Source organism: Hetaerina americana, unplaced genomic scaffold, assembly GCF_022747635.1.
Source record: "Hetaerina americana unplaced genomic scaffold, ioHetAmer1.1.p SCAF_12, whole genome shotgun sequence".
In the NCBI taxonomy this organism is placed as follows: domain Eukaryota; kingdom Metazoa; phylum Arthropoda; class Insecta; order Odonata; family Calopterygidae; genus Hetaerina; species Hetaerina americana.
In genome coordinates, this window is record NW_027286292.1 from 366,705 (window position 1) to 438,793 (window position 72,089).

At 37.8% G+C, this 72,089-nt stretch overlaps 2 protein-coding genes across 3 annotated transcripts in view; one reads left to right on the forward strand and one right to left on the reverse strand.

Annotated features, from left to right (window-relative positions):
* Positions 1-1,819: 1,819 nt before the first annotated feature.
* Synj (synaptojanin) lies at positions 1,820-38,305 on the forward strand. The gene is made up of 21 exons (XM_071582578.1): positions 1,820-2,030; positions 3,068-3,154; positions 5,531-5,798; positions 7,832-7,996; positions 9,193-9,337; positions 10,769-10,942; positions 11,040-11,212; positions 11,670-11,751; positions 17,453-17,605; positions 23,312-23,468; positions 23,797-23,979; positions 24,718-24,826; positions 27,220-27,407; positions 28,120-28,265; positions 28,344-28,481; positions 28,584-28,758; positions 30,104-30,294; positions 30,538-30,726; positions 32,330-32,489; positions 33,504-33,709; positions 35,631-38,305. The coding sequence occupies exons 1-21, from the start codon at positions 1,904-1,906 to the stop codon at positions 36,021-36,023; spliced, it is 3,609 nt and encodes a 1,202-aa protein (XP_071438679.1). The 5' UTR covers positions 1,820-1,903; the 3' UTR covers positions 36,024-38,305.
* A 9,633-nt stretch (positions 38,306-47,938) lies between these two features.
* LOC139685846 (uncharacterized) overlaps positions 47,939-72,089 on the reverse strand; it is a 24,506-nt gene continuing 355 nt past the window's right edge. The window contains exons 2-8 of one of the 2 annotated variants that reach the window (XM_071582957.1): positions 66,326-66,486; positions 65,164-65,286; positions 60,459-60,692; positions 58,469-58,871; positions 51,696-51,946; positions 48,622-48,851; positions 47,939-48,412 (exon numbers count right to left, since the gene is read on the reverse strand). In XM_071582957.1, coding sequence (XP_071439058.1) covers positions 48,633-48,851; positions 51,696-51,946; positions 58,469-58,871; positions 60,459-60,692; positions 65,164-65,286; positions 66,326-66,486 — 1,391 coding nt within the window. In that variant the 3' untranslated portion in view covers positions 47,939-48,412; positions 48,622-48,632. The remainder of the gene's footprint in view (positions 48,413-48,621; positions 48,852-51,695; positions 51,947-58,468; positions 58,872-60,458; positions 60,693-65,163; positions 65,287-66,325; positions 66,487-72,089) is intronic. The other variant, XM_071582958.1, reaches the window with a different exon arrangement.

Below are 72,089 nucleotides of genomic sequence, written 5' to 3' on the forward strand. Positions count from 1 at the left end.
AAAACTAAGCATCCACCATAGCATACCGTCCGCCCGAAAGATGGCAACTCTGTTGTTACATATTGATACTGTCACTGCTGTGTTAGGAGAGCTGCATAGCGACAACTCACAGGTGCATACAGTTGTTGGGTTATGACCTGTTAGTGTGCAGACTAGCCTAGTGTGTTCATCCGTTACGTTTTCGTTTTACTTTCCCTCATATATTGTTGTAATATTATGCATTAAAATAAACAGACGTGAAATGGTAAAAGGTAACAAATGGACTGCTTGCATATTTTAAGATTAGTGTTGATAAGGACTTATGGGACACCATTGTAAAGCCTTCCTTTTGGCCAAAAAACTTATTAGAGAATAATTATTTTCTTTTCTGAAGGTTCACACTGAAATTTAATCCAATGATAACAAACTGCTTTAACATTCAGTGCCTCAGAAAGAGAGCAAATGAGCTTGAAGTATATCTTCAAGGTAATATACATGATTTTCTATGCCTATCAGAGCATTGGATGAGCAATGAAGATTGAATTCTATTAATATATGTGAGTTTTACTGTATTTCATTTTCCATGAAGTAAGTGTGAAAATGGTGGTGCCTCTATTTTTGTTTATGGAAAAGTGGCTTAGGAAAACTGTGAAATAAAGGTACCTATACTGTTGAGTAAGACTTTGAATGTGCAGCTTATGACTGAAAATGTGATAATTTTGGAATCATTTTACTTAGGGTATATTGCTTCAATTGATGTGATATCAAGTGTTTACAGAAAATTTGGATTAGGTTTTGAAATTATTGTATATTCCTGACATAATTGTTATTCTAACTGGTGACTTTATTTGTGATTTTCTTTAAGACTCTGTTCGCAAACAGATCTGGGTGATGTTCTTGCCTCTTATGGCCGGAAAATACTAATTCTAGTGCCTACAATAGTGACCATAAACACAGTAATCACCCCGAAGGTTGGTTTGGTAGGTGATGATAGAGTTCACCCAGTACTAAGCCCTATATGGCATGTGAAACCCACAAATCAGGGTAGGGGAGCCAGTTATGGTTTCCTAGGAAGATCTGGTACCTGGAAAAGTGCACAGCTTGCCCTGGAATTAAATCCTGGGGCTCCGGTCAGTAGTCCAACGCTCTACCCCTGGACTACTGCGACCCACTATAGTGGCAGGTATATAAAAAATACCAATAGACAATGTAATTACGAATTATGATCAAATGTGTTTCTTCTGTGTCAGATTCAGGACTGTCTGACCATTATATTCTTGCAACTACATTGCCCCAAAATAGTCTGGGTCAACCAAACAGGCTAACCTAGGCTAACTTTTTAAAATCTAGCTTCAATTACTTTCACTCATTGTCATTGAACACCTAATTTATTTAATAAATGAATATTTGAGATGTGAACGTTATCCGGACCAATTTAAAATTAGTATAATTATACCACTATACACAAAAAAAGTTGTAAAAGCTGTTATAAACTTAATTAGCCTTTTATGTCAATAGCAAATTTGTATTAATCATTTATACGAGAAGTAGAGTATTGTGTCTAGAATGAAGTGGAAGATTTATTTAAATCATAAATAAATCGTAAATGTGGTTCAAATCTAGAATTTTCCTATTGAACCTTAAAATTGAGAAATTAAAATCAATCACTTTAGAATTGAGAAAGAAAAAATCGCATGAAAGACTGTGGTGGCGCTAGTGTTTTATGCGTAAGTTTGAGTTTCCTATCTAAGTAATGATGTTTCCAAGTTGACGTCTGCTGCTTAGTTCATGAGCGCATTTAGTACGTCAATTGTTCAGGATTGCTGCCGCAGGTGATAAGGAATAGGGTGATGGACATGGGGTTATTGTTAGGCCGAAAGGCATAATTTTTACTCCTGGAGAATATTTTCCATAAAAATTAATTATGGCGATGGGAAAATGTTTTCGTGTGTTGGAGAAAGTAAACCCACCGAATCCATATAGCGTTTTGCTGGAACAACGCAACAAGGATGAGACTTTATTATTTGAATCACAGGCAGTAGCTGTTTTGTGTGGGTATTTGATTTCATCATAGCAAAATTGAAAAATAATTATAATTAGTTGTCATGGCATGACTCCTTAGTCGTCATGAGGTTGTGTATCTTCTTTTAAACAGGGAAATGTATATATATTTAGTTATGAGTCTGAAAGACGTATGAATATACAATCCTTTGTTTGAAATTTTATTTCGTTGCTGAGACCTTATTGGCAATTTATCTCTCTCTGTCTGTCAGAGCTGTGTATTCTTATGCTCTTGATGTTGGATGACATTAAGTTTAGGTTGATTTTTACGTAATGCACACTATCCTTGTTAATTTAGGCAAGTATTTGAGAAAATTACATTAGTTTTTGTAGCATTTGTTTGGAGTAATTGAATTTTGAAAGGTAATGTGTCAATCTAGAGTTAAAAAATTTGCAACTTTCACTCATAATTAATTTGTTGGTCAAAATTCTAAACTGTTCGCTGGTGTCATTATCGCTATTTATACTTCAGAGCAATCTTAAAACGTTCCGGGAGAAAAAGCGCTAGTTGGCTACCTAACACTCATAGGAATCTGTTGCCCTGACTCAGTTGCATCTGGAAATTGCGCTACCTTGCATAGGGTTCGTTTCTTAAGCATTGAATTGCTTTCCATTTCCTTTAAATGACATTGCTTAAGTCTGTTTGCTGTGAATCTGATCTGTATTCAACTATTTAATGATATTTAAAAGTAACTATCCCTCTTGTACGACTATTTTGACAGGACTTACAAATATTTATGACTTCGTGGGAAGCAGAACCTTTATGCTGCGTCATTGATAATGATTATTTATTAGTTCCTTTTACATAAATTTCCGGTGAACCTAAATGGAAATAATGTTGGCCATAATGAAATGTTATTCACGATGATGATTGACATGGTAACTCTCAGATTCGCTGAGACTTTTTGCTTTAGGACCATGGAAATAGTTTTATTTTATATGCTTTTTGAGGGGCAATATAATATAATGAAACCATACGATCAACAAAATATGAACTAATAAGACCAAATTTTTGTCTCAAATTTAGCACCACAAGAAACCGAGGCTGTTAAGAGGAATTACAAAAAGCTTTGTGATGCTTACGGATGCCTTGGAGTCCTGCAACTTAATGCAGGTAACTAAAATAATTAAGAGGAAACAAAATTATGCAGGCGCAGATCCTAGCTGCGTAAATTTAAAAATATTTCATATAAATGTCTTGTTGTGAAAAACATTATTTTATTTGTATTTATTATTATTTATACTATTTAAAATATTATTTATATTTGTTGTCAAGTATAATCAATCGATGGGGTATCAGTGGGTTGAAAGTAGAATGATACATCTCAGTTGGATTTTAGGGATACGATATTTAAATACCATTTCATCTACTCCAAATTCAGTTGAACTTTAATATATACCTGAATCTTGATTGTTTTTAGTATGAGCATGTGGTCATGATAATTGAATAAGTACTGGGGTTTAAACTTGCGGAAGTTCTCCTGTAAACGGATGGTGATCAACACTTATAATATAGTGCTTATAAGTAATGTTCCACTTAATGAAAAAGTGAAGGCAATATGCTCATTAATCCTTAAATAGGCTTTCTTTGGATAGATTTCTAATTTAGGGTAGGTAATTCTGGAAGATTACTGGGGGATTTCGCATGATTGGTTCATGGTTGATGTAAGCAATTGATTCAATTGTGTTTTATTACATATTTTGTTTTGAGTACACCTATCTACATTCTTGCTTAATCTCAGCTCTAAAGTTAATATCGAAACTCCAAAGTAGTAGGAAATTAAAAACATTGGGTTATAAATCAACAGAAGTATTTTAGTATATTAGGATATTTTACAAATATGAAAAAATTGAGGATAAACAATGAAACTCTTTCAATTACATTTACTGCAGTCCAACCATTATATGACATTTACTATATTGGTCTCATAATGATGAGGTTAATCATATATTATCTATTAGAAACTCACTTATTTATTTTAGTTAAATTTATTCTTAGATTGCTTTGTGTGGCTTTCAGAAGGTGTTGGTTTTTGGAGAAGAAATTCATAATGGGAAAATTAAAAATTGTGCATGCAATTAATTTTACCTTAACGTGCACTGCACAATTTGTTTTTTCTATGTTTAACTCTTATTTAATTTATTATGAACCTCTCATCTAACCTTACAAAATGCCCTAACAAGGAATCTTATGAAGATGCTCGGACAGTTATATTACCTCTGAAATTGCCCATACATAATGTAAAAGAATGCACAACAGGAGTGTCTTTCATGTGCACCCCCTTGAAGTATATAACCTTCTACAATGGAAAAATTGTTGGTGGTGATTGCTTCAGGCTTTTACTTTCTCCTGATTTTTCATCAATTTTGTTATAATTAGCACTGCCAAATCAATAATAATATTCTCATATCAAAATTAGAGGTGCCTCAGTCGTATGAAATAAAACTTCATGACTGCATCTGTTTCTTCTATTGACAAGAAAGTGCTGATTATTTTGTGTTGTGTCCATTATGTGATATCTTTGTTAGTTGATATTTTACTAATGAAGTGTTATATATATTTCAGCATGCATCAGTTAATATGATTCTCTCATTTCCTTTATTTACTACTCTGCAAACTTGGTCGGACAGCTTGGTTTGGATTTGAAGTGTAGAGTATAGTTTGGGGCAGGAATGAAGCCAACTTTCAAAATTGCAGTTTTCCTGCAAAAATCATTCTTAAATTTATAAAATTCTTTCAGGCATCAGTTTCTCGGACCAGAAATAATTTTAATTTAGTGGAAAAAGACTGGCATCAATTGTCAGTTGCCAATTTTGCCAGTTTGCCTTTTATAAAAAGTTACATTAAACATCGCTAATTGTATGTAATTCAGTCTTGCACCTCAATAAATACAGTCTCGCCCTTTTCTCTCATCTTCTTTGCCATCTTTGTCTTCACACTACAGTTGGCAGTCTAAAGAGTTGTTTGTTCAAATATAAGTGTAGGCCAAAATTTCTGTGCTACTTTTGCAAATTCAATGGTTTTTATGATGTTATTTTTATTTAGTTAAGCTGCCTCACATTAAATATTGTTGGAGGATGATGCAGCATTAAAAATTCTACAGTAATATGCACTGTATCTCCCAAATTGTTGTGAGGCAAGACAGTAGAATTCTTTAATGTTTAGAGTTATTGTTCTTATTATCATTTAATTTATGTTTGAACCTTTTATCTTTCCTTATATTTGCTTGATAAGGGACAGCAACAGGCCTTGAGATTGAAGGCATGGTGGTGATTCCTATTAATTTACCCTAGTTCTTTTGAATTGCTTGATAAAAATACAATGCATAAGACTTTATCGTCAGAAATTCTCTGTATAGTACCTTTGTTAGACCACATTATAAACGTGCTATCTAGTTATGATCACCGTGTTGTTCAACAAAAATTTCGAAAGATCAAATTCGCAATTATTTTTCATAGTGGAAATGTCATGCTTTTGTTTCTTTTTCAGGTGAAACATCAGTTTTGTTCCTTGTTGTTGTGTCTGGGTGTGTGTCGGTGGGGAAGGTTGCAGATGCTGAGGTGTTTCGCATAACTCAAACAACATTCATTTCATTACGAAATCTCCCACAAGATGACGATCGTATTTCGGAGGTCCGGAAAGTGCTCAACTCTGGAACTTTCTACTTTTCGTGGTCATCATCTGGAGAGCCTTTAGATCTTACCCTATGCGCCCAGAGAAGACTGAAAACAAAAGAAACAGACAACAGATTTTTCTGGTATTAGTCATTCTTTGAATGTATATTGCCTAAGTTAAAAAGCATGTTTTCTGTCAGAAATGATTATTTGGTTATACTTTTTCTTTCTTTTGTTGCTTTGTCTGTTGCAATTTACCATTTGAAAAGAGCACTTCTTGCAAGTTAAAATGCATTTTCAGATGGTATTTTAAAATATTAATGAAGTTCCATTTTGTAGCTCATTAATCTGGATAAGGAACCTCTGTTAACTTAATAATCAATTGCTTTTTCATGTGTTTGGAGATCCTCAAATATGCTTGAATGTAAAAAGTGACTTTGTGCATTTCAGTACTTAATATTTAATTCCATGTGCATGCATGTGTAGTTTCCTGGAAAGTATCTCTAAGTTTGGCTTGGTGGGCATTGTCAATGTTTTTGGTTTGTTGCCAGTGGAAGGGCTAATGGTGCTGGTGGTGATGATAACGTTCATTGGTGCAGAGATTATGATGGGCACTTGATACATGCAAAGTCAAGAACACATAAAAGTTGGAAGAAGTTATTAAATGACAATATTTGGGTTAAAATAAAATCAAGGAAACACACAATATATGGTGCGCAAAAGCCTTAGATTATGTTTTCCCTCTCCAAGAATCCCTGATTATAGTAGAATAGGGAGGTCAAAAATAATTTGGTGAGTTTGATTTTAAAAAGTGAAATCATATCAATGTCTTTAACCTAGCATTATTTGTTATTAAGCACTAACCCTATGCGGCTGTTATGCATGTGGTTTATCAAAATCATTTTGGTGTATAGTCTCATATAATTGCACACTTGAGTTTTTACATTGGACAACTAATTGTTATTAACATAAAACAGATAAGAAAAAATGTATAAGTAAAGCAGAGGTGGCAAATTTAATATTTGAGCTGGGGTGCACTTATTATTGGCAATGGACAAGCAATATGGCTCTCCTTCAATTTGAGAAATATATTCGGACACAGTAACTTTAACTGCAGGACAGATTGCTATGTACAATTGGAGATTAAAATTCCCCTTATTACATTAAAAGCAAGACACCCATGGATGAAGAAGTTTGAACAGTCCTTATGACAATTAATGACTTGAAACAAATGGAGTAGTTCCGGGCATGATGAGGTGGAATTTGAAAAGAGAAAAAGAAATGATAGTAACAATTTTTCACTGGATAAGTTAAATAGTACAACCGGGTTTCCATTTATTACATTGGACCTGAAGATGATCATAAGATGATGAACCCAGTCATACTATTAAACTTATTAAGTGGAAAATTGTTACTACCCTTTTTTTATAATGGTGATAAGTCCAATTGTAATTTTGCCAAACCAAAAAGTAAAATTAGTTGCCCTTTACTGAAATAGTACATACAGACACCTGTATACAGGTATGTATTACTGTCTCCTAATTTCATTGATTACTCAAGGAAACAAATTTTAATTTATTTATTTTTATTTATTTATTCAGTATAAGTCCGAAAACAGCACATTCTGGCCTTTACATCGAACTATTAACAACGATAACAATGATCACATTTACAAACACCCAAGCCCTAGGTGGAGGAAAACTCACCCAGGCGGGAATCGAACCCGCGACCCTTGGAATGGCAGACGAGGACGTTACCCCGCTGCCACTGGGGTCGTTAATTTTTTTCAATAGCATTGAAAATTGGAGGGTTCTTATAAAATATTATTCTTTAATTTAAAACATGATAAGTTATGATATGACATTTTTTCTTGTTTTGTTTAATTCAGTGAAATCATTTTTTGGTTAATTTCCTTTACTTCTATAATTGCATTGAGCCATGGGTAACATCTCTTCTTTGGACATTTGTTATAACATATGACTTCTCTTTCATTCGAGTGCCTTTAAAAAATCTATGAATTGTAGATTACTTTTGAAAACAGCAGAGTAATGGTGAACAATTAATTCTTTGTCCTTGGCTATGCTCAATGTAAAGTATATGTACATATGATTTACCACAGGTGCATTTCTCTCGTTGACTTCCTGAAGTGTATATTCTATTATGCATAATGCTATAGGAACAGAATGCTGCACATCCATTTCCTGAGGTTCAGTGTCAACTGTTCAAAATGGTTGCTGAAGGCTATGTGTGGCAGTGTTGAGATTAGAACTGTGTACGTTGGACATCGACAAGCTCGAACAGCAATCATATCGCGCCTGAGTTGCGAGAGGGCAGGGACTAGGTGAGTGCTGTGCTCAAAGGGAGCCTTTCTCTGACCTCTGTAGAGTGAAGGACAGAGTTCATATGTATGCTTGTGTGCACGTATGCCATTGGTGAAAGAAAGTGGGGATCATACAGCTGTGACAGGTTTTGATCGAGAAGGTCATTTCTTCTAAATTCAGATGGACTATGTATTTGATTGGTAGTATTAATTAATTGTAGTAGGGACTGGAGAGCATTAAAAAGAAAGTCAAATGTACGAAGAAAAAAAGTCGCCTAAAAGTCTCCTGTTTTAGCCATAACAGTCTCCAAAAGTCTAGAAAAATGTTTTGTTTAGTTTTCTGTAAAGCAAAAACATTACAGAAGAGTTCACCTCTTCCTCGGCCATCATTTTCAAAAAATACCTTCTCAAACTGCTGGGTTAACATTTTAGAATTGTAAATCCGATGAGTACATTGAATGCAGACATGCTGGCTGAATATAACTAGTGGGAGGAATATTCACAGTTAAAATTCAATTTAAAAATGTTTCAGAAAAGGTTTTATAAAATGAGAAAACTAAATGCACTGATGGCTGCTCTTGATCACTTAGAAGCCACACTGATATCCTTTCACTCTTTGTCACCTTGGTATGACATCCGTTTATAAAGTAGTCTATTTCAAATTACATCCGAATGATTTCCACTATGGTGCTTGCTCAGAAAAAAATGTAATTTTGGCACCGAATTATTGTAGCATAATTTTTTTTTCAAACTCTGTCTTATTTTATCTGAATTCTATCATTAATTTGGAGAGTATTAGTTTTATGTAGATTAGAGGAAATCATAATGCTGATGATTTTACATTTGGATAAAGATCAAAGAAAGCAGACGGAGGCATTATTTAAGAGTGACCAATTGACTGGGGAATTTGATGCTCTTTTATTCATGAGTGCAAGAGCCCCAAATCATTTAGTAATGTCTGCTTGGGATTTCCGTTTTTCCTATTTCATAGCACTTTCCTTGGGAATGGCTAAAGATTGGTTATTGTAATTGAAATATTTGGGTTTCTTTATAGTTCCAAAAATTTTCTTTTTTTAAAACAATTTTGTTAACCCAAAGCAGTAAATTAATAGTGGAATTTATGTATCCCTCAAGCAGTGACTACTTGTCAAGGCAAGTAATACTTTATTATGGAGTTTTGAACCTAATCGGCTAATGTTGACTCATTGATTTTCCAGGTTTAATGTTCGTGGAACTAATGATGATGGGCATGTAGCTAACTTTGTTGAAACTGAGCAAGTAATATTCCTAGATAATGAAGTTACGTCATACTTACAAACAAGAGGCTCAGTACCATTGTTTTGGGAACAACCAGGTGTTCAGGTGATACAGTTTTCCATGCATGTTTTTTTTGTTACCATTGTTTGCATGAATGTGTGCTCCTTAACTCAGGTTTTGTATATCTCATGTCAGGGTGGCCACTCAGTTGGGCAATTAAAATAAGAGTCTGGAATTACGTACGTTCTTCAAAATCTCATGGGAAAATGAGAAAATGAAATGAATTATTTTGAAAAAGTACAGAAGTTGATATTTGAATCAGGAATAAAATGAGGGAATAAGAAATTTATATAATTTTGGATCAATTTGTGTTTGCCATAGACTGCAGGCCCTGACAAGAACTAAAACTGTAGTTGAACTGGTTTCATGATACCGTTAACAAGTGAAGTATTGAGGGATGATCTTCAAGAAAATGCATAATTGGATTGCTAAAACTGGGAAGAAAAGTCAGGAAAAATGATAGTATATTTGCCAGGTGCTATATATGGCGTTATTGCAGGAAAAAGGAGAAGACAACTCTTACAAACCGTCATTTGTTCATCCCATTGTTGAAAAACTTATCACATTGGTTACTGGTGTCTTCTATTTCCTTGTGGTGCTGCAGCAGGCATGAGAATGGTATTTTTTTAGCGATCCAGCTTGCAGCAGACATAAAGTCAGATGAATGAAAAATAGACTCATTGTTGCTTGCGTTTTCTGATGCATTGGGTCTGCAGGAAGGGGTACATTTCTGCATTGCAGGCTTGAAATCAGTATTAGCCATGTCCCTTGAGTCATTTGGCAGCAGTGAGATGTAGTGAGATTTTAGTTTATGGTGTGAACATTGTGAAACTTGGGGATTAATTAGCATGAGATTTATAGATAGGGGGATTGAAATATTTTCACAAAGTTTCACACAATATCTTACGAGAGAACTTACTAAGCTTAATATTGGTAATCCATATGCTATCAGTGGTATATCAATTCATTCAGCTTCCGAGGAAACTTTTGGGTTCTGCTATTGATGAAAGAATTTGCAGTTTTATTCTTTATTCCCTTAGAAACTGGTGATTTTTTGGAAAAAACTCATTCCATGAATATGGATAATGGATAATAAACATTAATGATTCATATCACCAATTTTTATTTGCTCTAAAGCCAATTAATACTCCCATTGTTCATTTTGCTATTCCTTAATATTTTTCACATCAGAATCAGTCTGTTTTAACAATTCTTGTTGTTATTGAGGAAATGTATCTTTCATTTTTGTTGAAGTCAGTTTATAAACCAGAAACTTTTGATTAGTCTACTTTATTCACTGACTGAGTTGTGCTTTCTGTATGTCATCAGAATGTCTATTGTGTTTATCCTTAGTCTGTCAGAAGCTCTTACATTTCTCCTCTGCCTTTTTCATGTTTTTGGTGTATTAATTTTAGCTTGTGGTGTAGCTCGTTGTAAGTGCTTGTGTAATTAAGGCAATGTATTTCTTTTTTAAAGGTGGGGTCACATAAAGTAAAAATGTCCAGAGGCTATGAGGCTTCTGCAGCAGCTTTTGACCTTCACTTAGGCCTTATTAAAGAGAGATATGGTCACCAAGCGATAGTGAATCTTCTAGGCAGCAGCTTAATCGGAAGCAAAGAGGGTGAAGCCATGCTCAGCCAGTTATTTCAAGTACTTATACTATTGTTGTTTTGTGAAATATTTGTCAATTTTTATAAATTGGTGTTGGAAAATGAACATTATTCTTTTATGAATAAACTTCCTACAGGCTCATCATCAGGCATCCTCTCATGGTAAAGATGTTCCTCACATTTTGTTTGATTACCACCAAGAATGCCGTGGAGGGAATTTGAAGAGTCTCTTGAAACTGAAGAAGAAAGTTGCTCCATATATGAATGCCTTTTCATTATTTAATAGCCAAGGAGGTGGTGAAGTAATTAGGTATAGTTTCTTTTGTCTCTTCTATTTTGATTTTTTGCTGAAGCCTTATGCCATGAGCTTGCTATGTTTCCTCTCACTCTTACTAGCATGCTCATTGTTTGCTTGATGTTAATTCATGGATAATGATTGTACATTTTTTTATGGAGTACGGCTAGTTTTTCTTCATTACAATCATTTTCATCAACTTCTGGACTGATGTCTAAGCAAAGTATTATGTGCATGCATTTATAATGTAAGCATATGCATTGCACAGTTCATGTGTCCATCTGTCTCACATTCATATTGCTCTTTAAGTGATAATTATCTGTTTCTGTTACCATATCACTTAATTTCTGGTAATCATGAGATACAGTTGTAAGAACAATTCTTTGAATTCCCAAACTCATGCAAGTCAGTCATGTGACATATTTGCTCCAAATAGAAGTCTGCTTTTAATTCCTTGATTTATTTGTTCCAGGGAGCAGAAAGGGACCATACGCACCAACTGCTTAGACTGCTTGGATCGTACCAACTGTGTGCAAACATATTTTGGATTGGAGGTAAATATACAAAATATTTTGATTGGAGTTATAAAGTTTTCAGCCTGTCACAGGACAGGTTTTTAAAGTCTTCAGAAATTAATGAAATGTGTCACAAAGAAAAATGTGTGTATATTGATAAAATTAGCTGTTGTTTGAAGAGGAACTCACTAAAGCTGTCTCTCTAGTGCTCAATTATTTTCTGAAGTGGTGAAATTTATTGTTCAGTTTTGTAGGAATACAAATTTATAAAATTTGAATATCATAATGATGATTATTGGCTGTGGAAAGTCATTTATGATGTGTATGGAGCACTTCACTTAGATTTCAAATATTCCAAACAAACGCAATGCAATTGGAATTAGAGTTTGAATACAAATCATACAGTCACAGGGACAAACGAAAACAGTGAACAGGAGTGGTAACAGCATGCATAAGAATAAAATTATTTATCAACTGATAGAGACATGAATTTATCCCCAGTATAGAATGGATGTTTGTACTGGAACCGATAAAGATTAGACTTTAATACCCAACATTTTTTATTGCCCTTAGTTTTCTAGGTAATGATATAAGGAATTTCACACCAGCATAACAAGGATTCTTAGCAAACATAGCAGAGTTATGAGCAGTTATCCCCTAGTCATTATAACTTCTTGGCCTTTGACTATGTACATCAGCATTGGTTATGAAATTGAAGATGGCTGCCTTCTGCTGCACAACGATAATAGCATGGAAATTATCCATGCATGGAATCATTGAAATTTTGAATTTTTTTATAGTATGGTCCACAACTACATGTCCTTTGAGCTTTGTGTAGGATCCTCACTGGCCATTTTTGCGGCTTAAAGAGGCACATGGAATGAATGGCGAGTGTGCCCCCACATAGCAATGCCATATTTCTCTTGATTATGAATGAATCATGATGAGCTGAGAGAGGTGTACTAGCATCTACCAGGGTCACAGTTTTTCTCAGAAGGTAACATCCTATGGCAACTTTAGAACTTCATGTATCAACATGAGTTTCCCAGGATAGAGACTTATGAATATGCATCCTCAAGAAATTCGTCCCTGAAGAACACTCAAAGAGAGGACCCATTAATCCTCAAAAGCAGGGAGGCTGTAATTTTTCTTTAGTGGGGATGATATTGGATAAATGATGTTTTCGCATTGTCATCGGGATGTATGCACAATGACCAACTGACAAAATAATTAGGGAGGTTGTGTTATGTATAGGAGGAAAAGTATGGGACTTAGAATAGATCCCCGAGAGAGAGCTCTCTCAATCATCAAGGGATTAGAGAACGCAAATGATTTTGACTCAGCTGAGTGGAAATGAACCGTTTGTGATCCTCCTGTTAAAAAAGATTTTATGCATTGGTTGGCTATCCCAGAGATTCCATTTTCCTTAAGTTTCATTAGTAATACAGTAGTACTGTATGATCAACTTAGTCAAGACCTCGTTTTAAGTCATAATAAACAGAAAGAAGCATTGCACTGTAGAAAGCACAAATTACATTTTTCCTTCTGTCAAGTTCAATTAGGATATCATGATGAATTTACATGCTGTAATTTCAGTTGATTTATTATTCATGAAACCAAATTAAGAATAAGAGAGAATACTGAATTTACTTAAGAAGAAAAACTGTCTATTGTACATTACTTGTTTCAGAGTCTTGGAGAAAACAGATAGGATAGCAATAGGTGTTTAATTATTCATATTTTGTGGATCACCTACCATGAACACTGGGAAGACTAAAGCTACCTTTAATCTATTTGGTAAGACGCCAGAAGATAGAGATTCATTGTCTAAATGTGAAATAACATGGATCACTTAAAATTATCAATGCCTTTTAGGAAAGAGCATGGTATATCATTGTATCTATGTGTTTCTTGCTTATATTTTTAATAATACTGTCAAATTCTCTGTGGTCTGCTAGATGAAGAAAGACTGTTTTAGTATTGAGAGGAGTATCCTGTAATAGTTCATTAGACCTTAGGTAGGACTCATACATGTTAGCAGTCCAGTTATGGGATTGAGGAAATTTGATTTTGACATGACATAGTTGTGACATACAGCATATAACTCAAAAGCTGATATTTTGAGGGTTTTGTAGCATTCTTAATGAGGTTCCAAGCAGATTTACTACAATTATTAGGGAAATTATTGATGTGCACATTATAGTCTTTTATTTGGCATCACCAAGTTATTGCGCTCCTTTTTGATGGACTTAAAAGATGGCCTCAGTGGGACAAAGTCAGTTGATTTCAAATTATTTGAAGACTTTTTGAAATTAGCGAAAGCCTTATTTCTTGAGTGCAGTTTTTTTCTGGGGGACTGCGGCTTTTGCTGGCATCAGAGGGAATGAATTGAAGCAATGCAGGAAAATCTCATGGGAGTTGTTGAATTTAGTGCTGTTTGTAAAGACACGATCCCAGGATTGCTCTTGGAGCAATTATTGAAATTGTGGTTGAGCTGAAAATGAGTAAAAATGCTAATATTGGACCTCAATATGTAATGTGCTGAAGTCAGCATTGAAGAAAAACTTTGAAAACTTAGCTTAATGATCAGAGAAGTATGTATCCAAGTTTAGACTTTCATTCATGTTGGAGAAGATGTTGTCAATGATCGAGAGGGAGGTAACCCTTTTAGGCTCATTTATGAAAGGGGACAATTTAAAAGTCATTGGAGCATCCATTAAGTAGTTTCTCCTAGCAGATAAGAAACCAAACTCAGCTTTGAAGTCACCTCAGATGATGGTATTCACTGAATTCTTAGTATAAACACACAGCATCTGTGTGTGCATTAAGTGACGCCTCAAACCATTCTATACACAGTATCTGGAAAAAATGTCCATAAAAATGGAAAAGTCACCTTGTGGTGACCTGCAAATGCACATAATAGTAACATTTATGTTGACGACCATCAAATGCACTCCTTAGGACTCAAAATGAAGCTCCCTGCTGACTTTTCACAATGAATATTTTGTACTTTTAGGTGATTTTTCACAAAAATCAGCACACCACCATTTTTGTGTTCTGATCTACAAACATATGAGACCAAGTAATACCCATCAATGCCAGCAATTTTAATTTGATTAGGGTTCATCCAGTGTTCAGAAATACATAAAACATCAGCCTGGTGATCGATTAGAAAAAGTTCAAGAACATTCATTTTAGATCATATGCACTGAATGTTTAAATGTAACAACTTTAAGGCAGTTTGGTTGGTAAGATTTTAACTACTCTTATTAGCATTAGCGATTGTTTCTTCATTCATTGCACCTTTCAATTCACTCTCTCTTCTCAGAATGTAGTGGCATAGTAGACCCCTGATCATTACTGGGTTTGATGAATTTGTTTACGATGACTCCATTTGGCCTCAAGGGTGAAGTTATAAGCTTGTTGTAATGGAAATAATCAATGCCAATCTTAAAGGCACAGTAGGCGCTTTTCCCTGCAATTATTTTGCAAGATTTGCACTCAACATTGAAATTACTTTTGACATGTTCAGTCACCTTGATATTTTTTAGCATCTTTTAATATCTTGTTATGCCTTCACCTTATCATGCCTTGAAAAGTTGCCAGCCATTTGTCTTAATCTGTGTTTTTCTTCTTTGTATGTCTACTCATCGTAGTAGCGATCTTTCCTTTTCTACATGTTATAAAAACTCTTTACTCCTTACTCTACTCATCCATTATTTTTCTTCCATTCTTCTCCATATTCACATTTTAAATGTCTTCATTCTTTTCTTATCCTCTACTTCTGACATCTCATGTTTTATGCTCTGTACAAAAGCATAACTATTTCAACCTGCATTTCATCAATCTCTTCTGCCGACCCGCATTTATCTCTCTCGTGGGCAACCTTTTAGTTTTCACCTATAATTCCTTAACATATGCCGTGGCTTTCAAGCTACTTTCCACTTTTTGCCTCTTTTAAGTTATGCACTCATTCAAAAATGGATTATGTCATCAAGAAGTTATATTAGCGAGATGAATTACTGACAGTTTTTGAATTAAAAGAAGAGTATTTGAGCTTGTGGATGGTATGCTTTCCAGTTCCATATATGTTTGAATAAATTAGAAACATTGATTTGTGGATAATTTTCCAGTATCCAGCTTTCATCTTTAAGTGATGGGTCTTATGGGGTTAATCACTAAGACATCTCAGCTTCATCACTGTAATTACCAGAGGTACCATGAATGAGTGTAAAATTTAGGGGTGAGGGATTTTAAAAGACAGACTTCTAGGGTATCCCTATTTTCGTGGAACTTTCACATACCTGTTTAAGTATAAAAATAAATTCAGTTGAAGAGCAAAGGTATACTATGATTTGTAGAAATAAGTTTCATTTGTGCAATAAACTCAAATGCAATGAATGGGGGGAAAACCAACTCCACTATCAGGACATGTGGTATGTCATAGGTACATAATTAAGTTTGAATCAGTGAATACGTATTTCATTGCTTCAAGACCATAGGTACGTTCATTTTAGATTTACGTTGAACCAGTGTATTAAAATGTGGTAGGCACAAGGCACTACATATGTTTAGCTCGTATAATACTTTGCTTTTATAAGTTATTACTTAAATTTTTCACATAAATACACCTGGTACCATTATTATGAGGCTTGCAGCAAGCACCAACATGCATGAGTAAGTCAAGGTGCTTGATGGGTTCGTATCCTTGGTCCTTTCACTGTTGCCAACATTTCTTCTGAAGGTATTCATATTTACTATGGCAAGTTGAATTATACTTTCACTGATGAAAAATATAGGAAATATGAAATGAAATGGTCAGATGGCAGTTTTGTGACTTCAAACTTGTGTGTAATTTGTTTCTGTGTCTTCTGTCTTTAACATTGCCTTGTAAGCTACTAATGAAATGATATATGATGGATATAGTGAAAATACGTAATGCACTGCAAAGTTTTCAGCGTAGCCATCACTGCAGCATTCCGGCTTTTTTTTTCATTTGATTAGTTATTGCAAAAATTCATACCTGTGGGTATGTATAATCTATAGTTATTTCCCTGGTCTTATATTTACATATGTTGGTGTCAGTTATCTATTGTGCCTCATATTCCTTTGAATCATTCAAGAGCAATGTTGCCAAATCAGGAATTCTTATCTTCAAAATTTTCTTGTTTACCAGCATTCATATAATTAGCATGGAAGAATAGAAAATATAAATATATGCAGAAAATATTTGTTGCTAGTGAAAATGAAGCCGAAATATTTTTGGCATCATAGTGAAAGTTGATTAGTGGAACTAATTTGCACAAAAATTTGCCATGTTCCAGTGTACTCATGGGTCCAACTCCAGAAATTTTTGCATAATTTGCCAAAGTATGTTACTGGTGTAGAATCAATACTAGAAAGCATGTTGGAGTGTAATTGCTGCACCCTCACCTGCCAAATGATTGTATACCACCCTGAATTGTCATCTCCTTTGATCCAGAGTTTTCTGATGGAGGTGCTTGAAAAGCCAAGTAAAAATGATTGCCAAATATTGAATTGGTGCATGTCTGAGGGTGGCCACCATTCTTTCATTCCTTTGCACCCATCGACACCAGCCCTAGCAACTATTGTTCTATTGCGAATAAATCCATCTATCTATCTATTTGGGTTTTTTGTAATGAATACACTTTCAAATATTGTGTGTTGTCTGCAAAAAATGTTATTACATTTATTACTAAAACATTTGGGTTCTTTTCAGATTTTGTCAAAGCAACTGCAGATATTACAGCTGGATGATAAACCACAAATTGTCTCTCGCTTTGAGGAGGTGTTCCGGCAGATGTGGATCAACAATGGCAATGAAGTTAGCAAAATTTATGCGGGAACAGGTGCCATCCAGGGTGGATCAAAGGTTGGTTTATCCTGATCGTATCTTTGGCTAGTCCCAAAAGTATTTTTTTTTCCTTTTATTGGCAAGTAGGGTGTTAATGAAAAAATGTTACAGTTATTAGTACTATCCTATGCCAGAATTATGAGTGAATGTATACATATAAGAGGCATTGTTACAAGCATGGAGAATCTTCTAAACGAATGAATAATAATAATAAAATGTCTTGATAGGGGTAAGATTGATACTAGAGTGTCCCTTCCTCCACCTAACCCCTAATCCTAAGGAATACTGGAGAGAGCAGTAAAATGCACACCCTTAATGCTGCTCTATTTTAGGGTTGGCACTGTCAAAAAAATCCTGGGAAGGATAAATTGAGCTTCTTACGGCCTTTTCAAGACTATGTATATGAAATAATATTTCCTTAAGCCGTAAGGGTTAGGCATTAAATTTATGAAAGGTATTCCATGCTGCTCTGCACTTGCAAACTTTTCTGTTACATTCATGCATTGTTCATTCTATTCTTTTCATGGGACTCCTTATATTCCTTGCCTTGGGGTCTCTTCGACTACATTTACCCATGACTTTCTCGGTCTATCCCTTCCTCTTCAATCATTTTATGGTCGCGCTTAAATCTGTTTGGTGAATCTACTGTCATCAAAACTCAAAGTGCGAGTGAACCATTGTAGCTCACTTCTTTTGTACTTATCTATAAGCGATAAATCCAATCCACATGCTCTTCTGGCCCACCCACTCCCTACCCCATATTTCTCACACCACTCAAGCATGCGTGCTCATCCTTATTAAAAGTTTTCCCGTGGGAAGATGAACTTCCTGATCAACTATAGGGATTGCGGAGTTTGAGGGGAGATCCAGTTAGTGCGGTGAATAGCTCACACACCATTCAATGAGTACTCGGTGCCATCTCATCCTCCGGTCTTTTGCTTTGCCTAGATGTCATGGTTTCCTTTCCGCTTCGGAAACAGTGGAAAACATTTCTTAGGAAATGAAGAAACTAAGTTTTGCTTCTGGACAGTGATGTGGGGAAGACATTTTTACATAGCACCATTGGATCCATATTTTGGTGTAGCCCACAGGTTACTAATGACCTTAAGGCCAGCGTTCACATGTTTTTTGATCTCTGCATCCATTTGATCACCTTTCACAAACTATCTTCCAAGATATTCAAACTCATCCACCTGTTTAATTATTTCACTGTTTACCCTTTCTGTGCAATAATACTTCCCATTCTCCCTTTCAAAATGAATATGTTTTGGAAGTGTGTACTCACAATTTCATTCCATCCATTGCCTCAATGATGCAATCCAGGGCTTCCTGTGGGTATTGTGGGCTCTCAATTAGCAACATTATTGACATATTGTTTTTATTTAGTACCCTGGAAGCCACGGCTAGGGTGTTTGGCAGAGGGTGTTTACACACCAGGCTACTTTTGACCCGGAATACTTTTCCCTCCAAGCATGGTCAGACAATGTTATTATGATCCCATATCATTTGTTGGAAAAATAACTTCTCGAATCTATCTGTTCAACACTTGATCTCTCTAATTTTAGTGGCATGATCTCCCCTACGGAAGTATGATAGGCCTAATTATACATTTTCAACATAATTGCTAGAGAGACTTCCTTCCAAATTATGCAAGAGGTTTAATATGTAATGTAGCCTTCACTATGTAAGTGATTCCTAGCCTAGCTCCTCTAATAATTTTAACACGCTAATTAGTTTACCATAGTAAATTTTTGCAAATCTTCCTCCTCTATGCTGCATGTGATTCAATTCCCCAATCTGGATAACTTCATGAGGATCCCATACACTAGCAGCATATTCTGAATGAGGTCTAAACAGTGAAAGATAGCATTTCCCTTTAACCTTCTCGTTGCATTTTCCCAACATGCTTCTGATGAACCCCAATTTGTTGTGATATTGTTTGCAATTCTCCGTAAATGTTTCACCCAGGAGAGGTGAGTGAGGGTAACGCCCGAGTATTTAATCAAGTCTACACATTCAATTATGGTGTTCCCAATGCAGGAGGCATTCAGGAAGGAATTGCTCTTTTTCCAAGAATTCATCACTATGCACCTTTTTAAGTTTGATTCTAATTGCAGAGTGTTGTACCAGCATTGCATAGCATTAAGGTTTTCTGTTAAAGCTGCTGTGTCCCAAGGATTACAGATATCTCTGTAAACCAGTGCATTGTCATTAAATAAACATATCTTGCTAGTGACTATGGAGTCAATGTCGTTAACGTAAAGTAGGAATGAAAGAGGTTCGATGACACTTCCCTGGGGAACACCTGAAGTGACTTCTACTGCATTTGAGCTAACTCCATCTTTGACTACTCTTTGTACGCAACTATTCAAAAAGTCTTTAATCCAGCCCAGAGTAATTTTATATATGCCTGGCTTTGTGAGTAGTTAACCATGAGATACTTTGGCCAAGCCATCCTGCTGTTGGTATATTTTACCGTTGAATACAAAACTTTCGTTCTATGCCTGCTTTTAATGAGGAATAAATTTTGCATATCATCAGAGCTGGAACTTTGCTTTAAACTGGGTGATTTCAGTTAAATTTAGAGCTTCTGATCCCTTCCCTTGTTCATTGAGTTTTTAATGCCATACTAAGTTTGAAACTTTGAATGATGTCTGAATGAGGTGTTTAGCTTTCTAGCTGAAAGGTGGTTCGGAGCTGAAATATTATAAACGACTGGCATAATGGGAACACTATTCTTGTGGATTTTTGGCCGACCAAAAAATCAAGGGCCGATTCATCTCTATGAAGGCATTTTTCTCTTGAGCACTCATTAACACTGCACATGAATTTATGGAGGCTTTGCACTTTTTTTGATACTTGGGTGTGGGGTCCTTTGCAAAAACTGATGTTTGATTGTTGGAGGCGAACTCTTTGAGTATCTTTGCATAGTCTTTTCTATCCAGAATGACTACTGCATATCCTTTGTCTGCCTTGGAGGTAATGTCTTGCCCTGATAATAAATAATATCTCTATGCCATCAACGGATAGAATTATCCTTTGTCACTCCTCCAACCTTCTTTCATGTCTCCTCTTTTCCTTCTCTCTTCCCCAATTGGGCTTCCTTTTTCCAGCTCCCCTCTTCCCCAGTATGGTGTATATATGTGTGTGTTTGCCTGTATGTTGTCCAAGAATTGTGAGTTACTTGAAGATGTTACGCTGTAATGAAACTAAGGTCCTAATAAAACTTTTATGTGGAGAAGCCAAGTGTCTTCTTCCATTGGTAGGAATAGGATAGGTGTGTTGGATAGAAGGAAGGAAAAATGTGGAATTAAAGAAGGGTTTATTGAAAAGATGTCAGGTTGTGTGTTATTAGGAGAGGCAAGGAAATGTATTATTGTACTGTTGTATAGGTTGTGTCCATCTAGAACCTACCTTAAAATGGTAGAATATCAATATAAATAAAGAAAGAACATGCTTTATGTAGATTTTTTATTTTTTCTCGTCCATGCACATTAAAATAACTGATCAGCCATCACAGTAACTATTGATACAAGTTTAAAACAAAAGATAAAGAATTAAGAAGAGTCAAAGATCTAAAGATACTTTTATCTTTATGATATAAATAATTTTGCTTACATTTGTAAGATAATCCCCTTATTTCCTGATGTTTGAAAGTCATGAAAAAGTCTTGAAACCATGAGCAGCAAGATGAAATGCAGATCATCACCTTAGTGATTATGGGATTGCACATAAATACTGACCATTTTCTATATTGTCACATTTTTACGTTGTTTGTTTGGGAACTACATATTTATGCTCTCTAATCCACTTCTCATTCTAATAAAGCTATTTTGGGTCCACTATGCGGAGGTGTCAACGTTTTAGAGAGATACTCTATTCTGCTGTATCTTAGGTGATTTTGCAATGCTGTTCCCTTCCTGAGAGCTTTTATCTTTTTGAGCTCTAGATCCAACATTTTTTACATTTCTTGTTCTTTCTGCTTCACATTTTGCCAATGGAGATAAATTTGGCTCCAACTGTTGGCAAGGTTGCATGTGCTAGACCAAACCCTCTCTGCCTACCCCCTTTCAATAATTGCTTTTTAGGACTTAACTGTAACATTTGCTTGAAATGGTTCTGTTCCCTATACAATCTTTCCCTGTGTTTCTCTCTGCCTCTCTTTATCAGGTCCCTCTTTCGATTGCTTGAAGTTACCTGGTTATGAAGGTCATTCAGGGTTAGAACAACTCTGTGGTGGTTCAGAAAAAAGTTGAATGCTACTTTGCTAGATTTTCCATCTTGAATTCTACTATCACTTTTTCTTTTTACTCTCTTCAACTATTTGTGCTTTTCTTGGCCATTCCATGGAATAATGATACTATAATTGCTAATCTGCTCGTTGCATCCCCACAATTTTTTTTGTTCGTATTCCTTGAGAAAGTAGAGTATTTGGACTTACTCGCAACAGTTTTTTAGTCATGTTTAAGATGGAATTCCTTATTGCTGCTGTTAGGAGTTTTTCTTTCACAAATGCTTTTCATAGCTTTCATTCAGGGTTCTGCTTGATCTTGAAAGAGTCAGAAAACAGCATTTCATCCAAGGCTTTGAAAGAAAGTTAAGAAGGAGCTTTAACAGTTAAATGGTTCTTTGTACGTTAATCAATTTCAAAATAGCTTATGGAAATTACTAGTCAATATACTGGTAAATGTCCTTTCCCTTTGATTACAAGCTTACTATAGTGGAAGGGCTTGTGTGTCCTGATGGTGGCACTGGTGGGAGCCATGACAATGCTCCTGGTACTGTCACTTCCAGATTGGTCAAAGTGTAGTGCCAGACGAAAGGTAGTCCGTGCAGCAACAGCCTCCTGGGCCCTGTCTGGTAATTGAGACTCAGAATATGACCAAATCCTTTAGAATTGTGGAATTGGGCAATGTTGGTAACAGGGAAATTAGAGGATATAAAGGGAGAGATGGAGAGAAGAATTGAAGATTTTTTAGGGCTATGCACGGTGAAATGCTAGGACAGCAGGAATAACCGGAGTGATAGATATAGAGTGGAGAAGGAGAAATGGAAGAACGTGCAAGGTTTGTATAAAAAGTATCGGTAACAAATTTCCTGACATGAGCGTAGAGTGCTGAATCAAGACCTTGAGGCACATGATCGCCGATCGTATTGGCATTGATAAGATGACAGTGCACACCATTATCAATGAAATTTGGTGATGCAAGAGATCTGCACTGAACTCGCCCTGAAGTTCTTGAACGACCATGAGCCGAATCGAGTGTCTGCTTGCCAAGTTATTCTGCAACGGCATCGCGAAGATTCCCCAACCCCCTTACAGTCTCGATTTAGCACCAGCAGACTATTTCCTATTCCGAAAAGTGAAACCCTCCCTCAGTGGACACCACCATGGGACCCTGAGTGCCATCATAGAAGCTTTCAAGCATAACCTTAAGGACCTTCCGGAATCCAACTTCCAGGGATCCTTTGAGCCGTGGTAAAGCCTATGGCAAAAGTGTGTCGATGCTCAAGGGATGTACTTTAAAGAATTTGGAGGCAATGTTACAATATCTGAAATAAATCTATTTTTCCAAAACTTTCCGGATGCTTTTTATGCAAACAGTGTACATTCATATTCCATGGGCTTATGCAATGTGAAGGAAAAAGAAACGTTTTAACTATACTTTAAGTCTTTATTTTGACTTATTTTCTGCATCTAAGAGCCTAATTTTTAATTTTCAGTTAATGGATGGGGCTAGATCAGCTGCAAGGACCATTCAGAATAATCTCCTGGATAACAGTAAACAAGAAGCAATAGACATTCTGCTACTTGGGAGTACATTGAACAGTGAACTGGCTGACAGAGCGCGTATTCTACTGCCATCCAATATGCTTCATGGTATGTACTTGCCATGGTGTGAATGTACATGTATATGATTTCATAAACCTTTGAAACTTGTTGTACAATCTTATACCAAATCCGTACATCATTTGTTGATCATTCATTGATCTCCAAGATCAAGGTTGCTGCAACAATGTTTTTCTATGGTTGTTAAGGTCATTATTTATAGAGTACTGATGAAATAATTTGGTTGTGATAATACATGAAGTCTGTTACTGTCAGACAATTGCACCCTGTTCATATTTCCTCTGGGGTCAGTAAAATTGATTGAAATTCTCAGTTGAAGATGTGTTTGTATAATTGGACTTTTTCTTTTCCTTCCCAGCCCCCACAAGTGTCCTCAGGGAAATGTGCAATCGGTATAGTGAATACACGGATCCCATTAGCACCCGTGTAGCCATTGGAACTTATAATGTTAATGGAGGGAAGCATTTCAGAAGTGTTGTATATAAGGACTTATCACTTACTGACTGGCTTCTGGATGCGCCGAGGATTGCCAGGTCCCAATGTGAGTGATTCAGACATATGCTTGCCAAAATATTCATGCGAATTGGAACCCTGCATTTACTTGAAATCGGAGCACAGGGATCCAGATTTTAAAAAGGGTTATCAATGCATTGCTTAAAAACAGGTGGCAGGGCTTCAATTTAGTGCAAAATATTTTATGTAGCTCTTAAAATTAAGCATCTTCAAACTATCCAGTGTGTGAGCAATATGAATAAATACACTTTTTATTGCAAAAATTAATTGCATGATAGTTTGGTGATTGGCTCTCTCCCAAATGATTATTATTGAAAACTCAAATGGAACCATGATAATAAAAAAAATACTGCAATAATAATTTATAATGGAATACCACAAAGTTAATGAAAACTTTCGTTGGACTTTCTTAACACAAACATTAATTCATGGTTCCGTTTAATAAGATCATAGAAGTACACTGATCACCAGGAATTGAACTGTTTACTGCCCTGAATTCGAGCATTATCTTGTTAGAAAAATTATACTTGGAAGCTATTAAATTCTCTCTGACCAATATTTTGAATGGTATAACTTTATCAAAGCTGGTTCCGTGTATTTTGACTTAAAATACGGTCATGCAGCTTGGAGAAAGGAAGTGATTTAACTTAATTGGAGGAAATTTAGGTGATACCTAGTAATGCCGAGCTCCACGCATTGAGTTTCTCTCTTGGCATGAGTTAGTAATTTTAAATTAGAGCTGCTAATATTTTTATTCTATTGACAGCTTTGGTGGATGTTTGTAATGCAGAAACTCCAGATGTACCTATTGATATTTTTGCCATTGGATTTGAGGAGATAGTGGATTTAAATGCCAGTAACATCGTTGCTGCCAGGTATGTATTTGATGCTGCAATAAGATTTTTGTTGAAAAATAAATAATTCAATGCTGCACAAAACTGTCCTAAGGTGCAATATTTGAACATCAGTCAGGTATTTCTTCTCACTGGTTGGAGAGAATTTGAAATAATCAGTGTAAGCTTATATGTTGATATGCTTCATACTTCACTCCTGCATTTTAATATCTTAGCTACTAGTGACAATAGCTGGTGATGCATCACTAGCTATCGTCACTAGTAGCAAAGTCAAGGCTAATGTGATTGAGCAGTGGTATGAATCTGTGAATGTAAATAAATTGATGCCGGAAGAAGTAATTCTCTGATGGTTACTTACGAGAACACTTATTCCTCTCAGTAGGTCAAGATATCCCCTCTCCCCCAGTTAATGCTGGAAGTCAATCGTTCTTGGCAATATACATGGAATTAGACTTGGAAGGGGCATCTGGCCCCCTTGCCCCCCCATCTATATCTGTGTCACTGCTTGAGATCCAATTCTATGGTCACTCTTGACTGGAAAATGTCCATGAAGAGCACCTGCGAGGAACACAGTTGTCACTTCACTGAGTACTACTGATTTTGATCAAGAAGTCAGTTTCTCTGTTGCCCGGTGACACATTTATTATGCCAAAGGTACCTGCATGTATTAGTGCATTTTGGTGCCACGCAGCAGAGTTTAATAACACATACAGGGCAAGAGTCAATTTCAAAGATAGAGAATACTCATTCACCAAACATAGGGAGAAGTGGGAGACTTAGTGGGAGCTTTGATTATTCATATGCGAAGTCGGTCCAGAAAGGAACCATCCATGCATAGTTTGAGGAGAATAACCTAGAACAATGAGGCCTTAGACTGTCCTTGGGACCTCGCACACTTACCCCAGTGCCTCGTCCTCTTTTCAAAATAATCAGTGAAGTCCATCTTATTGGAATGGTCATCAGCTGCCTCATCACATTCGCCCTGATCATGTCTACAGGCTGATATCGGTGCCCATTCAGTGGTGATTTTTAGCTTTGGAAAAGCCAGAAGTCACAGGGATCCATAGCAGGGCTGGAGGGTGGCTGAGTGACCTCTGTGATACTATGTTACACCAGTGAATCCTGCGATGAATGTGCAAGTGCATTGTCATGGTGTAGGTACCAGTCGCCACTTGCCCATAGCTGCTTCTTTTTTCCCCTCACTGCATCCTTGAGCCTGCAAATAACTTGTATGTAATACTCCTTGGTTACTGTTGACCTGGATGAACGTACACATGATGGATCACACCTTCGTGGGTCGAAAAAGACATTCAACATGATCTTGATGTTGCTCTGACTTTACCATCCCTTCTTTGGATGAGGAGACCCAGGCCACTTCCATTAGGAAGACAGTACTTTTGTTTCGGGGTCATAGGCGTAGTAGACCCATGACTCATCTCTGGTTATGACCTTTCTTAGAAAAACTGGTCATTGTTTGCGGCTTGGAGTGAGTCCCTTGCACTTGCAGTATGATATTCTTTCTGTTCTTGTGACAAAAGCTCTGGTATGAAATTTGCAGCCACAAGTTTGGTGCTGATATCTACTATTAAAAAATCTGAGAATTCAATTGTTTTTTATAATCCCTAAATCTTTTAACTCTCAGACTGTCTATCGTCGATTTCCAATGATTGCAACTGGCACACGATTGACATTTTCAAGGGCACGATACTGCATTTTAATTTGAGCATCAGTCACGAGTCTTCTTGGAAGGCTGTGTAAATCATACAAATGGTTTCTGCAGGTGAATGCCCAAGTTTGAAGCAAAACTTTATGCAAATTTGCCGATCTAGTTTCTTGGTCATTGTGAATGCGACAGTAAGACAATACATAAGCTTACTCAATAGCGTCACATTGCTGAATAAGTCGTCGGACAACAGTCTAACTTCTTTTGCATGTGCAGTAAGGTCTCCTGTGATTGGCTTCTCAGTTTTTTGTTGGTCATGCAGAGGATAATTAAGATATTCAAAATAGCTCAATACTTTCTGGACAGACCTTGTACAGTGTTGGATAAGTCACAAAATATATATTTTCTTATTTAATAAGAACTCCTCGAGTGGTGCATGCACTAGTTATGGTGTGAGTGGAAAAGTTTATTTTATCCGACCTTACCATAACTTTCAGGCCAAGTATGAAATTTTTGGGAGAAAATTTGCTCTGTCATGTATATGTAGTCCCATTTTCAGCCCTAGCTCAAGCAGAGAAAATAGCTTCAATTTATGCCAATCCACACGTATGTTATCATTTTTTGGAACATGAAACACTGAAATATAACAAACTTCACCACCTGTTTCATTACGTCGTAGTGGTCACCTATTAGAAATCGTTGTTAATTTAACTAATCGTTGTTTTAATGGCGTGGGTGTTTATTATTTCAGCTCTGAAAATGCAAAAGCTTGGGCTGAAGAGTTGCAGAAAGTTCTTTCACGGGACCGTGACTATGTCCTGGTGACATATGTGCAGCTTGTTGGTGTTTGTCTATATTTATTTATTCGACCTGAACATGCTGCATTCCTCCGTGATGTTGCTATTGACTCAGTAAAAACTGGTCTGGGTGGAGCCACAGGTATGTCACCATATGCATTAGAGAAAAGGCAATGTTGAAGTTATATAAAGTAATTTTAGCTGTTGAGGATTTATGATGCTGCATTAGTCCGGAAGTCCAATTGCCTTACTAATGAGGGATTATGTTGGTAAATCATTGCTATTCATTTAGTTTTCCCAACGGATATGCATGAGCAAGAGGGCATCCTAGGCAACTAGTGTAGCTATGCTTCCTTATTTGTGATGTCTTCATTTCAAAACCCTAAGAAATAATTGCCAAGTGGTGACACAGGGTCCAGCATCAATGTTCATTATTATATTATACTGAATATTTTAACAACATCAAGGAAAGTAATTATTAAATTACCACAAAAGCCAGACTATTTGGTACTGAAATTTTAGTGATAAAAGCAGTAGTTTATCCTTGAGTCATTTCACTTTACTGAGTGGTTTATTCCATGAAATGATAATTTTTATTGGGCGACCAATATTGAAACTTTGGTCAACTCTAACTCATGTAAATGGTTTACCCCAAAAAATTAAGTAGTTTTTTTTTCAGCGCACACATTTCAAGCAACCCTTTCTATGTGTTCTCCATGCTTACATTAGATTATAAGTATTAAAAAAACAGAAAATTCTGTTGGGAGAATCTTGCAATTTTCATATTCAATATTTCTGCGCAAGTGAGGCTGATGGCACGATCCTGCCTGACATTCCTTGTTGTTGTATTGCAGGGAACAAGGGGGCTGCTGCCATTCGTTGCGTGTTCCATGGCACATCAATGTGTTTTGTTTGTGCTCACTTTGCTGCAGGACAGTCCCAAGTCAATGAGAGGAATGCAGACTATGCAGAAATCACGAGGAAAATCACATTCCCCATGGTAAAAAACGTATATTTCACAATTACATAGACATAGCTTCGTGAATATTTGCATTCCCTCATTGAAATTCTTTTGCAGGGGCGTACACTGAATTCTCATGATTATGTATTCTGGACTGGAGATTTTAACTATCGGATTGATATGGAGAAGGATGAAATGAAAGAATTGATCAAGAAGAAGGAATGGGATATTCTGCTTCAACATGATCAGCTACGGGTAAAAGTTGTTTCTATATCATTGCATTACATTTTATACTCTAGCATGAACTTCAGTGCTCTTCTCTTTTCATGGTGGTTAATACTTCGAATTCCCTTTCAGGTACAGCAAGAAAGTGAAAATGTTTTCAAAAATTTTAATGAAGGTCCCATTAATTTTGCACCAACCTATAAATATGATCTGTTTTCTGATGATTATGATACGAGTGAGAAATGCCGTGCCCCTGCATGGACGGATCGGGTACTCTGGAAGAGGAGGAAGCAAACGTCAGATGCAGGTTAGTAGAATATATCGTACACATTAGTCTTTGTTTTATGAAGTGTCTAGATCATTTTGTTGATTCCTCAGTTTTTTTTTTAAACTAATGGTAAAATCTTAGTTCTAACTTATGACAAAATTCCTTTCTTAATGTCTCTACAAAGGAATAATTAGTCATATTTTTATTATGAATTTACTTCATTGTTTTGGTGTATACATAAGCGCCTTACCTTACTATAAATGGTACTCTCCCTGCCACTGCTAGGGATTGTGGCTGGGGATGATATTACACACCTGAGTACTATTGACAAAGAAATACTTTTCCCTCCTAGCGAGGTGGGATGATTTTTTTCTGATCCCTTATTATTTTTGGGAAAAATTAGATCTTAAATATATCTGCTCAACTCTTCATCTTTCTCATTTTATTGGCATGATCTCACTTACCCTAGTACGATAGGGGTAATAATGCATTTTCAACATCACTGCTAAAGAGGCATCCTTCCAATTTATGCAAGAGATTTAATCTGTAATTTAACCCTTGCTATATGAGTGATTCCCAACCTAACTCCTCAAATAATTTTGTTACGCTACTCATTTTATCATTTTAGCATTGTACAGATCTAGCTTCTCTAATCTGCACACATTCCAATTGAGCAATCAGTCTAACATCATAAGGATTCCACATTCTAGCAACATATTATAAATCTGGCCTAACAAGTGAAAGATAGCATTGCTCTTTAACCTTCTTGCTACATTTCTCCAATGCTCTTCCAGTAATTCCTAATTTTTTGTTAGCTTCTCCTCGTAATCCCCTTGTATGTTTCACCTAGGAGAGGTCATGAGTGAGGGAATCATCTGATAGAGTCTGTGCTCTATACCTTAAAGGAAGTAAAAACTTAAGAACCTCTGCAATTGTCTTACACAAATGGTATGTGTGTCAGGTTTAAATCAGGATGGTGTTCTTTGAACTGTTAATAATGGTATCAAGTTTTCCAAAATTTAGATCCAATTCTCTGAAACGTCTAAATTTGTCATGCATACACATTTTTCCTTGTCACACTCCTCCATTTGGGCTACTTTTGGTCATTTGAAGAATTTCTTGAGAGAATGTTTTTACTGTGGTCAACCAATTGTTTTATTCATATATATCTTTCATCTGTAAGTAAAAAATAGCATCGGTTGGGGTTCAAGGTTGTGTTTACTATTTAATAAAATTTCTTATTTAAATTCAAATTAAAATATTTTTATTCATTATGTTACTGTTTCATCTCATACATATTGTACTTCAATTTTTATCTAGAGTATGTTCACATTCAAGTTATACTTTGATTTGGTAGTATCATTCTGATTCAATGTCCTTTTAGATTACGGCCACGACTGGAACCCTGGGACCCTAGTTCATTATGGAAGGGCTGAACTGAAGCAGAGTGACCACCGTCCAGTGATAGCAGTAATAGATGTTGAAGTTGCCAAGATAGATGACAAAACACGCAATGACATTTTTATGGAAGTGATTCAAGACCTTGGACCACCAGATGCAACAGTTGTTGTCCATGTAAAAGAAATAATTTTTATTCTCATTTTCTAGATTGGATTTAATTAAAACCCTATCATTTTTTTTGTAAAATGCATTTGATTTTAACTTTGAGGGACCAGAAATTTCAAAGGAATATAAACATTAGAACAGATTGTGTGCAAGTGTTAGTTCAAAATGCTTTTGCATTGTGTGAATGCATTCCAGAGTTGAGATAACCTTCTTCAGATATTTGAATCACTTCTCTCATGCTCTTAATTTCAGCCATCTAGTGAAGAGTATGACGGGGGTGATGCCAGCAATGCATTTGATGACAATCTCATTATGGCATTGCTGCAAGAGCTGGCCCAATTTGGAGAAGTCATTCTGGTTCGCTTTGTGGATGACACAATGTGGATTACATTCCGAGATGGCCAGAGTGCCCTTGGTGCAGCCCACAAGGAGCATGTTACGGTATGATCAGTACTTTTCAATTCATGTGCGGGAAACCCTTTATGGGGAATAAAAGAGGGAAAATTGTTGCATGTATGTATTTATTTTGTAGGGGGGGATAGGAATCTATTTTTGTATGACCTGTTAGCTTAGTACGTTACCCTTCTTTGGAAAGAAATTAATGAGACCAAAATTGGGTTTTTTTTAAATTTTAATTTAAAATTAAAATGTCATTGTATTGATAAAAGATAATATTTTAAGTTATTTTAATCACCCTAGTTTGTGAGCAATTTGCTTTCTTCGCCAATTCAATTCACTTATATTGTTTACTTTGAGTGGCATCTAATTTCATTCTATTAAGTCGTCAGTATCCATGTCAATTGGCTAGATGTCACTTTCATGTTGTTAACATATTTTTGCTACTTCCTATGCTTAATAGAAATCGTTAGTTATCTTGCTCTTCGACTCACCGGCATCACATGAAACATGCATAATGTGAAATTGGTCACTGCGGTGATGCCAAGTGTTCATGTTTTTGCCATCCATCCACAGAACAAACGACTTTGGTTGTGGTAGGGATGTTGAATGGCTGGAATGGCAGATCTCTAAAAGGCCATCTTCAGTGAGATCATATGCCACCATCCATTAGAGCCAGAGGACCCTATTCTCCCGAGCATACACATTCTTTCTTGATATAATCTGCTATCGGGAGAGCAGTGGTGGTTAACTTCAGAGGACTTTTGCTCAGAAACTATTACTGGACTTGGTCTGGGATGGAAGCCCAATTGTGTGGAAATAGTTTTTTCTAATCTCTTTCGTTTATGTGCAAAGAGTACGATAATTTATGATATGACTAGTTTAAAGCAAATACTGCTCAACTTAAATTAAAAGTTAAAAAAAAAAAAAAATCAATCAATTCAAAATTCAATATGAATTTTGCAATTGATTATTTTCTGCATGTATGTAAACCTTCACTGTTGATTTTATACTTAATGATATGGTGTGGAAACTGTGTGGGGTAATCGAGTATAAGTAATTTTGATTATTGAAACTTTTTGGGTAAACATATAGAGTGAACTATTTAGTCAAGAAAATTATGAGGAAAAATAAAATACAAACTTCACATAAGAGTACATTTGAGATGCAAATAAATATAATGTGCCCGTATAATTATAGATATATTCTACCAGAGCTTTTAGATCTGATTATCTGTCATTGTCAATTATCTGCCAGTCCCTTCTCTTCAATGACCATGGAGTCAGCTCTTTCCTTTGGTAGAAGTGTTGCATTGATCAGATATCCTGTGCTTTCAGTCAATGTAATGTTGCAGAGACCTTTCAACACTTCTATGCTCAACATTATTCCTAACAATTACTTTTTGCTGCTGATCAAGTTTCCTCTTGAGAGCTGGTGGAATTGAGTATGCCAGATGAATTAATAATCATGCATCAGAGACATCCACTTTATAAAACCTGAGATAGGGATGCAATTGTAAAACCCATCAAAATGGCTAAATGAATGTATACCTCATTAAATTTGATAAACGAGGATGATAAGTATTTGGTGGATGGTTGATGTGCCATGAAAAGTTCTTAGAATGCTTAAATGCTTTTCTCTCATTCAGGTTGGTGATATGAATCTTAAACTGTCTTTGAAAACTCCTGATTGGAAGTACCAAACCGAGAAAGAGATTCAGCTCTGCACCAATAACACCATTCCTCTGTGTGAAAGTGGAGAGCTGTCTATAGACAGTGAGGACCAGATTATCTCAGATGAGCCACATGGTAGGTGGGCGTGTCACAAAAGTGAATGATCACTGACTAGGCTTCGCCATGTCCTTTCTCCCCCAACTTGAGCTGTCTTGCCTCCCAGCTGGAAACTCTGTGGTTTGAATCCCAGCTTTGGATGTAATTTTGTCATCATGTAGTGCAGGTCATATGCTCATTCGGTAAATTTCATTGTAGGTAGTGTAAAATATTTTATGTCGTATTTATCATGTGACTTACAGGGTTCTTGGTTTAACCATCAAATCATCTAAATAGGAGTTTAAAATATAAATCTCACCTAGTGTTTTGTTTTATGTCAACTCATTCTTTAATATAAAATTTATTAAATGGCTGTTTTAAAGAGTTGGAATCCTATTAATAACTTAAATGTCTTTAAATTTCTCATTGCCTGGTGAAATCCACAATGTGGTAAGGGACACTGTAATTGGTAACACTATACTTTTTAGTACAAGTTGATTCGAGCATTGACCAAAGTCTATGGCTCCAGTTGGAGTTAAAGAAGTAAAATATTATCACAAGTAACTTTTAATTAAGGTATTAATTAATGTGATCCATTATTTTTCTATTTTATTCAATTTTAGTGGTGTCAATTATGGATTCAATTCTTAATGACTTATAGTTACTACATGTGGATTCTCATGACCCAGGAGGTGACTTCTGTAAGCAAGTCTAATGTTGGCTTTCAGTATTCACAGTGAGCAAGAAATTTCTCCACTCAGGGATACATGGTATATTTAGAACTTTCATTGTGGCCATTTGGAATCCACTAATTCATGGCTTTAGATTGTTGGTGGATGAGACCTACACTTTCTGTTACTCTAAATAAAGGTCCAGAGAATTGATGAGTGAATATTAATTATAGTTAGCCATAGTGACAGGAGCCACACGCAAACGCAAGGCATGCATGACTCTGCTAGAGAAATGCCGTGACCTGAGGCAGGAAGAGGGTTTGCAGAGTGCCCCCTGGCCTTTGACCTTGCCTTGTGCTAATGATTTCCTCTCTTGCCGCAGCCATTGTCCAGCTGGAGGAGGTGTATGCTGGCATGCTGCAGTCTGGGAGTTCGTCGGGCAAGTCATCGCCGACGGAAGGTGATGTGAAGGTGGAGGAGGCAGTTGGGGGGAAGGGGAAGCCGCCACGTCCAGCCCCTCCCTCACGCCCCCCTCCCCCCAAGTCACCTCAGGGATCTCCAGCCATGGCCAAGAAGCCCTTGCCCAAGGTAGGCAAGGAATGCAGGGAGTCAAAAGTTTTTGTCGATTAAAAAGAATATAATTACCCTTGAAAGTTTATATCTGTGATGCAGGTTTTGTTTACAAATCTCTTTCCCTTGTTGATGTGGTGGATTTGGCATTTGCCCTGTGAATGAGAATGCGGTAGGTGGAGGGAGTTAAGGAAAGGATGGAGGGTGTGACATTGATGTTTATAAGGGGTCCCAAAGATGTGGTCAGGTGCTTATCTGGGAAATCCGCTGAACCTCTTTCCTTCCAATCCCTCCACGTCCTCCCTTTATCTCTTATCACACAGATTTTCATTTTTGTTGGCTGTTTCCCAGTATATAATGATTCAGTATCAGTAATGGTCCACTGTTACCAATTGGCATAAGCAGACCAATTAGCGATGATTAGTACCTATAAAGCTGTAGGTATTTTCTCATCTCATGTGTGCCTATATATCAGATACAGTTTCCCTGTGACAGATTTAATAAGCTGGCATCATAGGCATGAACTTAAATTGCACATTAATGGAAAAATGTTAATAATTTTAGATTTTGTAGCTGAGGTCAGTCTATTTATTACATGTTGCTTATGTGCTATGTTGTAATTGGTGAAACAAGAAAATTATTGTGTGAATTGGGATCCTTTGGAGGACTGTGTTTGTTTGTTTTCACTGGACAAACAATTTGCAATTGACAGTTGGTTTCATGATTTCGTTACCAGTTTAAATACTATTTCTCTGCTAGCATTTATTGGCTATTTTGATTAAAAATGAGACCAACTTATAATCTTAATTTACGAGGTACAAACTTTTAGAAAAGCAACAAACTCTTATTTAAGACCTTAATGTTAAATGATATTACAAGAATTTCAAAATAATTCTTTGCAAATATATCCAATAAGTTAAGGGTAAGTGATTTTGTCACGAGACATTAAGCAAGGGAAGTCCTGCAGTGGCTGAATTTCTCATATTAAAATTTTGAACAAATTCTATCCTCTTAATCAAATTTTACCCATTTCCAAAAATTTGTCCACAACTCCATGAGCCTTGTGTTTGGCAGGCCACAAATTTGGATTTTGTCCCACATTTTCAGTGCACTTGTAAAAATATTTTACAAAATTATGTCAAAGTCAAGGAGAGTGGTTTGTTGAATCAATTGACGAAAACCAAAGCAAAACCAAAATAATGCTTGGAGGAATGAAAAGGCCAAAAAATTTAAGCGGAGTCACTTATCAGTGCCAAAGAATCTCGTAAATGAATGCAAAGATAGAGTGAATGAAGCCAAGAGAGCAGTAGTGCCTTGAGAGCAGGTAGCATGAGGGGATCAGAGGGTGCAAATCCTGGGCACATGGGAGAGAGAGAGAGAAAGAGATTTCGGGGGGGGGGGGGGGGGGCGAGAGTGGGTGAACCTAATGGAGGGTACATGAACTTACCTTACATGGTCATTCCTATGTGAATGAGCATTGCAGTCATGTCTAATTATCCATGACCAGATCATCTGTGTTGTGTATTATTTGCATCTGCAATAAGGGTTTTTTGGGTTTGTAGCTTTTAGTGAAATTAGCTTTTTTTTACTTTGCATTTTTATGTGCATATTTTGAAATATCTGAATGAAATATGTTACAGTATGGTAGTATTAATTTGAAATGTGTAAATTTTGCGCTTAAAAGTTTTTGATCTTGGGTTTTCTGGATTTCCCCAAGATTGATTTTCTGATGTTTATGAGCATTTCATTTCAATGGATTACCTATGAGTCACTGTCTCTAGAATAGGGTTCATTTGGTTTGCTTCTGGTTGTAATGGTTGTTCCCAGGAAAATTCTCCTTTGGGGAAATGTTCGTCCAATTTGTTTGAAGTGCTCCACCCAAATGCCTGAATGCCGTTAGAGTCAGGGCTTTCACTCTTTCACCCTGCTCTTTGCCCAGGCTGGCGTGATTAGTTTCCCATCCAGACCACCGATGCCTCAGCCTCCACGGCCGCCCCCCTGCCACCAGGCACCGGCACAGCCCTCGCAACCAGAGGAGGCCAAGGCGAGTGCACCAGCCGGTGAGGATGAGGATGCGATTTCCCGGCCAGCACCCCAGGGCCCACCCCCACCGCCCCCCCCGGCCGCCGAGGAGGGGCACAAGGGGGGGGATGGCCCCATGGGCCCCCCTCCTCCCCTGCCGATGAAACAGCCAAAGCCCCCAACAGTGGGGGGTGGCGAAGCCTCTCCTTCCCTGCCCCCACCGCCCCCCGTTCCGGCCAGGGGCGGGGCTCCTCCACCCATCCCGGCGCGAAACCAGGCGCCGCAAAACTCCGGGAATCATCCAAGCTGAACCAAATAGTTGGCTCTAATGTGGCCTTTCCTTATGAGTAGCCATAATGGAAATGGTCTCCTCAGAAAGCAAACTTTGCTTATTTGCCAGTGAATTTAACTTATGGTATTATTTATTATATTATTAGCTTTATTATATAATGTTGATTTTATTATCTTTCTGGTATTTTATGATTGTTTGTAAGTACCTTAATTGTTTTTATTGGATGTTTATCAACTTCTTATTCTTACACCCTGTACTTGGTCATAAACATTTCTGAATTGTTTATTCCTCATCCTTCTCAGTTCAGATTGATAGTTAATTTCACTACCCTTGTCTCATTTGATGTGAAATCCCTGTGCATATGAAGTGTTCCTTCTATTTCCCCGTAGCAGTTCTCGGCTAAAAGTTAACTTTGAATGTCTATCTATTTTTCAAATATATACATACACATTGGTGAAAAACATGTTTGCGTGAAATATACAGTTCATATACACGTGTTTCATGTACACTGCTAAAGAGATTTTTTGGCAGTGTTGAGTACCAATCAAGGTTCAATCAATCAAATAAATATGAACAATTAATGTGAAACGGTCAAAATATGGTGTGCTTTTTACGGAGTCAATCAGGTGTCCAACTGGGCAAACAGTGGCCCATGAAAATCATTAAGAATTAGGACAACTGTTTGATATGTAGGGCTGGCAGTGCCCCTTATTTGGGATGATGGGGTGAAATGGTTTTTCAGGTAGAATAATGAGATTTCGGTGCATCTTATGTGAAAATGTTGTTTTCCTTCTTTTTATCAAAAAAAATTTTTAGTTGGCTCACAAGATTTCACAAATTCAAACTCTTCTGATATCAGTTTCTTAAGAATATCATTAATGTTGAAATTGTTTTTAAAGTCATGAAGTGAACTTCTACAGTTGATGTAAGTTTAAGCATTTCTTCACTTGTGATACTATTTCTATTTAATAAGCTCTTTGTTACTTGATTGATAAGTATGTATTTATATTTAATCATTCCATTTCTTGTTTTTATTTAATTGTATTACATTGCTTTGCTATTGTAAAGTTTCTAACCGAAGTAATCCTTCTAAAATAGCATGCAAGAGTTAGTCTGGTATAGCATTGTTTATTTTAACATTATAATTTTGTTTAAAATGTACTTCTGTGCCTCATTTGTAGGCTTTTATTTGCGAGTACCATGTTTTATTGATCAGTTTGTTGAAATTAATTTTTTAATGAAAAGTTTCCATTCTTCTAATTATAAGATAGCATGTGAGAGGTTCCTAAGCTGTCTTGAAATAATTGTGTTGGAACTCTTAAATACGGATGCTTTTTTTGGATTTTTTTCTATTCCAATGTGGCACCCTGCAAGCCACCAATAGGGTGTATGGCAGGGGATTACTCACCAGACATATGACATCAAGCATTAAGTTTTTCAACCTTAAATTTGTTCAAAATCTACCTATCAGAATATGACTGTAGATTGAGTGGTTGTGAAGAAATAACTTAATTGGCTCTATAATAATTTCATTGTAGGCAAAAGCTATCTTTTTCTGGAATATGTACTTTACTCTTAGCCAATTGTGTTACTGTGTAAAATAATTTGAATGAATCATCATCAATGCTCTTTTGTGGTTTCCAGGGTATTTGAAGTTAAATGAGATATCAAACTGGTAAAATTACATTCAAAAGCACATTTGACCAACCCAATATATGCCTTAGACTACACACAAGTTGTGACTTTTAATAGAAGGTGGTTTCAGCATTTAATGCAGATTCGTCACTCAATCATTATATTGTTAGTTTCATGTATGCAAAATTGTATGACTCCTCATTGGGTAAAATGTTTTGATTCCCATGGAGCACTGGAGGCATGTACCTTTGATGCATACTGGAGATATATTACTAAAATTCTTTCCTCAGTCCAATCCTGCTTGCTTGTTACAGAAGACTGGACATAGCAGTTCCTGCTATGCCTCGGCATAGCATATCTGGCTATTATTTTGGTAGACTAGAACAAGTCAAAGATCAAAAATGGGTAAACAAGAAGACATTTATAACTCTACGGCACTCAAGTTTGTTTTCTACTCGCAACCACTTCTTGCTTCTGCAACTTATGTCACGATGAATGTGTCCTCGACAAACAACTATATCATCTCACAAACATGTAGCAACATTTCAATTTGTTCAGAAAGGAGGGAAAAAGTTTTCTTGGGTTGACACCTGAAAAAAATGCATAAAATAAATTCTGGAGTATTCCATTAAAGCTCTCAAAACTGTTTTTGATATTCTGTGAGATCATTAATTATATCAAAGTTCATATCAGTGTGCAGCAATTTTCAAGGAATATCTTATTCATTTCATCATAGGAATGAATAAAGGTCATTATCATCATTCATTTACTGACAGCTCACTTAACAACATGTTCCAATGAGCCATAACCCTTTTGTGTAGCAAGGAATGCCTGTAATATTGGAAAAGTATGCATGTATTTTTTTCCAATATCTCAGATTCCATATTAATTATTAATGAGTCAAATTTGATGGTTATTTCTACACTACCACAATGAACAAGTGTTGAATCATCCGTTGTTAATCATGGCATAGAAGAATGCAACAAAATTTCTGCGCAGTTATATCTCTGGAATTTTCAGTCTTATTTAAACATTCCTTAGCTTTGAGTATCTTTTTTTCAAATCTGTATGGCTTAAGTTGTAACTTGTGCATGCCAAGACATAAAAGGTGTGGCCCTGAATGAGAGGTGGTGTCGGCTGTTGCTCTCTGTTAATTATTTTTGAGGGAATGTGTGTATAGTAATCTATAAAATGAACACCTGTTAAAATAAAAGGATCTTTCAAATGTTAATTTAAGAAATCCAAAAAGTTGATTAATGATATTTGTTTTATGGAGTAAAAATTGTTGTCCATGTTGTACTGTAAATAATGTCAGGAAGACAAAGTAGCTTAACAATATTGACAAGCTTATGGTGCAATGAATTCATTAGTAATCCCAAGCAATAATTTTTAAAAATGCACATGCTTGCCTCAAGAGAAAATTTTAGCCTTAATAAAAGTTGACAGCAAGGCTTTCTATATGAAATTGAGAAGTTTTGCCACTGTTTTGTAAATGTTGGGAGAAAATCTTTGGTTTTACAAGTTTTTTGAAAAATTATTGTGAATTAGTATGTAAAATTATCTTGTCTATTAAGCTAATATCAATTTGCTCTTGCCTAATTTCCCAGATTGCCTTGGGGGTGGGGTAATTGCCAGTAATAGCAGATTAGCGGGTGATTCATAAATTGATTGGTCATCCTGCAGTGCATGCAATCCCACAATACCTTCATCTGGTGGTGGTCACTTCTGAAGGCATGAGTAAACATTGAGATTGCACACGTGCAGAATTTCTGATTTCGTTGTTTGATGGTTTTCATTTCCGTATAAACTTGAATTAATGCTGAATATATTATGGAAAGTGCAAAATCTCAGAAATTTGACTATGGTTAAATATGCTTCATGGGCTGCCCTGCTAAGTGGCATTGTGAGCATTCAATACGTTATTATTGTACCCTTAGTCACTTTTTTGATCAAATGATCTTGAGGAAATAGGGACCAGGGTCACAGTAATTTAATATTGAATTCTCACAATTTCATGCAGTATAGCAGCCATACATAGCAATACCTAAGGTTAAGAATTGTAATTTAGGGGTCTGCATGAAATTCATCTTCCCTCTACCATATATGAATGTGATCACTTCTTTAATGATTTATTTAAGTTTTATGAGGACATTTCACAATATTATGCATCTTCAAAATTTGTTTTAAAACAAAATTCATGATTGCCAATCATCTGGCTATTGGAGAAATCCTAATTTTCCTGATTACATTGGTGTGTACTTTAGAGCTCTTTGGTATCCATTTATAATGCATGTGGCAAATATCCAACCCGTACCCATTACATGATAACTCTTGACTTCCCAATTGTTTTGGTCTGAGAATAGAAAGTAAAAGAGGCACATTAAAGTGGATTGCAAGTAGACATTTCCCATATATTTTCTATTAACCAGCTGAATACATGTCACTTGATCGTTGACTTGGTGATGAGGCCTTTACTATGCTTGAGAGCAGATTTTTTTTAGAAAAGTGTGTAAATTAAGGGCAGACCCTTTTCCTCCCACAATCAGCATCCCCACTGCCCCTAGCTTTGATGGCTGTTGGAACAAGGGTACCCATCGCAAACTGTTGAAAGGGTTCATCCCTATTATGTAGTCTAAAAGAAATCATAATTGAATATATTTACCCTATTTTGCAGTTGGCTGCTATGGCGTTCAATATCTTCCCTTGTTTGTGAAGATCCATTCATGTTTATCGGTGCATCTTCATAGATGTTATGGGCAATAATGTGTTAACAATCTACCCTTTGAAATTTCTCTTTGCATTTCCAAACTATCCTTTGATCTCCTGGATTAGGTTTGAACATTTGTACCCACCAATTTTTTCTTTAGGCTAATTTGTAAGGGAGCACAAGGTCAAGTGTTCTGACTAACTTTGATTCCTAAAGTCACAAAATTTCTTTTTGACCCAGATTGCTCCGATGCTTTATGCTTCAAATACTTTGAAACTAGCAGAGAAATATCCTATTTGCTGATAGTTGAAGTAACAATGAGCCCCTGCTAATAATCCAAAGTTTAGGTTTAGCTGCATATGTCAAATCATGATAACTCAGCATTCAATTCAGTACCTCAAATTTTCCAGGAATAATTTCTACAGTATGTGTAAATATTCAAGTAATGCATGTAATATTTTCTGTTCTATGCTTTAATTGATAACATTCAGCTGGGTATTGTCAAATTTAAAAATTAATGGCAGCCAATTGCATTATGATGTTTGGTAAAAAAAAGGGTATGAGAAGTTGGTGTAACTCAACCTATAGGCCATAGCCACTGATGTTTATATATATATATATATATATATATATATATATATATATATATATATATATATATATATATGTATATATATATGTATATATATATATATATATATATATATATATATATGTATATATATATGTATATATATATATATATATATATATATATATGTATATATATATATATATATATATATATGTATATATATATATATATAAATAATGTGTGCTTGTTGTGTTATCTTTCTGTTACTTGGAAATGTCAGTGTTTTGTGCTGTAGCATTACTGTCGAGGAGTTTCTCTCACGAACAAGAGTTATTTGTACCTTTGAATGCCATCGACAAATTCAGCAAACAATTTATTTTCATAGTTAATCTGTCTAGCCTATCTGTTTCACCATTAAATGCCATGATTTCAATTTTGCATCAGTATGGTAGGAAAATATTTACATCAAAGTGTGTTTGGCAGTATTTTCCTGGGCTTAGGGTTGAAATTTAGGACTTAATAGAAATTAGGACTTCATGAACTTGTTCTTTTCTCTAAGAATATCAATTCTCCATGTCGTGAAATAGTGTAATAGGCAGTTTTTGATAAAGAGGCATTTATTTCATGGTACTAAGAAATGGACTTTGGTTTACTTAACTCGTGGACCCATTTTTCATTATTCACATGAGTTTCAGAGTGAGTGGTTGTATATTTTGGGCAGATTTATTTCATGTGATGCATAGTGTGTGAACATGTATTTTTGATAGGTATATTCACAAACTTGGTTAGATTATTCATCCCAAAATGTCTCATAACTGAGGCCAGTGAATGTAATTTGCAAATGTAATCTGACAAAAGAACAACAAAAATGATGACATTCCTTCATTTTGATACTTTCAAGGAACATTTTGCTTGTGGCAAGGGAATGAAGCTGTGTCATTTTGCCAAAAATAAACCATTTCCATTCAACACCAAAGCCAATAGAGCTGAAGCATTCACTTGAATTGATTCAGAATTCTCCCATGAGGCAGCACCATACAGATACCTCAAGACCAAAATAATTGTTTGCAGCCTAAGCTGGTCTTTGCCGGGTAGGGGAACATGTCTCAGGAGATGTGAACTAGAGTTGACTTCCACTCTCAAACACTGTTAAATTAAAATCAGCTGCAGTCATTGTCTGAAGTAAAAGGTTAATATAATATTCATGGACTTTCTGTTATTTTAATGTCATAGACCTAAATGATATTATTATTGAGTATTGCTTACTAGTTGAGCATTTTTGTGACCAATTTAATTTGCTGAATTATGCATACTCAACTTCCTTTTTTTAAGATTTGGTAGCTTGTCAGTAACATATTTGCTATTTATATAGCTCTTTCAGATTGCATTCAAATTTATTTTTGAGTTTACGTTTTAAATTTGTTGGACAAGGGTTTAATGTAAACACTCTATGTTCAAGGGTATTATGATTTACTGTGAGTAGAAATATGGAATGACAATTTTGGTTATCTTGCTTTTCCAAGCATTTATTTCCTGTTAACTGCTGGGTATGATTCAAATATGAGCCTGAGCTTCTTGGATAAATTTAATTATAATTGTTTAGTATTCCTCTCTCATGGCTTTTACCAAATATGCCTATCAAGTCAACAATTGAGGCTATATAGCTGCACCAAAAATGCACAATAGTTTATAACAGACTCAAAGTAATGGGGAGAGAGATCCTGAAAAAATTCAGTTTTCTGTTGTTGCCTTTTTTTGATTTGCCTTGTCAATTAGTTTCATCTGTATGATACTTGTGAAGAAGCCTATGCTTATTAACCTTTTCAAGACGATTACCAAATACAAACTGTGCCCAATTTTTTTATAACCAACTCCCAAGTATGAAACTCCCATCTTGAATTTTGGTAAACATGAACAGAGCTACTTTTTGTGATGATAGTATCGTGAAATTCTTGTATAAGGGTGTTAAGGCTATTAAACAGTTCAAAAGAAATGCGAGACCTGACTTCTGAGGGGCATTAAAATTATCTTCAAATTCTTACAGAAGTAAGATTAGATAATTGTTGAACTCCTACAGAGGTTGGATTGTAGCTCTCTGTTAATTTCGAATGTGCTCTCAAGAGCTTGTACATATTGTTGGTTTTTGCAATCCATCACAAGACTGTTGGGGGATTACCATTCTTTCTCAGTTTTGCCTATAAACTGCTAATTTTGGTGGTCCTGAGCCAATAGATTGACTCCATTGGTGGTATGGGGATATATAATGACAGGGGTATCCACATAGAAGTGGAAAGGTTAAAAAAATTGAAAGAAAGCACAACTAGATATGAAAGAGGGTGTTGACTATTGCCACGGGAGTTATTTCCTGACTTATCCTCTCCAAGAGTTATTTCTTTTATTATTCAGCATATCTATCCAATGACAATATCACAGAGAGCAGTTTAATCTTTAAACAGATCCATGCTATGATTGCAAATTTTATTTCTGACTTTGTTTAAACCTATGGATGCTGATTTCATCAGGAACATACATTAAGTAAATTAACTGTTGGACTGTCAGTGCTTGAATAATATATTTTCAATTTGAAAAGCTAAACGTTGCGGTATGATGACAGGTGTGGTAGTTTCTTAATTGTCATCTCTTATAAGGATAATTTTATTTTCCCCCATTTTTTCGAGGTGCATTTGAATTTGGTCAAAGGCTTCCTGATTGTAAAATTAGTCATATTGTGTCAGAATTTTCTAAAATATGACAAAGTGCAAGCATTTTTATTGCCAAAGTATCAATGATATTGTTTAGATGTTTTCAGCACCTAAGTTCTTAAGGCCAAAGAATTTATGAATCAGACCTTAGTTTATAGTTGTTTTTAACATTATGGTAAACCCTCATTAGGGCAAATTGGAAGGGACCAGGTTTTGTCATATTTCATGATAAAAAAAACATTATGCCAACAGAATTTTCCCACATCTTTCATCTCACCATGCTGCTAGGGTTGCACTTTTGTTTGGCTTGGATGCAATGTTTTGTGCTGCATGCATTCTTACTAATGAGGGTTTACTTTATTCGTAATGCTTGTTTCCCTCCCAAAAAGGTTTCTAGTCGTACTTTCAAAATGAAAACGATCGTGGCATATGTCGTTTAAAGTGTGTCACTTGTGAATGAAAGAACATTCTTCAAATGTAACACATTCATTATGATGTTCAAATTCATCAAAACTATTGGACTTGTTTCTCTATAAGTGTAAAAAACTGTATTTAATGAATGTTACATGTACTGTTCATGTCCTGTAAATTATTGTAACATATAGGTACTGAAACAATTCTAACTTTAAAAGTGGAAATATAGATATTCTAAAGCCAGTTGCATCTTAGAAATTGAGGTGTTAAATAATGTATGTTATGTGCTGGATTAGAAGGTGTTATATGGCAGAATTGTTGATAGGAGCACAGAAAATCCTGTTTTGTGCCATCTCATGTTTTTGTTGAAAATCCAATAGCAACACTTGAGCTTCCCAGTTAAGTGGTTTATAAAAGAGTAGGTTTGCTGTGTGAGCTTAAGTAGTTGACATTGTTGACATTGACCATAAGAATGTTTTGTTGCATTTGAATAGTTTTGATGTGAAATAATGGTAACTATTGTATTTTATCATGAGTTATTTAGTATGATTCATATGTATAGTTTTTGCATATGAGTATGTATAATGATATTGAGGTGTACTAAACTTCATTTGTTAAACCTAGGAAAAATAATCTCCAAGTAAATGTTAATTTTTGATGGAAAATGCAGAAGGGGCCCTAGGGCTACCCTTGCACAATGGAGCTTTATTGCACTTGTGTTGGACAGTGGCTAAAGAATTTGGAGAAGTTATATTAACTGCAGAAGAAACAATAGTTTCAGCATTTCATTCATCAGTTGAAGTGTTTAACAATTCTAATTGATTCATTGATTTAAGTCTGTTATTCAGTACTTAAAAAAGAAGCTTTCATAGGTATTTATAAAAATATGGATTAGTTATCCCAAAAAGTGACTGGAATGTCAAATTATAGTGTCATATATTGAATCTTGAAATTTATTTTTAGAAGATTATATTGAAGTATTATATTTTCTGGCTCTCAACAATATGGAGTTGGTTATTATTCTGTGAATTTTTAGAGTAGTTACATTGTAAAAATTAGCATTTTCTGTTTAATACTTGGACAATAAATGATTGTTCCCCTGAGTATGATTTATGTTGTATTAAATGTTAAAAATACTATCGCCAATCCACCTAAACCTTGGATATTTCAGGAATCATCTCTCTACATTTTATGAAAAATGTTTGCTCTCATAATAGGAAAACATTTCACCAAATTATGACTGAAAACCAAAGTTTCCCCTAGGTGAATCATTCCATATCAATGAAGATTTCATGCCATATCTTCTACGTGAAGGCTTTGAATTAATTATTATCATTAAGTAGTCTAATGTTTAAGATTAGGCAATAGGCTAAGTTCACTAAGTGGGGGTAGGCCTTGCCTATAGCTGCCAAAGGAAACTCACATGACTAAGCACTGGAAGAGGTGGAGTCCACTAGGAAGAGCACAAGTATCGAGAGATGAGAGGGGGCAGGGAATAAAGAGAGTGCAGTGAGAGGAGCAGGTGAGATTTCAAGGAGGATCGTCTCATCCCCCTCCCTTCTACAATAGTATACATATTAGGACACTTTGTCATATTTTTAATAAAAAAGAAGCTATTAAACACACGTGCATACATGTATGCGCGTGTGTTCATGTATCTTGTGCTCAAGTCTCATCGATTTGAATAATAATTCAAACAAAGGAGCAAGATGGCATTAGCCAACAAAAATATGGAAAGACATTTAAAAAAGGACACTCACATGTATTCCAAATTTTTGGTGGCAAGACCACGTTCATCAGAGAAAAGAATGAACTGAGGTTGATCCATAAAGTCAGTTCCTTCTTTCCCCAGGGGAAGTAGGTCTTGCCACTGAAAATTTGGAATACATCCTTTTATGTATTTTTCTACATTTTGAATTATTTACATAAAAATATTTATTTATTTATCAGATAATATACCCGTTAAAGTAGGTTTTGGATGGACGCAGCTAACAAATATTTTGTTTCTCTAAGCGAAACACGAGCCAACATCTTACTCAACTACAAGTCCCTCTTCATCTCTTTGCACTCCCTCTACTTATACTGTCCAACTATTCTATTCTTATCCTTCCCTTTCCTCGTTTGCCAAACATTCTCCTCTCTATCACAGTCCTCAACATCTTATTGCCAGCCAATATGCTTTACATCAATTTTTTCTACCTCATTATGATTTCTCCCAGCAATCCTGTTTCCTCCTCTAGCATATCTAACACTTCCTCATTTGTTTTCCTTTTGGTCCATTTCACCTTCTCCACACCCATATTTCAAAAGCCTCTAATCTACACCTATCATCCTGCCTCAATCGCCATGGTGCCATTCATAAATGATTATGCCCCATATCAAAGTTTTAATGATCCTTCTATTAACATCCTTACTCCTTATGGAAAAATTTTTTTATGAGCGTGTTGAGAATAATCCCGAGGGATTCGCTATCTCCAGCTGCATTGCATGTATAAAATTTTTGCTATTGATTGATGAAAGAGAGAAATCTTCTCCTACAATTAGAGCACTTTTGTAACACCTGAAGTTGATATTCTGTGGCACAGATAATAATTGGCACGCGACTGAGGTATCATTATGCGTATCACGGGAGTGGAGGGAAGAAATGCATTCTGATAATATCATGGATGGCTCAAAGGATGTAGTTACTCATCTGATGGTAGAGGGGAACTGTCTCTAAGAGGAAGCCGCAGAGCTTTGAACTAATGCACTGACACCTAGGCAGCACCTTCCATCGCATGCCACCTGCCCCTTCGTGGCTCGTGGACCAAGGAAAGAATTGATCATTCACAGGAAATCGTTATCCCTCTGCTTGCGAATAAATCACTCTTCTCCATGTTACAAAGCATCTGTTTAGTTAACAATTGCTCTCCTCATTGGCCACCTTGAATATCCAATTATCTAGATTGTTTGTGGGGCATTGATGCGTTTTCCCAGATCTCTCCAGAAAGGCAACACGTTGCCATAAACTGAACTAAAGAAAGCTGGGCCCAAATTTTTGAATATTTAGTCCAGTAATGAACAAAAATTATTTGCAGAATGCAGACTAGAGTAAATGAAAGCAGATGTGACTTTTGGTACTTCTATTTAAACTTAACTTTTATATTTTTTGAGTTTATTTTCCAATGCATACGAGATAGGTGAGAGAGAGACAGAGGGAGGAGAAGCCAACCCGAAAGGGCATTTTCCAAGGAAATCTTTTAGATGGTTATGTTTGTCTGAGCGCAGAATTTCATGTGAAAAGTAAGTTTCATAAATTAGGAAAGATGTGATTTTGCTGCATTATCATTTAAGAGAAAAGATTATAATACATTTACTTTTCTGCATGTATTTTAGAATCACAGGATTGTAGTGAAGTACGTATTGGGACAACATTGTTTATGGTCCCTAGTTTCACTAAGAGTTGACATAATTTGAAATCATGCTATGTGACCAATTGATTATTTTCATATAATTGGCATTCGAAGATTTCACTATAGCTGTCCACAGTCACTTGAAGATTTCATCACAACTGATCAAAGAGAAGTGAAAATGAGTAATGCCCTAAAATCACAAAGGGAATCAATCTGCATTGCTGTGTTGCACTCATATTTTAGCCAAATATGCAATTAGCTAAAGTGTTTTAAAATTGCAGTTCACATGTATGCCACACCATCTTTAAAAGTAACTTTGCTTCCTTTTGCCACTATAATTAGGGAATGCAGCACAACTGTGAATTTTAGCTTTCTCTGATGGGGCCAGGATCTGTGCTAAGGTTACAGCCTTTGAAGCGGAGGAATTTTACAACCTCTATCGCTGAATGAAAAATAAATTTTTGCATTTTAACTTTAATTTTTATTTAAAGTAAGATAAAATGTTCAACATTGGCATTAGATATGTAACACTTTCTATTTATAAGTACTCTTTTTGCTTCATAAAATAAAATCATCCATCGCTGCCTTGAACATAAGACAAAATTTGATGAACCAACTTTTAACATGACCTCTTCAAAATAAAAGATTTTTCAAAGTAAGAGTTTTTAGTGGAAAGTGGTTTAATTTGGAAGGTACACTGTTTTTGTCTCTGAAAATTGTAAAATAATTGTGGATACAACACACCACTTCCCAATAAAAATAGCGTGCTACAGCTCCAAAAAAAACAGTGGAATGCTCCTTGTAGCACTCCTATACACAACCCTGACAGTAGGTACAAAAGACAAAAATACTTTTTTCACAGATATTCCATATTTATTCAATTATTAGGTAATGAAAATAATGAGTATTCTTGCTCAATTTATCAACTTCATTTGAATATATACAACTATTTCTTTGTATAACGATGGTTAATCCTTCATAGGCTGCAATCAAAATGTGAAAAACTGAGTTAGTGAAATAGAATTTTTGGGCTATTAGGCTAATTATATGTTGCATTGGTATTAATACTGAAAGTTCATTTTGGCAATGAAAGATGCATTTGTATGCATCTTTATGAAAACGATTAAATCTTCCACATGGCACAAAATTTTTCAATTAAATTACATAAGAAAATCAAAACCATTTCTTTCACCTGAACATTAGCTATTCATCCACAGGAAACCAGTCAAAATATATATCCATATTTTCATCCATAATTCGGTGGGTGATATAATTTTTAGCTTCCTTAGTTATCCTGTAGCAGCTCCATATTCTCAACATGGTTAGTTCATTGTCAGCATCCAAGATGAAGTGAACAGTGGCATTTGTGATGCCATGACAATGATCAAGAGTCAAATGGGAAAGATGTCTCATTGGATTAACCTGAAAATCGTAAATGTTACATTATTAAGACATGCAATAAAGGTTAAGCAAGTCATACATAAATAATCATGAATCAATCTCATTTTATGTGTATGGCAACTTGGGTAAAATGTATAGTCAATACAAAAATATTATGAAGTCTGTATTTTTTTCAACTTTTCTAATGGATTTTTCAGCAAGCAACCAAGCTCCATCCCTCTTTGTGCCCTGACTTTTCCTACATCCCACTCAGGGTTCTTTTTTACTCTTATTCCTCTTTGACCATAGTCTGAAGCCCCATTCAGATTTAGTGCATGAATATTCTTTTACAACCTCACTATTTGTTCACATTTTTTCCGCATTAATGACATATTAATTCTTCTCATTTCCTGCGATCAAGAAGCAATAGTGCAGTGGTAGTTAGCTAAATCCATTCATGCTAAAAATTTGTGTCACAAAATACATAAGTAACACTCTGGTAAAATTAACCAGAGCATAGTCTGGCTCTAAAGCTATAGTGGAGTGAAGAGAAAATGAATATATATTAACACTACCATGCCTCACAGAATACAGTTGAATTAGTGTGCTCCAAGAAGAAGTGAATTCTGAGGGATTTAAGGATGTTGAACTAGAATTTTTCCTGGTGGTGCATTATCAGTGTATCACAAGTTCAGGCATTAGAATCTCTCCTGGTGTCTCCTAATGGGATTGAATTGACCAATTCATTTCACTTCCCCAGGGACACACCACAGAACTTGATGCAAATGATATTGCACAGGTCAACAAAAGCCTAGACATTTCTAGGAAATGTCGGAGGTATCATGCTCATTGAGGAACATTGCTCTACAAGTTTCAGCTACAACCTTGAAGCACAGGAAGCAATATTATACGTGGATTTAGTTGCATTTCACGAAGCACAGGTGCATATTTCCAAAAATGAGCTTTTTATCACACTGAATATGTTAGCAGAGGCACAAATTGTCGACATGGAGTCCTAGTAGATAGACGTTGGGCTACTGACTCGGAGGGCACGGGTTCAAACACGGGTACCGCGGGTCACGGGTGAGTCTGGACAGCCGCCGATTCATCTAGGCTGTGATTTTCCTAGAATAATGAAAGCGACACACGGAGAGGAACTGGTCCCCCTACACTGATATGCGTGTCGTCATCTGACTGAGGGCCACTCTCCACAGGGACCGCCATCAGTCAGTTTCCGCATTCCTAATCACAATAACTCCGAGTCAAGCGTCGTCCAGAAGGTAATTCATAGGGTCATAAGGATCGTGATCGGGAATTGGTAAACGTGTGAGTAAACTTATAAAATCATGATGCCAGTAAGGCAGATAAAATGGTACAAAATACTCTCAAGGAATTTTTTTTATAGAAAAATGGCAAATTTTATAATATTTTCACATGCATGTTCGTTTTGAAATAAAAACAAATGCATCACAGTTGAGTCCATCTACTGTTGTGGACTTCTATGCACTTTTCAAGACTGCTGATCTCCTTCCAATACCGAACACCTTCCTATAGCTGACCACGGGAACGAGTGGTCATTGAAAAGCAGCACAGTGCCTAAAGAGAAATGCAATCACACTGGATGCCATTCAAGCGATAGGTTCCCTAATAAACACCCGCAAGCGCATTCAGTCGAAAACATCATTAATCAGGGGTATCTTCTATTCCAAAAACTCAACCCAGTGAAAACAATCCGCTCCTGCATCTATCAACCACCCTCAAAAAATGGTTATTTTATTTATTACGCATATTATCTATTCACTACTTGCATATGTTGTTAAATTTTAAATGAATCATAAAAAATGGCAAAATGAATATAATTAGTCTACATCAGTATTGCATTAGCAAAATTATCATATCAGAAACTAATAAAAATCGGGATTACTATAGTACTGTACTGTTATATATTGTCGCGAGAGATTTGCATTTTACTAATACTTGAACCAAAGAAAGTGTAAATTTTTATCAAATTTTCTTTTTATCGTATAACTCTTGAGCCGATATTATTGCTTCGGCTCCTCCCTTTCCCCCCCTCATTTTAATGACGTAATTTGTGTCAAGAACCATTTCTCCCGCTGGATGGGCACAGGGCAACCCCGAGATGCAATTCCTTAATGTTCATTTTAACTGTCAATTACCAGAAGGGGACCAGAAAGTTTATCTTCCAAGTTTACTTCCATGCACCTTGAAAAAATGTTTGTTCAATATTGTTTCCATTACATTTGTTGTTTCAAGTCTGAGGAAGCCATTCATGGTGAATTGAAACAGGTATATCTAGTTATTCCACAGAATATTAATTTAGACACGACCCGAGTTTCGACGTAAGATAACATCGCTAGGCCGGGCAGGAGGCAACCGGAAGGAGTCGCGCGAGCTATTTGTAACACAGGCGCGAGAGACAGGTCCGTTTGAAATGGCCGGTTGGGTGATCAATCTTCCTCCGTCGGAAGTACGGTTATATTTCACTTCACCCGTGATTATTGTAACCGATGCCAATTGTGAATATAATTTGCGACCATGGTACATTTATGTGCCCTGGCAGGAGTAAATTCTTAGCTATGCGGATTAATTTTCCCACATTTCCATTCTCATTTAAGACCGTCCAAATAATAGTTCAAAGCTAAGATTTTTAATCGCCCTAAAATTGCTTCACCCGTTGAAAATATTGTAATAGTGGTATGTAACTTACATGACATCCAATAACGAATCAGAATGCTGATGAAGACACCGACCTACGAGATGTTAATGGAAGCACATCCGTAGTTGACCATAGTCTTACGATATGTATCATCATGATTTAACGCAAAATGCAACCACACGCATGCAAGTACTGTTAGATCTCCTTACCTTCCAAATTGTGCGGAACATTTCATCTGTTAAAATCCCAACACCTTTAAAAAGCAAATTCTTCATATTCTTTGAAAATAAGAGTAATTGCTGAAGAACATTTGCTGGAAGAATGAAATCAGGGTCGGCCCAAATCTCAAGGGCTTGGAGTTCTTGAAAGTGCTCTTCACATATCTTCTGGTGCATTAGCTCAAACTCTGTCACCTCAGAGAGGGCAAAGTTCACTAAGTGGGGGCAGGCCTTGCCTATAGCTGCGAAAGGAAACTCGCATGAGTAAGCACTCGAAGAGGTGGAGCCCACTGGGAAGAGCACAAACATCGAGAAAAGGGGGCAGGGAATAAAGAGGATGCAGTGAGAGGAGAAGGTGAGGATTCAAGGAGGATCGTCTCATCCCCCTCCCTTTCGCAATAGTATACATATTAGGACAGTTTATCATATTTTTAATTAAAAAATAGTTTTATTAAATGAACTCACACATACACATACCTGTATACATGTGTACTCCGTCCAATGTCCCTATTATAATCCTTCCCTCTCCTCGTTTGCTTAACATTCTCCTCTCTTTCTTCTCCTATCTCCTTCTCCTCTCTTTCTAAGTCTTCAACATCTCATTGCCGATTAATATGCTTTCCATCCATTTATCCTGCCTCCTTATGATTTCTCCCAGCAATCCCTTCTCCTCGCCCACCATGCATAGCACTTCCTCGTTTGTTTTTCTTTGATCCATTTCACCTCCTCCATCCTTCTCCCCATCCACATTTCAAAAGCCTCCAATTTACGCCTATCTTCCTGCTTCAGTGACCATGTTTCTGCACCGTACATAACTACGTTTCATATCACAGTTTTGACGAGTCCTTTTTTAGCATCCTTTTTTATGTTAACCTTAGCCCTTCTCTTCTGGAATATCGCATGATCTTTGTTTTATTTTTAATGATTCTCATCCCATATCCATCGTATTGAATTCCCAATTCACTCGGCAATGCTTGCAACCCCTGGGCTAACAAGCAAACTAGAGCTTAGTCATTAGTAAACCTAACTGATTTTACGGATTTCCCGCCGACTTTCATTCTTATCTCCAGTTCTTCCTATGCCTCTTTAGTCACATCCTCCACATACTATATACGTTGAACAGCACCGTTGACAGTGGACAACCCTGTCTTACACCTCTTCCTAACACTGACCATCCGGACTCTCCGTTCCCCACTCCACCTGAGCAGTCTGAGATACCTGTATGCACAGGTTGCAGATTAGACCCCTGTCCCTCCTATCTCTTCTTATTTCCTGCAATATACTCATTAGTTCTTCCCAATTAATATCATCAGACGCCTTTTCGAAACCTACGAAACATGCAAATGCGTCCTGATTGTATTCTATATTCCTCTCGATTAGTGACCTCATTTCTGCAATGGCATCACGCGTACCTCTCCCCTTCTTTAACCAAAACTGATAATCCCCTAAGTAATCATTTGCCCTAATCTCCTTCCCTTTATGGATGATCCTGAGAACAACTTTAGCTGTGTGGGATATCAAACTTATTGTCCTGTAGTCCTCACATGATGTAGCCTTTACCTTTTTCGGAATAGGAACTAACACTGATCTCCCAAAGTCTTCTGGCCAGATTCCTTCCTCATAGAAACTACGAATCAGTCCACATAGTCTTCCTCCCGGATTTTTCTAAACATTTCAGTAGTTCTGCAGGATTGTTGTCTACCCCCACGGCCTTATTTGATTTCATCTCCCTTAATGCCCTTTCTATCTCATCGTCGAGTATGTCTGGACCTAAGCTATCTTCATCTACGTCATGTTCCTTTTCTATGTCTAACCTCTTTGGCCTAAGTTCTTTACCATACAGTGCCTCTATATATTCCTTCCTTCTCTCTTGGATATATATATCTATATATAGACATGTAAAAACATATATATATATATATATATATATATATATATATATGTATATATGTATATGCATATATATATATATATATATATATATATATATATATATATATATGTGTGTGTGTGTGTGTGTGTGTGTGTGTGTGTGTGTGTGTGTGTGCGTGCGTGTGTGTGCGTGCGTACGTGTGGGTGTGTTTGTGTGTGGGTGTAAATATAGTAGTCCTGTTTCTTTACCTGATTTCCCTATTTCACAAAAATGTTGGAAATCGAGACATCTCATTGAGAGTTTTGGGTTAAATAACTTGACATTTTACGCCTCATGATCCCTAGTTTAAGGTAGTTGGGACTGTAATCTTGGATAAAATCATGACGCTAACCTTACCGCTTTGTTTCAGCGTCAGAAATGCAGTCATGTAGTTCTTCATTTTTTTCAATAATCGAGACTATACAAATTTGAGACAACTTGGGGAACGAATGTGCAACATTTCTGCGAAATCAGCACGTAACCCAAATTTTTTAACCATCTCTGCAATGTGGGAGGATTCACGGGAGGGATTTTGTCTCTTCTCACGACTTCACCCGAGTAGGCGACGTCTAAATGGAACATTGTAATATTATATTCAGTGCATCCGTTTCCAAATTACACTGACGTGGATAAAAGGAAACGAGGTCATGTCAGGGGCTGGTGTCCAATTTCTTAAATCCATGTCCCTTTTAGATGTCGCTTTTAATCACCGTTACATCCGATACAAGGTAGTAAAGGACAATGCAATGTGAAGTAATGTGATTCCCATCTTTATTTACTTTATGCCGTGGCTGCCTAGCGAGTGGAGCGTTCTCCCGCCGGTCGGTGGATACCGGGTTCAAATCCCGGTCGATGCATGTGGGCAACTCGAGTTAAAATCTAAACAATTGCGTTGGTTTTTATTGTTACTGCAACTTCGTCGGAAACTACAGGTAGCACAGGGAAAATAACTACCTGACCCTATCAGTGTGGATTCCAAGCACTTTTGGGCTTAGCCCAGGGTAAGCTCTGGCCTCTAATAACCAAGACTACTTTGTCATTATTGACAGATGGTTGAGGCCGATACTTAGTGGAAATGCATGTGTAAAGCACGAAGATAAAATCAAAGACTTTACCTTTCCACAGGAAAACTTTTTCTGATGGAACCTCAAAGGTTTTGATTCTTCCTTCGTCCTTGTAATAATGACCATGGTTGTGCTTCCCATAGGACCATAGCAGTCTTAACCCATGTCAATGTCCTCAGACTCATCAGAGCGATCTCAGATTTAGCGCAGATGGTATTATTCCAGTTGATATTCTGAGCAATAATATAATTATAGGTGTACGTAAAGTACGTAATGAGTTTGTTACGTGTCGCGCTACCCAACTTTCGACTTGTACACGGTTGATTTACGTGTGCATTGTCATGATAAGAAATACGGCGATGCATTTATAATGATAATGACGCGTCTAAAGTTGCACTTAATAAGAAAAGGTGGTTTCTTAATGAGAAGGAAAGCCAAACGTCTTGAAATGAGTATTCAAACTGAACCAACTGACAAGTTTCAGCGTAGGACCCGCCCGGGTGGTCTGAAAATGGACGAATCAGTGGTCAACAGTGGATTTGGTCGAGCAATGACAAATTCAAAGGGTCACGAGGATCAAGATCCCCCAAAACTTTAAAAAAATAATTTTCGATCTATTTTTTCCAGAAGGAGAAACACATACGTGGATTAGCATAACGTTATTGAGCCGATAACAGTCGTGAGGTCGTATGACCTTAAAATTCACAATTGGTATTAGCGAAGCCATTGATAGCCATTAGCGAAGTTCAATGGCTAACAAAACACAATTTGTATTCCCTCCTACAAAGACGCCTTCCTCGGTATGATGTATAAAATAATACTAAATATTTTTTAAAATACTGGCACTGTAAGATATTACTTATTAAAACAATATCAGACAGTGACCCCAACCAATAGAAAGCCTAGATCCGCTCCTGGTGTCGAGCGTGTGCAGCGGAGTCAAAGGGCTGCCACCTGGGATGTAAGGGCCAATCCGCAAAAACCTACTCCGACCATCTATGAACTTAACGTAATCATCTCACGCTACATATTCATTCCGAGTTGAAGCCCTTCCCTTGCTAAACTTAACATTCTCTCAGAATTTATGTTAAAAGCTATCAGTGACAATTAAAAATCCTCTCTCTCTCTCTCCATTATGCCCAGACAAAATCTTCCTCCACTCCTCGCGCCGTATGCTTCATATTAAGGTTTGGAATAAGTCGTACATACCTCTTATCTACTCCCATATTTCGCAAAACTTAGCAACGTCACTTAGTGGGTCGAACGGCCAAAAAAATGCACGAAGCACACAAAAACATCCTGATTATATTTTGTACATATTCCTCTCTAATAACGTTCTCATTGACGCACTAGCACGTGACGCGTAGCTTTCCACTTTCAAAACCCGCTTTGGCAGAATTCGGCTGGGTAGTACTTTGCACAAATTATTATTTAACATTCCACTGGTGGCTCTCAGAACTTCCTTCATTTAGGTATGGCGATGAAAATTGATCTAATAAAACCTTATGACCGAATACCTTCCTTATAAATGCTAATTATAAGTTTCAAGAATAACGCCTATTGTTTCCTGGACTCTTTAAAAATTCTGCGAGGATATAATATGTTCCAATTACCTTGCTCGATATAAATTCTCTCAGCGCCTTATCTCTATCCTCGTTTACGCCATATTCCCTTTTCTATTCTTAAACTCGCAGGCCTGATTTCTTCACTATATAGTATATCTCTTTTGCGTATCCTTTCCAACTTTTTTGAATCTTTTCCGACTCTATTTGTCGGTACAGTTTTTCTCTTACAACCTCCTCTCATATCGATTTCCTTCTTCTAAAGCTTCTACTTTCCCTGTCTCTCAAATCTCTCCGTTTCCTCGCAGTGCCCTTTCCGCCACATTTCCGTCACTTTGTTAGTTTCACGGCTAAGCTTAAACTAAAGTCCTCTACATTCTTATTTTCATCAGTTTATGCATTCGCTCCTCATCTCCCTGATAGATACTCCTTCATTTTCCTCTCTCGTCCCCTCTCTTAAATACACTTTAGTAATCCACGATTTTTAAAATCTCTTAGCGTTTAAAAGTCACATTATATCCGTAGCTACTCTTTCTATCCAGTAATTAAGGTCTACCCACCTTGCCTCAACCTACCTACCTTTCATTTTCTCCATATCCTCGGGTACTTATGATTTTTTCCTTTGTACTCCTCCTTGTTACTCCAGTTAAAGCTTCAACACAAGTTTTGAGCTGCATTTTTCAGCGGCCGAATTATGGTCCGAACCTACATGCGCCCCCGGGAAACTGAGAGAGTTAATGGCGCTGTTCCTAAATCTGTCTAATTATGATGTTATCTAACCGCCATGTACTTGTTTCTCACAGCATTTTCCATGTGTACCTTTTCCTGTAACGGTGCTTCAATCAGAAGTTAGAAGAAACTCAGGCAGAACTCGATTCCTTATTCCTCGATTATTCCTAATTCCTAAACCGTACCTTCCCAACTAGTCGTGTATCAATCCCTCATCACTATTGGACCTTTTCGAAACGTGACCGACATTGAACGTTTAAGATATTTATTCACTTGACATTACTATGGCGTAAAATTGATTTGTAAATGTACCTACTAAGTCTAGATATTCCTTCATATCTATTTCAACTACGATAACACTTCTATGTTCCCGTATTTCGTAAAAATCTTACTGGCACTATTCCGAAATTCTTTATTTAACTGTAATGAATTTATATTTTGGAAAATGGCAAAGTAAAATGGAAGATATTAATTATTGATTTCATGCATATTTGATACTTCTTAACTTTTTTCTATCCTCAAGCAATAAAATTTTAAAACGAAATCTCCTATTACAATGGTAACAATTAAATGACAATTATTATTTGGCTGTGTAAACATTAGGGAGCTTTGGATGAAGATTGAGCTCTATTACCGGCAAATTCAGTATACAATTTTCATAGTAACAGTTTGTATAGAGCTATCAAAATGCCGGTCCGAGAGAGGGCCTGATCAAACTTCCCTGAAATTAGGATTCCGCATAATACGTACACTTCAAAGCCTTGAATCTACGTACAATCAGCCCGTCCCTCGTGGTTCATTTGATTGTGCAATTACTTGCACCCATTATTTCTTCGATATTGAAACATTCGCGGCAAAATCCACAAAAAAGAGAAGGCGTTCTAATAGACATGCACATACAACGTGTTTCATGAATGCGAATTTGTATGCACGGGGTATTTTTGAAGCTTCACGTGCAGCTGGAGTTAATTTCTCAAAGTTACAAGTCCTCTTTATAGTCTAAAATGTTACATAAAACCTTCATATTCTCATTCTGGGGAATCTCTACATTTACCTAATACGCCGCAGGCCGCAGAAAGGGTGTATGGCGGAGGATGTTAGGTCACCGGCCATGCATGCATAATCATTTTAACTCTTTGCAGATATTATTTCGATCATGCACTCGGACAAAGTTAGTCACCACGAAAGAAACTACTTGAATAATAGTATATCCATTCACAGGACAATATTCAAATCATGTGGGAACAATGTTATAAAAATGGGTCTATTTAAAAGGCATGCAGGATATCGACAAAATGTATACACTGCCCATACTAATATATTCTCTTCGCGACTGCGATCATATTTATTTTAATCTCTATTATAAGCGAGCAGTAAGTGCTTGCGCCGTTTATTACCATCAGCAGATTCCGTAAGCGTAAATTACAAGTACTTGAAAACTGAATTGTTAAGAGAGGAAATTCGCTCCTGATCCTCACGTGGAGCTCTCCGGCTTACCGCCCACGTCCACGTATGCAAATTTGGAGAGTATGAGGCTGGTAAGCTGCTCGCCCACGGCCGTGAGGAGAGGCAGCACGCCCTGGGCGAAGTCCATGGTGTCGCCTTCATCGGGGCAGGTGGTGAGCGAGAGGGAGGTGAGGTGGCGCAGCATCATGAGCGGGTACAGCGCCTCGGAGGGCAGCGGCGTGGCGTGGACGGTGACGCTGGTGGCGGAGGGACAGAGGCGCGCGGTGGCCGCCGGCCCCTCCGCAGCGCCCCCCGCCAGTTCCCCAGACGACGTCACCGTGGTCAGGCAGAGGCTCGGCCGCGGTTCGAGGGGCCGCCGGCTGGATGAGACTCCGAGCGCCGCCATGACTCGCTCACCCACCCGACCGCTCCAAGCCTCCAGCACCCTCAGCACCTGCCAGCAGTCACCGGGGAGAGAGCACAGCCACCCTAAAGTCCCTCAAGATAACATTGGGACTCGGGAGGGAGAGAGAGAAAGAGATGGATGGGTGGGAATGGGAGGTATATCTCACGTGATTCGCCCCGGTACCAATAGCGACCATCACGCACGGGGTTCAGCCAGCACGACATTCTTTCTAATCCCTCTAAAAATCGTCTCTCCGGGTACTGTGTTGCCCCGTGGTAATTTCACTCAATGGTTTTAGACTTCATTGGTTATTTCTTTCCATTATTCCATATATTATTTAGAAACTGTGTCCAATGGCACATCTCTAATACCTATTTCAACAGGGAGGGACTAAGAAAGGGTATAGAGATGTTATTATGAACGCATCTCAATAAAACATGCGGCAACGCTGAGTTGGAATTATCGTGGGCGAGGTCATTCCCGTACTTCCTCGAAGCGTTATTTCACAATTGTTCACGAGTAACTCCGAGAACTATTCCACAAGTCATTTGAAAGGTGTTCGGGGGCTGGAGGTCGGGAGTGGGACGATTCCCCAATTGCAGCCAGCCCATCAATTGGATTCGTGTATTGAGGCCATTTTTCCGAGTATCACCCACACCTCACTCTATATCCCGTTTCATACTTTCAAAAATTCTCTCTAAATATTACGTAACGCCCCCATGTAGTATTTATCAATAAATTTCATAAACTTGAAACTTCATTAAAATATAGGAAATTTGACTTTGCTCCTTTTTAGCAATATTCTCCCAGTGCCCTTTTCGATAGTGAGTGAGTTTTTTCTGAATTCTTGTGAGTGCGTTTGCTCTGTGTTGTTCCCTGACGCGGAATCAATGCCATTAGGCATCCACAGGTAATAACCCAGGCATCCTAAGCGGGGTTCCTTCAACCCTGTGAAGGATCCCATTTTGGGTTGAGTGTGTGTGTCTGTAGTTGGTCACTGGCGAGGGAGTAACATACCCGCACACCACTGCAGAAATATATTCTGGTTGAGAGGTTATGGTCTGTCAGTGTCCTGGAATTTCTTCTCCCACAAACTTTAGTTTTTCCTTTTGGACGAGTGGTGCTAATTTATTACGGTCATGGGAAATATTCTTTAAACTTGTTATTGAAACGTTATTGGCAAACTTTTGGTTACCAGAGGGATCTTCCACGTCAGATGATATGATATTGACCCATATACTGGTAAATTTCGCTTTTAGTTGGCGGAATGGAAACCAATTGATTCAAGTGTTCATCTTAGGAACGGAGTTTTTTCAGCTTCAAACTCTGAGTGATACCTCGGTACATCTTTAGCTAAACCCAAGGTGCGTGACGCTCTGATCACCAGGAAGATCTTGTACCTTGTACCTTGAAAAGTCTCCTGATTTGTGTCAAGCTGGTTTGGCATCCTCGCTATCCGGGGTCATTCAGACCTGGGCCCTCCGGTCATTAGCTGATCGTTCGGCCCACAGGGCAACCATTCCGCCCTAGGTCACTAAAAATGAAATGAAATTCCTACCTTCGTTGAACCCTCTTTAGGCCAATTCGGTTTTCAAGTAGGCGTCAACATTGAGTGTCCAAGCAGAGGGGTCTTACCTCGAACATTCGCTCGAAGTCAAATTCTCGCAGCACGGGCAGAGCCAGCAGGGCGACGGCGGCCCCCGCACTCGTGACCCACGTGTCGCTGACGCAGAGGCGGCGGAGCTTCTGGCAGCGAGCGGAGCCGTCGGACGCCAGGCACAGCATCACCACTCCGCGGTCTGTGGTCGGCGTGGACGACAGATTGAGGTCCAGCAAGTGAACGCACTGCTCCCCTATTTTAGCCAACATCTGCATTATATTTGGAAAGAATAACAAGCAAAGAGCATCTCCATGTGATGACAGGCAGAAAAAATTTTTCTTGCAACTTACTCGAATTCCAGTTGTTTTCCCGCAAAATGAAGGAATGGATATACTGTAGAAGGGCCGCCATTACGTGGTCACCCTTCAGGTGATTTCTATGGTTCAAGTTGCATTAGTGCCTCTCAAAACAATAATACTATACACAAGATCAAATATTCTTCTCGCCATCTGTCACTTATTCTCCTCGAAGTTCTGAAACCCTATCGATTTTCAATGGCACTTTCGTGGACTTCCTGAACAATGGCGATTAGAATCTCCAGAAGTTAGGAGTTCAGACTAGGCATGTATAAATCGCAAAAGAAGCAGGTCAAGGCTCCAAAGGAATGCGCTTATAAATTGAGAAAACTACACTTTCCCTTCAAATGGAAACAATTAGAGGCTCGCAGGCGAACACTGGCCAAATGAAGCGTTCATGAAGTGGAGAGAAAATTTGCGACCGTTGGCGGCGTTGTAATTTAAATTGAGGTACGCATGACGAAATAGGTATATAAAATTGCGCGTGCTTTCAACTGAAAATGCAGAGATGCGGTTCAGTTTTTTGATTAGACATGACCCGTATACTTTCTGATTCTCAAAAACCATGATTAAGAATACAATGAACGGATTTATGTAGGTATTATGACGACAACATTATGGATTGATTTATGAAAACAAAGTGCCAAAATCTATGGCAACCAAAGTCGGTTGTTCTCTTGATCCCTGAACTTAAGTTGTTTAGCCATTTATTTTAGGAGTGAGGATTGCTGGGAGAAATCTAACAGTCTCTAAGGAGGCAGGAAAAATGGATGAACAGTATTTTGATGGGAAATGAGATGTTGGAGACCGTAATAGAGGGGAGAATGTTAGGCAAACGAGAAAGGGGAAATAGACTAGGGAATTGGGAAGGAATGAAGGGATTTTGCGGGTACGAAGAAGGGCTTGTTGTAGAATAGGATGATAGGTTATGTTTTGTTAGGAGAGACAAGTTATTTATTTGGTAGATGTACTCATCCAAAACCTACATTAACCTACAATGGTCATATATAATATGTAATTATGTGTAACCGTACTATATTTTTGAGCTAATATACATATGTATATTCAAATTCAGGCATGAACTAATCATTGTGCAGGTATGGCTGTTACCCTATCAGCCCCCGCCACATGCCCTTGCGGTGGCTCGCGGAGAATTGCGTACATGTAGATGTACAAGATACCTTGTAGATAACTGCATTAACTTATTTGAAAGTAATTTTAAACGGATTTCTTCGTGGAGTGTCATTAACAGGATAAATTATAGTAGAGATATTAAAAAACGTTTTGTTTAAATCAAATCTTATTACAGAAAATTAAAGATTTATTGCATTGCATACAAAAGGTTAAATTAAATATCAGTGCATAAATACGTAAAATTATCTGAAGACTCGAAAAATTTTCCTACGGCAACAATGAAAAAATCAAGAAACAGAATAGAATTCTACATTCAGGCCGTGCTCATGCAATTTATTTTCGCGGTAAACTGGAGTGGGCTAACGTTAGATGCATTCTCCAAAGGGGCTTCAAACGCTGATAAGGCATTATACTAGAGCGTATTTGAGCATGATTTTCGAGACGGTCATAGATATTGTTCGTTTTACGGGTATTTAGATATTGCATCATATGTCATCTGCCACAAAGTATGGCGCAAGATGTATTTTGGTGATGGGAAGGCATATTGAAGATTGTAGGCATAGATAGACAATGGAGAGGCATAACTACAAGTACCATAAATGCCATTCCACAGGTCATGAGCCTTGACGTTCCCGCTGTCGATTCGTACATCCGCCCCAGTGGGGTGCGTCCCGTAGTACTTAGTATTCACTATCCGTTTATTGTCGTCTACGTGGATTGACTGGGGAGACTAAATGATGGGCTTTCTCGATTCCTTCCTTAATATTATGCTAACGTGGCATCATTACATTAAACGGCTTCTCCACTGGGGCTATGCGACGCCGCTGCCTTACTGAGGTACATACGCACGCTGAGCGACCTACCCTTCGTCCGAAGCGTCTGGGCGCAAGTGGCCTTACCCGGAGAAGCGATTTTTTCTCCCGCCAGCCATCGATACCCCCTCGTCAGAGCACGAGAGCTCTTCCACCTCGCCCAAGATCGCAGTTCATGGGGAAGGCGGGCACAGGTTCGGATTATTAATTATTCGGAATGAAATTCAACTTATATTGGAAATGAGTGTATTGGTGAAATAGGAAGTGAAAGTGATGACGAAAATAATAATGAATCAATTTAAAATTAAAGTATAGGAACGACACTGGACTAGTAAAGCCAGGGAAGATTTTAAGTAACACAGGAAAATTATAGGAGTAATGCGAAAATCGGCGCTATTAAAAGAACCATCGATTACTGGAGAGTTAACCGGAGGGAAGGGAATGGAATAATATGGATAAGTAAGTAGAGAAGAGTAAACAGGAAACTGATTAGTAAGATCGTTGTCCGAAGAACTCCATGTGGGCGAAGGTGGCGGGTAATGATCTACAGATATTTAATACACAGTGAAAAATCAACACCCTCTTCAAGAGCATGTGAATTTCCCCTATTCTTCTAATTGCTTGGAGGTAATAAGAAACTTTATCAAACAATAGATGAAATAAGGCATGTGCTAATGGGGGAAAGACGAATCGTTGTAGGTAAACATTCGAGAAAGGCAGAGAAAGAGGCGAAGGGTGGACGTGGGTAGTCTGAAAAGTTTCCGCCGTAACAAATAAACGAGATATTTTTTCTTCAAATTAATAATTTTTAATTTTTAACATAGTCTCATTTTAAGCGATAAAAAGTGAGATATTTTAATTTTAATCGAGTGATACTTTAAATGTTTCCACCCTTCCAAATATTAGCTGACGTCTTTCTCCGCAAAGTAAACGTTTACGCATACAATAACCTCCTTGTCCGATGGAAATCTCTGAACTCCAAACGAAACTTAAAGGTTAGGAAACAGGGAAGAAGTCGCTTTGGGGCAGATCTGGTGAATACGATGAGTGATCAATCATTTCAAATTGTACTTCATGAATTTTAGCGACAGCCCAAGTGTGAGCATTTGCATTGTCCTGATGGAAAAGCACTTTCTTCTGCTTCTCCAACTGTAGTCGGTTTCTTGCAGTCTGCTTTCAGATTGCCAACTAATAATGCACAATACTCTCCCGCTATTTTTTACCTTTTTAAAGATAACAGATTAACACAATACAGTGACTCTCTCAAAAAAATAGTCGCCATCACCTTCCTGGACGATGCAACCAATCATCTTCGCCTTTTTCGGATTTCACTCTTTGCAGTCCACTGCTTTGACTGTTCTTTCGTCTCAGGAGTGGGTATCAATGTTCAATATCAGGTGGATCCAAGTTTCATCTATAGTTCGACGCAAGGAACCTGACTCACGTAAACTTAAACCTCTCCCAAAGGTCCTTGGAAATAGTCATTCGAATGCGTTTTTGGCCCAAAGCGAGCATACGCGTGTACCCAACGCGTGTACACAGGTTCAAATATTCATTCAATATATGACAAATCCATTCTTTCAATCCATAGCCACTGCTATCTCTGTAACCTGCTGCCTTTTTGAAACAATTATTTACATTTTCACAAAACCCTCCAATAACACGCTCAAACCAAACAATGACTGAGGATCCAAAATGGCTAAGGATTTGGTGATTAACTTTCAACGCAAGCGCAAACACAATCCCTTACTTTGGTTGGAGAGTGCTGCCATATTGATACTGAGATCGAAAAATGTTCAGACCACCCTCGCATTGACGGGTGGTGAGATGGTAGATGGGATGGAGCCAGGAATGAAGGGACGAGGGAGGAAAATATTGGATATTTTGGGTTACATGAAACGAGAAGACGGTACATACATGTATTAGGAAGGATTGAACAGGGAAATAACCCAGAAGGAAGGATATTTATATTTTGCGAAATTGGCTGAGAAGCCCACAACCAAATGTATTAGTTCTCAGAAACTGCCCATAACCTACCTATCAAGTAATAGAAAATCGATGGCGGTGTTACTATTCACATACAAGCAGCACGGAGTACTGCTCTGGAATTAGCCTCATCTCTTTCAGCTAGAAAATGGTCTCGCCTCAAATATTAGAAATGTCCTGTCTCGAACTTCGAGATATCACCGCATTTTGACAACAATTATTTTTAAACTCTTGTTTAGAACACACACTTTCTACCCACGCTCAAGTCTATGGATTTAATAAAGAAAATACGATGGCACATGTAGTATTCTCCATTTTTACGAAAGATCACCTTTAGCTTTCTCATTGTAATGAGGGTTTAGGGTTCCATTACCAGAAATTTTTCAACTCCCTCCACTGATTTTGTTTGTAAAAGGGCTTCGATAGTAATAAGAATAATGATATGAACATACCTGGTCTACAAGTAATGTCATCCGGAGGTTGAGGCTGACTAGTGTTGTGAAGCATGGGGCGAGGGAAATGAGTGCGTTCGGATTGATGTGACGAAGGTATGGAATGTCCAGCCTTTGAAGATTCTAGGAGAAAACATGGAGCACATCATGATTCACGCTTTATGATGGTTAAATTACATTATATTGGCTAAATGGGGGCACAGACCTACATGGTATAGGTTTTTTTTCACCCTCGAAACCACACCATCTCCAAATTCAAAGGGATTGTCTTTCGGATGCGGTTCATATGTGACATTCCCATTGTTTACAACATTACATATTACACAATTTTATCATAACTTCAGGAAGAGAGAGATGCAGCAAGAATTTCAAATCAATATATTTTTTATCAAATCAGAGCCATTGATTAGAAAAATGTGTTCTAATTAACCGAAGGGAACAGCATCCCCAATTTTGACACGCGATTATTTGTGTAACGAGGAATTACTTTATATCTACGATTTATGCACCACTTTCTACGGGACATTTTTATAGCATCATGCAAACTGTGAATCAATTTCCTGCCTGAAGGAATTAGGACTTATTTAAATATCAAAGACAAGACCATTTCATTATTTGCTCCTGATAATCTAAGAAATTGTCAATTCCGTATTGATCATCATTTCATGATTCGCCTTTGAGGCACAGATTTTGATTACAATTTAAGCATATGCTCGGCAGGTGCATCGAGAGAGAGACATTTTTAGGGGAAAAATTTATAAGAGGTAAATTTTTAAGTCTCGGATACTTATATATTGAAATAATCCTCCCGATACTTGTAGCAGAGAAACCTAGTTGTCATCTACCATTCAATTATCAAACACTTAGTAACATTTTACCAACAGCTACCTGATCCAAGGCCAGTGTCAAAGCACCCTGCCACGTACTCCAGTGGCGAGTCGCAGGGTTTAACATGGGTGCAAACATTCAGACAATATCGCCAGTAAGGCGCTTCCGAAATGCCACCAACAGGAAAGGGCGATGTGGCTGGCGGCAATCTCTTGGGCTCGCATCCGACCAGTGGTGCTCACCAACACTGCTCCCCTTTTGCCCCCGCGGCCGTGGGGGATGACTGGTTCGAGTGGTCCCCCACGGAGACCTCGAACCCCACGCAGGCACCTACCTTGCACCGCTGCGGGAGCATGTCGATGGCAGCGAGGAGGTCGCCGACTCCGGACGAGGTCCACTGAAGGGTGGCGGGCGACAGGAGGGCGTGCAGGTGGTGGCGGCGGATGGGCGACGTGCTCTTCACCGCATCTGACAGCTCCTCGGCCAGGTGGGCGGCTGCACGGAAAATGAGGAGAAAGCCTTGATTACGGGGGCATGGTAACTCCCGATCCGGTATGCCTCACTCATTGCCCACTTCACTAGCAATGCACTGGAAGCAGTGTTAGCCTAGCGACCCAGCCCGATGTGACCTAGTGGTTATGATGTGTGGCTGAAAGGTACCGGATTTGAAATCCTTGTGATGACTCCAGAAAGATCCGCCTCGAGAGAGTTGAAAACTGGACGGGTGACCTAGGCTACGCTAGAAATACCATTTTCGGCAATTTCTGATCGTTTTCCGTAGATGGTGTTTCACTTTGACACATGCCGATGACTTGTTTGAGTTCCTACAGCGTTGTGGAATGCCAAATCGGACATAAGTTTGCACTTTCCTCACTCCAGGTTCTCAGATCTCTTCGCCTTCCTATAAACATTCTCCCCGTAGTGGCGGTTAAATTTGATCTGTAGGTGCGATCAGCCAGTCAGATGTCCTGGAGTCAACCAGCCTATATACAGAGTCTGCCTTAAAAAAAAGTAGGATGATATTTTCCCCCCGATGCGTACGGCAAAAGTGGGGAAATTTTTATCAAAAAAGGTGGTGGGAGGCCTTGGGAAAGCAACGCGACCCGCGTCAGTTGTCTGCGGGCCGTTGCAGTGTGCGAATCGCTCCTAGACTGAACCCCTGTTCGAGGATCGCGTCTTGAATTCACGATGCCACTTTCCATGGAGCAACGATACGCGATAAAATGCTGTGTTACGCTTGAAAATTCGGGTTCGGGAGATGAAGCAATGTCTCAAGAAATGGCTTTCCGCTGGCACAAGATTTTCCGGGAGGGTAGAAAGAAGTTGGATGACGAGGATCGTCCGGGACGTCGGCAAACCACACAGTGCGTCGAAAATGTGCAAAAAGTGAGAGACCTTCTTAATTCCGATCCACGCCTAAGTGTCGGAATGTTAGCAGAAGAGTGCAATATTCCGGAAACCACAGTGCGTCGCATTCTTACAGAAGATATAGCCGTGAGAAAGGAGTGTGCCAAGGGATGGTCACCAAGGTGCTGTCGGATGATCAGAAGGCTGCTCGTGGGACAACCTCGCGTGATCTCTTGGACGCTGCCCCAGCCGCCCTACGACCCCGATGTGGCACCGCCGGACGTCTACGCATTTGTTCCCAAAAATAAAAAGGAGCTTGAGAGCCAACCGGGGATCGAGATGGTGCGGTGGCTATCGCACAGGCTTCCTACCCAGAGGGCCCGGGTTCGAATCCCTGTGGCCTCGAATATTTTTCAGTAGTATCCCAATCCCTGCTTGAAGTGCTTAGTGGAGGGCACTTTGAGTCGACGCCTGGTCTCTCTCCACCCTTCATCCTTCCTTGCCCATCCGATAGACATCGCATCCCCTAAATACTACTTCTTGAAAGGCAACCATTTTCAGATCCTGTATGCCGACTGCCCCTATAAATCACTTCGGCTTGATGGCGCTTTCAGGGGAGAGGGAGCGTAACTGCTGTCACCTGAATACTTGCGAGAGGGCAATCTCGGGAGAAGTAAGAATCCAAAACTTGAGTATTTCAGGACAAACTTTAATGTCGGTTAAATGAGTTGGATTTGGGATTGTCTTTAGAAGCCAATAGTATTAGAAGGAACAGTGTACTTTTCCATAGAATTTTAATTATTTGCGTGGGAGCTTTATAAATGTAGCGTAAACTTAGATTCGGAGCATAGTGGTGGAGGGGTGGCCAGGGTCACCTGGCTGAGTAATCGTGAATGCTGGGGAAGTATTAGCTAGTCGCATGGACTCTCATTTTCGTCCACAGATGCCATCCATCTGCTCGAGTGAAATCATCTTTAAACCCTTTGGAAATACATGTAAACTTCTGATACAAAGTCGCTTTTGTGATTATGTCCTTAGTGAAATGCAAAGTGACAGCTGAATTTTTCAAGCATCTGAGAAGTTTCCGGGAGCATTTATTGAAATGTCTGCCAGTCTGTGAAATGGGCACTGCAATGCAGTCCTAACATTTAATTTGTAGGTACGTATCTAGCGTATCGTATCGTCTCTACACATTTTTACAATCTTTTCTGGGACAAATAACATAGCGAGAGGGTCAACGGAAAGTAGAATACTTAGGGGACTCGGAAGGCGATTCCGTATCTTACATGAATGAGATATTGATATTGATAATAAATGGAGGTAAACAATGTTCAAAGTTGCTGGATTTATTTATTTCGAGGAAAGTGAATCCTCCTATAAATATTTTATCATGTTTCCTCGTTATTAACTTATCGACCAAGCTGTGTGTGTATCCATTGTTTCAAGCAACGGATTTAATGGTTCCCAATTCCATACTGAAGCTTTTAGGGGGGAGTGGAATGTTTAGACGATGAATAATCCAGTGGAGGGCGACGTGCTTAATGGGAGAGAAGGAGGGTAGAATTACTCGGGGTTATGCAAGTAGGTTTCCTGTTGATCCCAAATGGGTGTTTTACGTTAACTATTGAAAGTGTTACATGAAGGAAATTAGTGATGTGCCGCTAATATATTTCCCAGGAAAAGGAGATATTGTGGTGCAGGGTGTTCAGAAGGTTTAGGAATGAATTTAATTGGCGCTTGTTTCCTATCCAAAGACAAAGGATGACATCAAATTATATAAACTAATAGGCATCGGATTAAATGAAGAAATGGCAATCTGTTTGAGTTCAGAATTGTTTGTTGAAAATAAAATAATTATGTTCGACCATCAACTTAGACAGGGAAGATGGGTGACCATTCACAAAGCTTTGGGCCACTTTAGGATAAAGCAACGTTTCCCGAGCAAATAACAAGGCTCCCGCTGTCGGCACACAGGTAAACAGATGGAAAACAAACTTTCCGTTCACAAGAACTAATTTATCTTTTCAAAAGTTGGCGGGCACGATGGCATTTTTATGCCGTACTTTGCTCTGAAATCGGAGCCATCTCTGAAAAACGAATTCAATGAACTTTATTTGCAGGGCAGAAATTGTTAGAAACGAGTGTACTGTTTGAGATTCGCGGTTTGTGGATTCCGAGCGATCTAGGGGCTAGGGGATTCATTTGAACTAGCCTTTCTTTTTCCCATTAATTAAAATCACCGATTTGAAAACTGCAATTTCCACGGAACATTTGAAAATGGGAGTTCGATCATTGGGTAATGAAGCTACGTTGTTTCCATCAATTAAATGAAGGCACTCGATTACGTAAGCATGCTTGTCTTGGACGGCGACACAATCTCCTGCATCAGCTTTTGGTCTGATGAGCTTGTCTTCACTGGTGCTGCCTCGTAGGCCCCGGGGCGTGGACGTCTGCGAGGAAGAACTGGAGGTTCTGAAGCTGCAGTGATGGAGGAAGGACGTGAGAGTTTCTCCTGCCTGCGGCAGCTAGGCTCTAAGAGGTTCTTTTCGGAGTGCTCCCGAGGAGGCGGGGGAATTATAAACCTTTGTTGAGAAGGTAAAGCTGTGGTTGGATAGGTTTACTAGTCTTCTGGAAGGGACGCAAGAGGGATTTGCAGAGAGGCCGATTCATTTTGGGGAACTGTGCGGTTCTCCTCCAACCGGTTAGATTTAGTCTGTATTTTCCTCAAGCATTCCTCAGATAAATGTAAAATTATGTGGAAAAGTACGTTTTCCCTTCTGATATTATGGGTATATGTACATTCCAAGTATTGAAGCCGGAAAGAATTAAGTTTATTCATTTAAGGGGTGTTGGTGGTTGGAAAGGAGAGAGATGGTAGGCCTGAAATAAGTGTAACCATGGAAGAATGTGAAATAGACGCGCTGGTAAAGGACAGATATGGAATGAAGCATGCTGATGTGTTTGGTCATATGAGAGTCAAAACACCAAGCAGGCGAGTGACAGAAGATTGAATGGCTCATGGAGCTCGAGAGGGTCAGGAATGGTGAGCGGTAGAGGATGCCCTCGATCCCAGGAGTGCATTTCAGAAGCATCAGGATCAAAAGAGAATGCGTGAAGTAAGTTACAAATATGATGGCAGCGGAAAAAGCTTGCGAAGAGGCCAGCATGGAAGGAGTCTGTGAAAGGGGGTAAGCATTCTTTGGTAACTCCTCTATTTGGCAGTCCTTACCCCGGAAGAGAACAGCGTGATGGGTATGTATGTATAGTTACCCATGCATTTAGATGACGAGCAATCAAAAGAAACTTGGGCATAATTATTTCCGTGAATATCTGTACTTAACCGTGCAAAATAATGGCCGTTAGTATTCCAGGTCTTTCTCAACTATGCACATACTGATGAGAAGGAATTCAATGGCACGACCGCGGTTCTTTCAATAACCTTGGCAGCGCTGCTCGCGTTTTCGTTTTGGTTACACAATATGCGAAATTAGGAACCGTTCAGTTTTTCCGTCAGATACTGGAGGACTCCATGCCTATGCAGCATTTTTTTCAATTCCTGAAGCGAGCTAAATGATTCGCATTCCCCTTTTACCACCTATTTCCCCACAATCTGAATAAAATAGAACGAGTCCCTTTGTGGCTAGGAAAACCCTATTTAACAAGTCAAGATTGGAAAGTATTGTTGAATTGAATAAACCTACTAAATCGGGCATTTATGGAATTTTCAATTGGCACCAACTAAATTCGAATTTCTGATGTAATCCGGTTAATTTACGGTTCTAAATGTTGATAGATTTTCATGAAAGTCATCACCTACTGCGATTCACAAAAAATCAATTACTACGGCGAGTACTTGTCAAACAACTTGAGTATTCCCGATTTCGCATCTTCTTTTTTTACAAGGGGGGCTAGTAAAGTGTAATTCTGGACTCGACAGAAAAAACTAAACAGAACACCCGAAAATAATTTTCACTGTGTGTAAAAATCAGTCTAAAAGATCAACGTGACGATTTTAAAATTGTAAGAAGACAGAGGAGGATGAGTACATACATATTTGCCATTAATTTCTTCCAAGGTTGGCTAGAAGAGAAAACAAAACCAATTATTAGCTTATGCATGATAGGTCTAATGTGTTGAGAGCACAAGAGTAATCACTTCTGACCAAGCTATAGCCTCATACCAAGTATTTCATATACAGTTCAAGATTGAATCTTTCATGTCCTTTGCAAAGAGCATATGATACATAAACAGAGACCGTTGAAACATTGCCAGACGTCATCACCCCCTCAGTGCAATATTCTAAATACCCTTTGTTTTTCGTTGACATAGTAAAATATTAAACGGCTTGTATCCTAAATCTCAAAAAGACTTTCAATACTCGCAATTTATTCTAATAACAGCAATGTCATAAAGCTTCAACTTTGAATGGCCAGGTTTATATAAGAAGCCAGGGACAAATTTATTGTTTGCACTATTTTGCACAAAAAAAATCACAGGAGAGGCAACCTTCGGCGACGCTACGAGCTAATGAGTAAGCAAGCGTGATGACTTTTGGTTTTCGAGTAATTAATATTTATTTGCAATTTTCTTAACTTCTTCTAGATGATGCGGGCGGTATGGGTCGCGGAAGCTTGAACAGCGTGAGCGCCCCGCAAGAAGTCACCCGAAACCAGCGAAAGCATCCTCGTCGCTCACCTACGTTCGAGACTCTTTTCTTAACGATAGTATCTTAGCGTCTGCGGGCGGATGGG

Excerpts from the sequence above, each read along its gene's own strand:
- Synj (XM_071582578.1), top strand. The coding sequence starts at position 1,904 with ATGGCGATGGGAAAATGTTTTCGTGTGTTGGAGAAAGTAAACCCACCG. Across the intron at positions 10,943-11,039 it reads TGCTCAGCCAGTTATTTCAA|GCTCATCATCAGGCATCCTC; the intron begins GTACTTATACTA and ends AACTTCCTACAG. Across the intron at positions 24,827-27,219 it reads AGTAACATCGTTGCTGCCAG|CTCTGAAAATGCAAAAGCTT; the intron begins GTATGTATTTGA and ends TTATTATTTCAG.